The sequence below is a fragment of the Chaetodon trifascialis genome, chromosome 22, assembly GCF_039877785.1.
Source record: "Chaetodon trifascialis isolate fChaTrf1 chromosome 22, fChaTrf1.hap1, whole genome shotgun sequence".
In the NCBI taxonomy this organism is placed as follows: Eukaryota; Metazoa; Chordata; class Actinopteri; order Chaetodontiformes; family Chaetodontidae; genus Chaetodon; species Chaetodon trifascialis.
In genome coordinates this window covers 6,908,683-6,967,673 of record NC_092077.1, presented here as the reverse complement: position 1 = coordinate 6,967,673, position 58,991 = coordinate 6,908,683, and the positions used below count along the sequence as shown (strand labels likewise).

Genomic DNA, 58,991 nt, shown 5'->3' with positions numbered 1-58,991 from the left:
ATACGATGGTTAACACATCTGCAGGAAGTTACCTAACATTAGTGTTACTTACATTCAGACATGGAGATAAAATTGGCTAAAACGTTCTGTGGAACTGCAGTTATGGCTGTTATTGGGTTCACCCTAATGGCCTCTTTCAACGTCAGCATACTTTGCTTTGATTTTAAGGTAAGTTAGATAGTGTCCTTTTGGGTAGGGCAGACAAGTTTAATGTTTAATTTAGTCTATTTGTGCACTTTGATTACCCTAATACTTTCCCATGGCATGTATCACACAATGTAGAATCCAGTCACTTGTGATTATTGCTTGAATTTCCAGTGTTCCACTTTACATCTGCAGGATTCCTCTGACAACATACCCAAAACATATGGCACAAGTTTTCCTGCCTGTGGAATGTGACAACCACAGAGGATAGCAGGATCCACAGTACGCCTCTATGGGTAAGCATAGTTATTGTAGGTAAGGGGCATATGGCAGGGATGTCCTTTGATGCCACGTTCTCATCAAACTGAATTAGTTCCTGCAATACAGGGTACTTACTGGCCCTCAGGGATCAAACATAATTTGTGAAGAAGATGAATAACTTTAAAAGTCATTTTACTGTGTATTGCATTTCTAACTCCCACCACAGTTGTAACATGTTAAATAAATTAGTGTGGTTACAGGTAAAGAGTTAAAGGACATTCAGAAAATGAAATACAACAGTGTCCAGCATGAGTAACATATTAATGCATTTAGAAGCTTATTTGGCACCAAAAGACTGCACAACTGTTTATGATGCTTCACAAACAGCAACAATTACTTTATGTTTCATCTCGACAGTCACACGGTAAACAGCACAAATAGGGCGCTACCATTCTGAAGCGCTCAACATGGAATGTGTGCTTGCGTGTCTGTGATTGGCCAACGCAGCTCCTCACTGACAAGACAAGGAGTAATGCGATGTAATATGGTGACATATAATGCAGCGTATATTGTCAAAAATGTCTTAATGTGGTACATTTCCGGAGAAGCGTTCAAAACACAGCTGGTTGCTATAATAACCAAGAGGCAACGTCTGCTTTTTCCTTTTTAAATCCTTCAAATCGAAAAAAAATAGCAACTACAGCTTTCATAAGCAGTCAGGATGGCCGAGCGGTCTAAGGCGCTGCGTTCAGGTCGCAGTCTCCCCTGGAGGCGTGGGTTCGAATCCCACTTCTGACAAGCAATATTTTTCATCGGAGTAGTACTTCCGTGATAATGCAGCGGTGAGGTGTGTTAAATTGCGCACATGGTACAAGGCGAACTGTCAGACACATATAAAATAATACAAAAAAGATATTTAATGAAGGGATGTCCTAAGACAATCCACTAGAGGGCAGGACAGACCAGCGTACAAGAGAAAGTCTATTTTCTGTGACACCTGTGTAATTAATGGTGTGCTCAATTTACCCTCACAACAGCCTCAACTTCAATTTGCTAAGTTTTGATGACATGATTGTGTTAAAAAGTGTAATCGAAACATCATGATATAATTATTCCCACGTTAACAAAGTCTGTCTATTTTGCATTATAGTATAAAACATCACTCTCAATACTTATTATATTTTTCTACACTGTGTGTGTGCGCGCGTGTGTGTGTGTATTGTAATTTTTGTAATTTAGTTTTCCTTTTCTTTATTTCTTCCTTTAGTGCTACTTTTATATAGTTTGAGTATCTGAGTATTTGAGTATCTTTTTTTCCTGTGTGTAGTATGGAGGGGGTGACAACTGCATCACACTGTGCAATCCTATTGAATAATGGAAAAGAAAAAAACCTTGAGTACTTTAACAAAGAATAACTTCATGTTTGAACGTATTGTCTAAATGAAATAAATAAAAATTTGAGGGTCCAGTTTGCATCAATGACAGCTGAAAAACAAGAAGAGTCAGTCACAACCTCCAAAATAAAGTCCAGAATATGAAGGCCACTATGAGGGCACATTCCAGTATCTTCACATTAGCTACAGAGAGGAGATCTTTGGCACGTCAGAATAAAAACACCACATCTGCTGCAGAGACTGTTAGAAAATAAAAAATCTGGTCTGCACGAGAAAGTTCAGAAACTCCAGCAAGAGCTCCAGAATTTTGAAAGTGTGGAGGGCAGACATGAGAAATGTCCACTAATTGCTGTGCTGAGACAAGACACTGAAGGGCTGGACAACAAGCCCCAAGACAAGACAGGCAGGGCTGAAGACATCGATGTCAAGGAAAGGAAGGAGGAGGACGTGAGTTTAGAGTGTCCTGCTGCACACTGAGGAGGAGGAGCAGGCCCAGCAGTCCCTCTCGGCGGAACTAGGGCTGACAGGAGATGAGCGGGAAGTACAGCTGGAAGCCATATATCACACCTACATATGAAAAAGGAATAAAGTCTGATCTAATGATGCTCATTTGGTGTTTGGGTTCCTTTTATGTCTATGTTCTGATGAATGGCCATTGGTGGTTACAGTGGCTGAGGGTGAATGGTAAATCATTTTGAGTCTTGAGGCTTTGTAATTAAATGATTCCTCAAAGCCAAATCTTTCTAATTTAGTTAACGGAAAAATCCGCTCTCAAAGGTTTTATTCTGCATCCAAGGCAGCTATGATGGTCGCTGCATGTTGTGATGGTGAATAATGCATGAAGTTATACAGTTGGGTTTTTTTATTATTGTGGATAAAGTGACTTTTTCTGTTTTTCCTCTGTTGAACGTTCAATATTTTAGGCTTTGATATTGTTTTTGTTCCAGTTCAGCTCCTTGTTCCTTTTTCCTTTCTTTCTTTCTTTTCTTTTTATAAAAGGAAAATGAACTTGTTTTTCCTCTTAACGTTGCCGTTCCTGTTTCCTACAGAAGAATTGGTGACGACTTTGGAAAATCATTTATTTCCAGGAAGGATGCCCACTTTTTTCTGAGTAGACTTTAACCTCCAAACTCAGGGTGTCCGAGGATAGTCGTGTTAAAGCGCCATCTGACGGTGGGTTTACGCAGACTGGTGAAAATACCTGGACCTCTTTTTGTGTGTTGCTGTGAGTCGGAATATGTGTGTGCGTGTCTAACGGTGCTGAAGGAGGGTTGAGCGTGCGTTTGCAGCTGAGGTGTCACGTCCTCATCTCGGCGGCCCGCATCTGTCCACGTGTTTAATCGGTGCAGTGGAATTGTTGCTGTTTTTTCCTTCCCTCGACTGTTTTTGGACTGGTTTGGGCGTTTGTGCCTTTGTAAAAAATTCCAGTGGAAATCAAACGTGTAAGTCGTTCCTTGCTGTCTTGTCGGTGACCTAGTTCTTTATGAGTGCTCCAACTTGGCTCTGATCGGAAGCGCTCGGTTGTCCCAGATGTTTGCACGGTGGAATGTGATGTTGACGGTCTCTGCTGCAACTTTGAGCTGTCTAGTCGTGGATTTCTTTACTGATTTTGGGGTGATGGTCGTCTTTCATTTGTAAACTGGTTGTAAACCGTGGCTTCTGTTGCTGGTCAACAGCTTCTTCTCTTTCGTCGTTTTGTTTTTGGTCCTAACAGAGGTGGACTTACGTGTTGACGAAGTGTTGTAGTGATTTGTTTTACCAAAAAGAAAGAGCTTCCCAAAGCTGACACTAGATGTCCTCCAGCCGTCACTGGATATGATTGCTGTGCTGGAGCTTGAACACGCATATAGTTGCTTATTTCGGTTTTCAGCGTTGATCACCTGATAGTGTTGGTCTGAAGGGTTCGTACGCTCTTCTGCTCCATCAGTTTGGGGAAAAAACATATTTTGATGGATGCAGCTCACCAGCCACTTCACTTCATATCGTCCAATGTCTCATTTGTTAGGGGAAGTGGGGAGCCATCATCTACTGTGTTCTCTCTGAGTTCCCTGTAACCGACGCTCAATAATACTGTAGTCTGTTGTGACTGTTTGCTAAATCGGGGGGTGTTCAGTGACTTGTAGATGCTGGATGAACATCGAATATGCCATGACATGACTCAGATTGCTTGTAAAGGTGAATAAGGACCACTGTCATGTGGCTTTGACATGTAGCAGACCTTACACAACTCTGCGGCCTTACTGAGCTGACTTTGACTGGAGCAGTGAGCAGTAGATGGATGTGGGCGTAGAGGTCGTCGCCCCGTCGCAGCAGCGCGGCTTTTGGTTCTTCTTGAGGTCGATGTCATGACGGTAACTCATGATGTTGTAGCCAAACGCTTTTTCGCCATCGCTCAGAATTTGCACGGGAGCGCACGCGTATGACTGCACGCACATGTTCGCGGTTAGACTAGCCCTGTTTGACTTTGTTTGAAGACCTGGTGAAAGCGCAAACATTGTATTCAAGAGATGACAAAGACGGTTCATTTCAGTTTCGCTGCGCGCGCTCCCGCCCACTTTCAGCGCTTCTCGTTTCGACAGAGGCACAGTGGTGCGCTTTTACGCACGGACCCAGTGACACTGTGGATGAGAGCAGAGTGCCATGAAGACGTTTGAGCGTTTTGCTGTCACCCTTGCAAGATGATCCTGTTGCCTGGTCTGCTGTTCATCCTCTTGAGGGAACCGGTTCGGTGCCTGGAAGCGGGTGAAGGCTTTGTTGTTTTTGAGGGAGACATCCGCCAATTCGCCGTGGCCACCGACACGGTTTACGTCGCTACAGAGGAGAGGCTGTACCAGCTGAACCACGACCTGACGCCTGTCCAGAATGTGACCCAGAGAGGAATCCTGAAGGGTGGGCCGATCGAAGCGCAGTTTCGCCGTATTTCTGCGACAGATAAGTGGAACGCAACTCTCAGTGTCAACATATTGTTGCCGTTTGTTGAAAATGGCACTCTGATCAGCTGCGGTTTGACCAACAACGAGTGCGGTTACTGCGAGGTGCTGGACCTGAAGGACATTTCAAATGTGCTGTACAAGGAGGACATCCAGGTGGGTCCACCTTGGCGCAACAGCGCGTCCGTCAGCTTTCTGGTCAACGTGGAGCAGACAAGTACAGAGACTTACATTTTGACTGGCATACAGCTGCTCGAAGGCATCTCTACAAAGACCAGCTGCTCCGCCGGATCTGAAGCGGTCAGCCTTCATAATACGAATAACAATCAGAAAGGATCTATATTCTCAAACCGTGGCGACTACTCTCATCCTGCGATTTCACGTGAAGGCAATGTGGACTTTGTGGATGGATTTCAGATTGGTTTAATCATTTATCTTTTCTCCAACTTGCCCTCGGGGGACAAAAGCAACAGAGTACGTCTCCTTTGGCTTGAAGGCAAAACAGGCAAACCCCAGACTCTGAAGTCGCTGAGGGGCGCGACCCTCCGTATCTCTGATGGGGGTGAAGGCAGCAGACTCCTGGCCTCCTCGGTGATCCCTGGTGGGTCGGGAGCTGTGCTGTGGAGCGGAGTGTTCAGTGTGGACGGAGGTCAAACCGAGACAGAACTGGCAGTGTTCGACATCAGCCTTGACCCTACCATAGACACCGATATGGATCCGGACTTCTTCAGCGTCCGCACGGACAAGCCAAAACCGACGGTGGGTCGCTGTATTGTAAATACACCACCTGTTACAGCAGTTTCATCTCTGGCCATAAAGCATCTACAGGCTCTAACAAGCTGGGAGCAAATGTTAAAATAACATAAGAGTTTGAGAATCAATGCTCTTTTTAATCAGTTTTACCACCAGGGAAGTTGTCTCAAACATTTCCAATATGTAAATTAACGCAACGATAAGGAGTCAGGGTTATTTCCAAGTGCAGTTTGGTCTGCCAGTGGTTGCATATTTGAGGAAGGAACTAGGTTTTGCTGACTGATAGTTGGCTTGTTTTGTTTTTTTTTACCACAAGTATTTTTTGATTGAGCAGTAATAGTTGAGATACATTCCACTGATACAGATATAGATACTTGGCTTATTACGTAATCAAAGAAAAACCTATCATCCAAAAAAGTCTTTAAATGGTGAGAAGTCTGTTTATGAGGTTCCTACATTGACAGATATAGATAGCCATACTGTACAGGATGAATGAACATGACTCACTTTAAGTACACAATGCAGTTAATTGAGCTTTTAGGCTATTTCAAGTACCTGCAATACTTCAAAGCTCTGCTCTGTTGACCATTTGTCCGTTTGTGTTACACAGCCAAAGACACTGATGCCAAAGATGGTGCTCTTCAGGCAGAACTACATGACCTCAGTGGTGGCAGTGAGGCACAAAGCCTGGATGGTTTTCTTCATTGGGACAGGAGATGGGCAGCTCATTAAGGTGCGTATGAAAAGTGATATGCATCTTTTGTTTGCTAAGAATCAGTCATTCAGCAACACAGGTGACAGCATGCATCAAGGGTGCATCAGAAATGGATTTTTCACTACCCAATTGGCAGCGTCATACTATGCACTTTGTAAAATTGAATGGCAGTGTTTTATAATGAAAGGAAGGAAGATGCTCAGTAGGAAGGAAGACACTCTAAAATGCTTCCATTACAACTTCCAACAAATTGCAGGCATAATGTGATTTTATTTGTTGTGCGAGAGTGCAGAAGCCGTCGGCAAATTGTCATTTTAGCTTTGGAACTCGTCTAGTGGGGCCTGAAAAATAACATCCAATTTCTTGCATCGCTTTTGGTTCATATTGACCATCTCCCTCTCACTCCTTTGTTATTTCCTCTGCCAACTCATCCATCACATCATCCTCTGTCCTCTTTCCATCTCCTTTATACGACAACTGACTGCATAGTCCATTACGCTGTGCACACTCGCTCGCATGATTAACGACTTGGACATAAGTCTGGGAGCACTTCACATTAACACTCTGCTCGACACAATGGGCTCTTTCATGCTCAGTTTACTTTAACAAGTCTTCATAAAACCTTTAGTGTATTTCTAACAGCTGTGCAGAAGGAGAGAACAGAGAAAAGCGGCTTTTCTACTGAGTCACAGGCAAATGTCACACATAAAGGAAGACAGCTGATAGCTTGTAGAAAATGTGTTGAAATAAGGGGAATCTACTTGTGAGGCGATGGGGACATGCTGTAGCTGTAATACCTATGATTAACTGAAACACAAACAGGGACGATGCAAGCTAATGGTTGTGAGCATTTAAGTGGTTGTGGTCATGTTTTAGACCCACCAAATTCTGTTTGTTTAGCATTATTTGTCCATTATGCCCGAGCCTGATGCTTCAACAAAAGGCATTGAACAATTGACTGACCGGCGAGTCAGACACTGCAGAAGGAGACATCACCGTGTCACTTCTGCTTAAACGTTTACCCTGAGCAGCACCAAAGAAGTTTGCAACACATCCTGTGTCCTCATAAGTGCTAAAATGGGGCAATGCCACAACAGTGTCCCCACTAGACCTGAAAGGCACCAGTGGATTGAGGTTTTCCTCAACAAGCTTGATGCTTGTGGTTATCAGCTAGTGGCTTGACCTCTAAGAGATGCCTGAGCAGCTGACATACCAGGAAATATAGCGAGCTTCTACAGAATCACCACAGCCATTGATCGCAGTAGCAAATAATTTCCCCATTATTTTTCCGCATAGGTCTTGTCTAATAGACTGGTGCATAATACCCTTTGTTTCATTCTGTTATAATGAGTTCATAAAGACACTCACGTATGCAAATGTTTTTGGCAGAGTGGAGTATTAGTTGTACTGTTTGTCAGAAGCAGGGGTAATGTCCTTTACTGGGACAAAGACAAGAGGTAAGACAAGGACAATTAAGGCGATATTATGAAGCCTTGTATCTGGGTATAAAAATGACTTAGGTTACCTGGTTAGCAAAGTTCAAGTTAGCCATTCTAGCAGCAGCTCTTCCATCATCAGTGCCACACTCTAAAATGAATGAAAATAGATGAGTAGTTCCCTCTTTCTTGTTCTAGTTTGACTGTTAGCTCATGCACAAACTTTTTTTAATATATCCACCCATTAATCCTTAATCTTTGATTATCATTCTCGCACAAACATAACAACGCTACATTCTTGTTGTCAGCTTGCTGTGGACAAGAACTATCACACATACTGTCCCAGGGTGCTCTACAGGGCCAATGACGACCGCCAAGTGTTTCCCAACATGCGTCTGGATCAAGTGGATCATAAACACATCTATGTGCCATTTCAAAAACAGGTAGGTGTGGATACGCTGAATTTTATTACCACAATGTCATATGTGCCTATCCTGCATTTTAAAGTGTTGTTACGTTGCTTTGTTTGTGTTTTCATTCTAGATTAGGCGTGTGCTCGTGTCAACCTGCAGCGCATACACAAATGTGCAGGACTGTTGGTCTGCACAGGATCCATACTGTGTCTGGTGCGGCTCTTCAAGCAGGTCAGTGAAACAGCGTCTGCAGCTGACACCTTCAAACGATCCTAAACTTGGCTAAAATGTCATTTTCTTTCAATAGCTGCACATTTGAAGATGAGTGCCAAGATTCAGACTGGTTATCCATTCCTGATGATTCTCAACAGGAAATGGTTTCCTACAGAGTTATGAAGAACAGCACTGACCAGGTACAGACTACATACAAGTTTTGACTACAATCAGTTGTGACTGTCAGTTTTTTTTAATGCTCACATCCCTTCCTCTGTCAGATCACGTTAAACATCCAGACACACCTGACTGTGGGCCAGAAGGCGCGAGCTAACTTCGCCTGTCAATTCTCTGGAAGTTCCAGTGAGCTTTGTAGCAGGGAAAGTCCTCCTCCACAGTTCCCACAATGCACCTGCATCCTTACAAAGAGCACACTTCCTGCTGAAGGTCAGTGACTTTTGATAAATAGAATAATTCAGTGAATTAAATACCTGACAATTAAGGACCTTCATCAGATAAAAATGTTGACAAATCTGTGTCATATTGTTATATCAAATGTGCATTGCTGAAATTGTCGTCAAGACTCTGACTCACTCTTTCATGTAACAGGCCTCAGTGTCTCAGTTAGGATTAGACTTGGGACGACGCATTTGTTGGAAACATTGAACATATACAACTGCACTGATATCAGGGGACCACCAACTTCAGTCCTGTAAGTCCATTACTATTTTCAAGATGTCAAAGTAGACATAACTTCTGAGATAAATGCATGTGCAGTATTACTATCTTCTGGTCTCTGTGGTTGAGTGTTATCACCAACAATATTTTCTCTTCAGGTGTCGGCAGTGTATCAAGGTTGGATGTGGCTGGAGCACCAGCGGCTGTTCCTGGGCCAATCAAGGAACGAGGAATGTAAGATTTTACCTGTTTATCTGACATAAGCTTTTCCATAATGTTAGCTCAGGCTAGCTGTTTTCTGCTGTTTCCAGGTTCTTAGCTCGGCAAATGTTAGCCAAAATAGGTCCTGAATTAGCTCTTACTTAATAGTGCCTTTACAGTGGATGTCATGTAACATGCTGGATGTCCTCCTCCTGCAGGACAGTGTTTGTGAAACGGTGGAGTCAGGCATGAACTTTTCTGTGAGTCTGAACCTCTCCTCTCGCACACACTCTTCCTCTGATGCTCACCTCATTCACAGTCAGTCGAGGTTGAAACATCAGCAGAAGGTAACTGATGACAACAACTGATGATCTCTGTGTGTGTTTACCGTCAGAGACCAGAGATCTCCTCCATCTCTCCCGATGTCGTGTCTTTCTACGGCAGAAACCATGCACTGTTGTCTGGTCGTAACCTCGGTGGCGTGACGGGAGTGAGGATCCAGACAGACATGGACTGCAAGCCGCAAGAGTGAGTCAAGTTATGGCCAGCGAAGATTATACTTACACTATAAATGATATTTCAGAGACAGCAGTTGGTACATGGAGACGCCACTCATGTTATGAATTGACATACTCTGCTGTTCATTTTGCCCAGTTTTTAATGTCAATTTGAAACTAAAGCTGATGGTGCTTCTGCTTTAGGGGTTGAGGAATTTAAAAATAAATCAAACAGTAGTGTTATCTTATGGATGTGCTAAGCTTATGAAACGCCATCTTGTTAGATGCTGAGGCAGAGTTTGTTGCTGAGCTTCAGGTTTTCTGCATATTGCTGTTATTATGTTCTTAGAACAAGTCCCCTCTGCAACAAAAGCAAGTCCTGATTCTGGTCCTGGTTCTGATACTGGTTTCTCTCCATTGGCTCTGGTCAGATCTCCTGTATGGAACAACACTGGCATGAGTCTGACATTCCACATTCCCAGCGCCGATAACAAAGGTGTGGTCAAAGTGTGTGTTCTCCTCCCAGACGGTAGTTGCCATGGCTTCGCTAATATCACCTACCGCTCATCACCATCCTGCACTGACATTGCACCAAGCAGCACCTGGATCAGGTACGACTGGATGTGGCATTTTTACACTCCAAATGCATCTGATTTTTGCTCTCGACAGCACTGTCAACACTGAAAGCTTTCAAAAGGGCAGTGAAAACTTTAGTATGCTATTTTGGGATCTGCCCCAGTGCTTTGTCACGAAATTCAATCTAGACTTATTCTAGGAAACAGTGTTGGTAACTGAGTAACAGTTACGGACTGAGGGTCATTTTATGGAGAAAGATGGCCACTTCCCAAAAGCAATTTCGCTCACTATTAGATCACTTCCTTTTTAGTTGTTGCCGCTGAAAGTGCCACTTCTGCTTTTGTGTTTTGCTCCTTAACAAGCAATGCTGTTAAAAGACAAAACAGTGAAGATACTTTAGAGTTTAATAACAATTTATTTCCATTTAGATGGATCATAGTACACATAAAAAAAGAAAAATCCCTGAACCACAGGAATGAATTTGTCACCATTATGTTTAATAAAGAGGCAGCAGAGTATTGCCAGCTTAACGCTGAACATGAGCGTACACCGCTGCTTGTCACAGTACATTTTCGGAGGGGCCATCACTGGTTGAACCATGTTAAAGGAGTCACAGAAAATGCATTTTACTGTGCACGCTGGCGTTGCACAGAAACATTAGTGTCCAGCATTGTGGTTTATCACTCACGTCCATCAGTAAGCGTGCACAGCTTCCCAATGCACACATCCTGCATAGTGTGCAGCATGTCTTGTTTTTGCCCTGCTAGCTGCAGAGCCTAAGAATGGTGATAACAAACTTTCCTCTATGTTAGCTACACTTCTTTTAATATTCTACAACTAGCCACATTTTCAGGACGGTTTTTGTTTTGTCTCATTGTATTATGGGGTGTAGTGAACAGGGTCTGCCTCTGTATTCAAGTGGTAGCCACAGATGTGTTTTTGCCATCATGTTAGCCCGTCATTGTAAGAGCAGGATTTCTCAGGTATCAAATGTGTATTTGTTTCCTCTTCTCTGATTGGCTGCTCTGCTCTGTGTCCTGTAGTGGGATGAGGAAGATCACGCTCTTTGGATCCCACCTGGAGTTTGTGGAAGGAGTCATACACAACCACGCCCTGCAGGATGTCAGACTTCCCACAAACAGCAGCTATCAGGTGGTACTGCAGTCAGGCACAGTGTATCGTTATCTCACATTAATTATGTCACATGTTACTGCACTACAGTATATTAGCACATTATATCACATCATGCCAAATTATATTTAGACTATCTTCTGGAAACCATGTCATATTCTAGTATTATGTTATGTAACATTATGTTGTGCTAGCATATTTTGTTATTTTACATCAACCAGTGTTACTTTCATCAGGTCCCATTACACTGCTAAGTTTATGATGTAATCACCATCACGCATGATGTTATGTATAACGCAGAATGTTTTTTAATTCTCTGCAGAGTCTCATTTATGACACACCTGCAGCTGAAAATATTGGGAGTTTCAAAAGTGGTGTGTTACTGAAAGTAGTTAATACAACCTTGGGCTGCTCCTCAATGATAACCTACTATCCAGACCCCGAGTTCACCAACTTCACAGCCACAAGGACGGGGAACGACGTCCGCATCACCATAGAGGTAATGCATAAGATTTTAGCGCACAAGCACAAGTTTAGGAGATGAATACATAAAGGTTAGCATTTGTTTCTGTTGTCATGTTAGAAAAAGGCGGACAAACTGGAGATGACCACAGATGAGGTGTCAGTGTGGGGCATTCAGGAAGGAAAACAATATGTCTGCGTCATGGAAGGCAAAGAAACCAGTAAAGAGACAGAGTTTTTCATCTGTGAGATTCGAATGACACCTGGTGCTACATTTCAGCAGTTAATGGTAAATATCTCAGCCATGCTACGCCACGCTGGACAACAGAGAAATAAAATGTGATGTTTGAGTAGTGAACTTCTAGTGTGATTCTTGCTTTTTCACAGATCAAGTATGGAGACAAGACAGTAATGCTGGAGCTCAAATCTGGTCTGTCCCTTCTGATACTGCTTGTCCTGCTGCTGATACCCTGCATTATTGTCTGTACGTACACAAAGTAGAGTCGAGTGCTTCAACCCATTCTGGTCCACCACCAGCCTTTTTTAATTTGCAAAATTCTGTTTGTCTGCTTGGTTTTGTCCTTCAGTGGTGGCAATCGTCTATCGAAGCAAGCAGAAGAAGCTCACTGCTCAGATGAACAAGCGTATGGAAGACCTGGAGCTCGACATTAGGAATGACATTAGACAAGGTTGGCCTCAACACTTACTGGATGGATAAGATATCTGCTCATTCATGTTCCCCTCATGGTGACATGCAGTAAATTTAATCTCTTAAAGGTGAACTCTTAACATCAAAGCCTGTTGACAGGTTTTGTGGAGTGCCGCTGCATATGCGAAACAAGTTGCATGAAGCCTTTTGTGGCTCCAGAGGGAGCAGCTTTAAGTCTGATAAATATCCTCAAGTGATGTCACTCGAGTCAGCGTCAGTTGGAGCTGAAGACTCCAAGTTTGAAAGAAGTGAGCTTTCCAGACCTCTGGAGCCCACTCCCTTTTCTGCTTGAGGCTACATTAGCAACTACTAGCACAACACACCCAAATCTCAGTTGCATGGTGGGTAATGTAGGCACCAGTTTTATGAAATATGTGTGGAATAAAAAAGATGATATCTGTGGTTCTCCTGCATCAAATTTGTACCCTGTACTGTCCATTGTTAGTCTGACAATGTTATCGGAGTGCAATGCCAAATCAGTGGCATACTTAATTTCACTCGGTCAAAATTTGAATCGTCCAGTGCTTTGGTTTATGGCAAAATACCTGCAAAGCTAATGACTTTCCCACCAGCCTCTGCTGTATTTCTTACTGTATTTTAAGTACAGCTTCACAGAGCTGCAAGCATAGCAATCACAAACTGTGGAAACTGCATCTGATCGTGCTCGATAAATAATTCAGCCTTATTATGGACTCACCCATGTTTAACCACTGCACTATCTACAGTTATCTAAACCTCAACACGCTCCACATGTGGTTCAGTTTTAGAGTGTGCTCTGTAGTTGTTCCTTTTTCTAATGTGATACTTGAAACACTAATGCAGTTGATGTTAAAAGAGAAGCGTTCACATATATGCTCACATACTGAGGCAATGCCTCATTCGCAGCAAGTTTTGGGCCTGCACAGGGGGAAGAACAGTTGGGTCGTTGCAGGACCACTACTCACTCAGCCACCCATTTTCACGATCTCTTCTTATGTGAGACGTGCAAACTGGTGCTTGCTTAACAATTTCTCATTTACGTGTGGCACTATAGAGAAATTCATATAATCTGCTTTGTCTTGTGTACTGTTTTTCTGGATAAAACATGGGTGTTTAAAGTGCTTTCTCCAGCCCTGCCAGATGAGATTTGGTGTCACTCGACACACACATGGCTCTATAGTCCATAAAAGAGGCCTCTCTTGCCTGTCCTTCGCAGGTTTTGTGGATCTGCAGACGGAGAAAGCTGACCTGATGGAAAATGTTGGAGCGATTCCTTTCCTGGACTACAAGCACTTTGCCTCCAGAATCTTTTTTCCTGAGGTACAGTGGGGCTGGAAAGGCAGCAAAATGTTCACGCCTGACAAACTGATATGTCAAAGCTACCTTTTTGTTCCTGTCTTTCAGAATGACTATTTGATGACATCTTGTATGAAAGACATCAGCCAGGTAAGGCTTGACGCTAACCGCTGTTGATGTTGGCAGCATTTACTGTACCACTGTTACTCTGTCAGTGATGTGCTGTTGTATCTGACCTGAAATCAGGATGCGGTGCAGGTTCAGCTCGACGAGTGTTGCCAGGGCTTGGCCAGGCTGATCCAGGACCAGCTCTTCCTCACATCTATGGTGCACGCCCTGGAAGAGCAGAAGAGCTTCAACATCAAAGACAAGTCAGTTTGTGATGCTTCACTTCACTCATACAGCGTGATGATTAAAAGGCAGCTTAAGTCTGTTTGATCGTCAAGCGTCTGCTCTCACTGGTTTTCCGCTCGGAAAACATCTGCACTGTCCTCTGTTCTCTATCTCTGTCTGCTGTTCTTTTGTGGTCTGCTGTTTGCCACGCACTTTATTTCTGTCTGCGCTTGTCTATTCGATTATCTTCAGCTTCGGTTTTCTAGTCTGCTCTTCTGTTAGTGTTCTATTCATTCTTCACCTCCACTTTAATCTGCCTGATTAATTGAATAATAGTTGAGTCTGCTAAGCTGTTTTCTTCTCTTGCACATTGCTCTTATCTCTCTCTGGTCTGCTACACTATATTTTTCTGCTCTGCATTGAGCTGTGCTTGAGTCCTGGGTTCTTGCCGACTTCCAGCTCCTCACCTTTACCCGCTCTCCTCTAGGTGTGCGCTGGCATCATTACTGACGGTAGCGCTCCACAACAAGTTGTCGTACCTGACGGAGGTAATGGAGGCTCTGCTGAGGGCTCTGATGCAGCAGAACAGCAACACTCAGCCCAAACTGCTGCTGCGTCGCACCGAGTCCACTGTGGAGAAGCTGCTGACCAACTGGATGTCCATCTGCCTGTACGGCTTCCTCCGGGTCAGTTGCTCTTACGTCTCTTTTGCAACACCGATTCCAAAAAAGTTGGGCCGCTGTGTGAAACATGAATAAAACAGAATGTGGTAGTTGGATAATCCTTTCTGACTAATGCTCAGTTGGAAACAACACAAAGGAAATATGTTTGCAAGCGGCTGGTCCACCACTTTGGGCCAGACTGAAGCATCTCTCTACAGCTATTGGATGCATTGCCAAAAAAATTGGTGCAAACGTGAATTAACTTAAATTATGCGGTAACTTTTCGTGTAGCGCCACCATCAGGTCAACATTTTTATTTCTCCAAAATTATGATTTATGACCAAATATCTGCAAAACTTATGTCATTCCTATCAGCCACTACTGTACTGTCGAAACACTGGTGAAGCGTCTATGTCGACAGAACACAGTGTGTGAAATAAACTAGAGAACGTTCTGTGGAGCTAAAGAAAAGACCATAAAATTACACCATACGAATAATGCACAAGAATCCAAGTGTTGAAACCAAATGACTTTACAGGTTATGCAATACACGTGCATTTGGGGAAAGTCTTCGCTGAGGCTGTTTTTACCAACTGGCACATTCAATAACTGAAGAGAACTGTGTCCGGATAAACCTTTAGTGCCAAGCTATGTCATGACCTATTTGACCTTTGATTGTTCAGTCCTTCATATTTGTGATCTCACAGAAACTAGAGGAGTTACCTCAGCCATTTGATAAACACATCCTATCCTCTCTGAACCTCCTCTGCCCACACCACCGTGGCTCTGCACATTAGTTCTGAACAGCTCTCACCCTCTCAGAGGAGTTTTTCATGTTACCTAAATGTGTATACATTTCACAGTTTATATTTACTGTAGCTAAGTATATTTACTTAGCTGTGCTACACTTTAGTCTGGCAGCATCTATCATCCAGTTTTGGTTTACAAGCCCTGCCACATTTGTTACTGATGGTGTAAACCAGAATGAACACAATACTAAAATCCATCCATCCACTTTCTATGCTGCTTATCCCTTTCGGGGTCGCGGGGGGGCCGGAGCCTATCTCGGCTGTCAATGGGCGGGGGGCGGGGTACACCCTGGACCGGTCGCCAGCCGATCGCACACAACCATTCACACTCACACAGAAAGGCCCGACCCGAGAATCGAACCAGCGACCTTCTTGCTGTGAGGCACGCACACTACCTGCTACGCCACAGTGCAGCCAATACTAAAATACACAAGCTAAATTTGCTTCAGAAAGTTCAGCGCAAAGTCTCTGCAGCATCTGAGCCTCATTTGGCCAACCGGCTTCTTGTGTCTAATTTTGTGTAGGAAAGTGTCGGCCAGCACCTGTTCTTGATGGTGAGCGCTCTCAGGCAGCAGACTGCAAAAGGACCTGTGGACTGTGTGACCGAGAAAGCTCTGTACACACTCAGCGAGGACTGGCTGCTGTGGCAGGCTCAAGACTTCAGCTCCCTGGTATACACACACACACACACGCACACTTTACATCTCAGGACATTTGCACACTTCAGCCAATTACTTGAGTCCAAACAGGAGGTCATTTCATGTGCGGTTTACTTACTCCACACAAATGGAATAAGACAAACTCTGTGTCAGTCCATCAGACATTTAGTCAGTTCAGCTTGTACTTGTGGAAGCAATTATTAACACTTCCCAATTCTTAGTTCTGTTTTTGGCCTGCTAGTTTGAACTCAGTGCTTTGTCTAATAATGAAATATTTACAAAGTACCCCCAATCTACAAAAAAAAAAGATGATAAATTTACAAACTGTGGGTCATTTTTCCCCCTGTCTGAATTTGTATGAGCACTCTCAGGTTGGAGAATTAGCTTGTCAAGACAACATCCTCATCGTGTGTATATGAAGGTTGTTTGCCTCATTGCAAGTACAAGAGACAGTGTCAGTGCACAGCAGTTACTGTACTGAACCACTTCCTCTTCCATGTACTTTAAGGCCCTTTTGAACATGCAAAGCAGTACAAAGTAGTACAGCTTTAAAAAGCTTAACACGGCTGTATTTACTGAATGTTGAAAAACTAATTTCCAGGATGCTGCACAGCGGAGAAGTTCTGTAATATTTCCTGTAACACCCTGACAAAAATATACATCAGGTGACTCAACACATTGCTTAATAAACAGGGATTTGGTTGAGCTAAATTTAATTTATTCGACTGTAGAAATATCAAGCAGAGTTAACAGCGACCTGTTACTGGTTTGTGTTTAGGACAGTTTCTAAGCACTTGGCAACACGTGTGAAACTGAAAAGCGGTGCCACCTCATGCTGCTGGCAGGAAATATCTGATCTGTTTGCCGTCAAACGTGAGACTGAAAATGAGAATGAAAGATGTTGGTTTACAGCAAGGGATGTGTTCAGGGAAATAAATGCTGAGAAAGGCTCGGGTCGATCAACACGCTGTCTTTAGTATGTGGAGATGTGCACATTGTGGAAGTTTTTTTACCGGACGCTTGCTCAATCATTGGCGTTTATCCTTAAGAGAGGAAAAAAACAGCCAATAGCCAGTTTTCTGCTCATTCATTCACATTAACGTACTGCTTCTGATGAAGAGAAACCCTAAAATGCATTGAATTTTAACGTGTGACAGAACCTGTTTAAGGAAGCAACTCCTCTCTATCAGATTCTTAACAAAAATACCTAATTCAAGGAAGTGGAACGTCTCAGCATTTCTCAGATTAAACACATCAATGAGCCCACATACTTTATGAAAAAGCTTTCTCTGAAAACACCCTGATCCAGAGAGACAGATAGAGGTTCATGAGATGAGATGCAGATACAGATACAGGGATGCTAGTCTTAATATAGCAGTAATAGTAATATTTACATGGAAATTTAAGTGGGAAAAATGCAGATGTAGGGGGGCTATTTCAGGCCCCATTCAGAACAGCACGGTTCAGTGTAGGTCAGACACAGCTGGCGACGGAGTTGGCATGCAAAGAGACCTGAAACTGAAGCAGAATCTGATGTTGTTCTTGCATCATCAAAGTCTTTGCAATTGTGTGGGTTTCACAGTGAAGCGTGTCTCATATGACAGCCTCAAATGTGGGTTAAAGGTGCATTCAGTAAATCCGATTCACACATATGTCTCATGAAGCACATGGGACGGCGTGTAGACAGCGTATATACCAAAGTTACTGCGAAAAGCAACATTTAAGATGAAGTATGTTAAATCATCACATTATGTGTCTGTTTATTGTCTACCATGCAGTTTTTATGTTGGACTGTCTCACTCGTTTCATGCTTTTTATCCTTAATTATCATAAGATTTTTTATTCATTACTGAGCTTTTATTACTAGCTCTGAGTAACTTCATGTTTTAAACTTAAATTTCCACAATTAAAACGTTTTCTTTGTATCCAGACAAAAAAAAATAAATTACCCCCACACAGTCCTGAAGAAGATGAGTTTTGGGGTGTTAAACGCTGAATTAATAATACTTAAAGATGCTTTTTTTCCATCAGTCAGACATTTACAGTATGGGACATGTCTGAACAAGTGCTAACTGCGAATATTTAATGTTATTTAGATTTCAGCGTTATTAATGACAAAGATGTATCTAAATTTTTCCAGCACTCGCCTCTGATGTAACTCTTGACTCTGCTGCACCATCAGTTCTGTGTTCCCTCTTCTTTTACACTTCCTTCTCTCTGCTGCTACAGTGACCCGACCCACAGCAGTCACGAACGTTTTATCTAGTCTAACAAACCACCGTCTCACTTCTCTGCCCATTAGCCGGCGCATGCATTCGCCTCAGAACTGCAAAGAGGAAATAAGATGGAGTCTGATGATGCATTAACTCATGCAGCACTGCTGTGAAAGCCTTTCATTAACCACACCTCACCTCAAGGATCTATGATGGATTATAATATGAAACAGTTGTCGTTTCAGTGCTTCTATTTGCATGATGGGAAAACTGAGGTTAACGCTGGTGGTTATTTAGGTGGTTTCTGACAAGCAGGAATGCAAGTTTGGCAAGCTTTTAGTCACCAATCACAAGTGCAATCTAGCATAGATTCTGCAGTCTGATTGTCTCAGAGCAGCAAGTAAGCTACTGATGAAATTCAGAGACAGTTGCTTTACTTCTGGCTGGATACAAAGATGGTGTAACAGTCATTTTTGTCTCTATGCCGTGGACAGAAGCTGAAGGTGCTGTTTGCAGTGGGCAGCGACGGAGAGGTCAGCGAGCCTCTGGAGGTCAACGCTCTCAGCTGTGACACCGTAGAGCAGGTCAAAGAGAAGATCCTGTCCACCTTCAAGGCCAAGTTTGGTTTCCCCTACATCACCCCCCTGAGGGATGTCTGTATCGGTAAACAGCAGACCAGTCCTATGTCACTTCTACACTAAAATCAAAAGCAACAATGAACTGATCTGACTCGCAAGTCTGTGCATACAAAGCCTTTTCTCTTTGCCATAGAGCCTCTGATAAAAATAAAGAAATAGAAAATAGATATTTGTGACCTGTTAGTAAAGATTTCTCGCCCCCTTTTTCCCCACCAGAGTACGAGAAAGATGGATCGTTTGTTCCCCTCGAGGAAGTGGACGCGAGCTCGGAGGTTATCGGGGAGGTGACAATGCTCAACACACTCAAGCACTACAAGGTGAGAAATGGGAGTATTATAGAAACCACAGCCCCGGTCAACGTGAGGGCAGGGAGGCAGAGCTGACCCTGTATCAGTTGGCACAACTTCCCTCTTCTCACTATTAAGTATTATTATATAGCAGATAAGTGTGAATAACAAACCCCTCATTGGAAGTGATTCATATTTTCAACATCGACAGACTAGATCTAACAGGGAGGAAGACTCAAGTAGCAGCAAGAAGCAGTTGTTTTGAATTTAAGAACATCTGAAAGTTGACACGTACACACAGCAACACGGTAAGTGGTCTGTGAGGTGTCACACCGCAAAAGTCCAGCTTTCATTAAACGGATCACTTTCACAGTGTTGTCTGCGGGCTTGACTCAAAAAGGCACCTTTGCTTTCCCGACTATGAAACTTACATTGCTGCATACGTGTTGCTGTGGGAGGAAATCCTTGGAACTATTCTGGGGAGACGTGTGTTTCAATAAAACATGAATTGAGGCAATGTAAAGGAACGCTTTCTGATGCACCAACACCTGAATGCAGTTTAGACTCAAGTGTGTCTGGGGGATTTCTGTGGTGGCTGTGGTTTCCTTTTCCATACAAAGAATAAAAACAAGACAAAGGCCAAATGTGAAACTGACAGCATGGCTGATGTAAGTGGCAGGTGTTATTGAAAAAGCTATACAGCCACTTCAGAAAGGAGGCGATCTCGTAGCGGTTTGTTTCTGTGACCAAAAGGTGTGTTAACATTCTAGAAAAATTAGAGAAAATGTCATTTATTGACCTTTCTGTGTGTGTTGGGGGGGGGGGATTGCAGGTTCCTGATGGAGCGACAATCAAAGTGCTTTCTAGGAAAACTCATCCTCCTCTGAGCCCGCAGACAAGTGTGAAGGGTAAGAGCTGAGAGGGAAAACACTTAAAGGAATATTTTGGTGAAATACAGATTAGAAGATCAGTACAACTCGTGTGTGTGTGTGTGTGTGTGTGTGTGTGTGTGTGTGTGTGTGTGTGTGTGTGTGTTGTGTGCACTAATTACTGACATCGAGCCAGGAGGGGATTATCTCAGAAGAAACAGCCAGACTGGCTCAGTCCAAAGTTCAGAAATACTTCTAAAGCTTCATAAAGCTTGTCATATCCCACTGATCAAATGTTAAACTACTCCTTTAATTCAACTGAGAGAAAACCAGTTCATGGGTTTAGAGTGAATTGTTGATCACGCTCTATCAATACGTTAAAATGAGGTGCTGTCAACTGGACATTAGCTCAGAAACAGACTTCAGCTAACCATCTAGCCCACAGATAAATCTCAAAGCAGCATGTGGCAAAATAACAATAATCTCAACTCACGTTCCTCTCACTGTTTTTTTCTGAGCTTTCATGTTTTGACTTGACTGCTCTTGGGTGTTGCTGCCCTTCCTGCGCTGTGCCAAACATCAGCCGCACCCATATGACACTAAGAAGTAGTAAATGCCACAAAATGTCTGAACCATCTTTGAAAAAGCATATTACGTCTTTAATGAATCCATAACCACCTAACTAAATGCTGATGGCAGGAGGGCTGCAGCAGGATACTGTGGTATGAAAATAAATGGGTGTCATACCATCGATATTTGCTCATCTGCAGAATTCTACTGCTAATGGTCCCTGTTGATTTCTGTCCTTTAGATGATGAAAACTTCTCTGGAAAATACTTCCACTTGGTAAGAGACTGTGTGTGTGTGTTACGTTCATAAGACAGGACAGTTTTAATCAGCATGGACACAAAACCGAGGTTGACTGATGTAATGGTTCTTCTTAGATTGATCCTGATGTTGACGAGGACCAGAGAAAGAACCCAGAGAGGAAGAAGTTCAAGCTGAAGGAAGTTCACCTCACCAAGCTGCTGTCCACCAAGGCAAGAGGAATCGGTCGCAGTGCCTCCTTTTACTCACACACGCACCAACACGAGCAGAACTGATACCAGAATCTGTCTCCTCCACGGTTATTTTTACCACCAGCAGCAGTGTTTGTGCTCTAGAGAGAGTAACAAAAATGGCATGCTTCCTCTGCGTCTGCACAGCAGGCATAACACGAGCAGCGCGTTAGCAGAGCTGCCTCAGCGCTTCGTCTGTGTCCAAACAGGATGCGTTCAGGGACAGGATTGATTGGAGGTCATGTGTTTTACAGCCCGACGCTCAATCACTGAGGCCCTTTCATCACGTTCACCTTCATCTTCAGTTGAAATAAATACCTGCAGAACTCTGTAGTGTCAGAGGGAATTCAAGCTAAATCTGAATCTTTTGCTGCTTTCTGCCGTCAGCTGCTTTCACATGAGTGATCCAGTTTTTCTGGAAAGCTTTTTTTCCCGCTGTTCTGAACTACAAGAGACAGCAGAGTGACTTTACCTTGTTCTTTCTCTTCAAGGTGGCAGTGCATTCATTTGTGGAGAACCTGTTCAGATCCATCTGGGGGATGCCACACTGCAGAGCCCCGCACGCTATCAAATACTTCTTCGACTTCCTGGACGCTCAGGGGGACAACATGAAGATCAGCGACCCTGATGTGCTGCACATCTGGAAGACCAACAGGTACAGCGGTGCCATCAGAAGCTCTGTGGAAAGGAGGGATAGTCTAAACAAACAAGTCGGAACAAGTAAGATGTATCTGTGATGCTAGTGCAGATATGACCTGCTCATGTTTTCCTCTGTGGTATCTGTCCAATCACAGTCTGCCCCTGCGCTTCTGGGTCAACATCATGAAAAACCCTCAGTTTGTGTTCGACATGGAGAGGACTGCAAATCTGGACGGCTGCCTGAACGTCATCGCTCAGGCCTTCATGGACTCCTTTTCCCTTAGTGAGACCCAGCTGGGGAAGGTAAAGCCACGACAGGTGTCTCAAAATGTGTTAATGCAGGATGAAGTGCAGGAAGTCCAGTTTTCCTCTCTTTTGCAAAATCATGCATCTACCAGCAGGAGTTTTGCACCTATAAGTGTAAAAGTAGGCGTATTATTGTGTTCCAGCATACACCCACCAACAAGCTCCTCTATGCCAAAGACATTCCCAAGTTCAGACAGGAAGTAAAGGTTTACTACAAGCAGATCAGAGACCAGCCACCAATCACAGCCTCAGAATTCAGGGACTTCCTGCAGGAGGAGTCAAAGGTAAGGTCCATTTCAGCACAAGATACACAAGTGGCTCCGTGAAGACCAGCAGTGAGCAGATGAGCGTTGCTTTCATTTCAGAAACATGAGAACGAGTTCAACGAAGCTGCAGCTCTCAGAGAGATCTACAAATACATCCAGCAATACTTCACGCAGGTCAGTTCTCTCCATCTCCTCATGAACTCAGCACGTTTTCTTTGTGCCGTCATGGGCTTTCACGTTTAGTTTCAGATCAGTCGGGATGATTTTTAAATGGAGAATGAAACCCTCAGATACTGCCGAACTGTCTCGTGTCAGGGAAAAAAGGGCTTAGCTGTCTCGACTTTAAAGCTTTTGGACATTTATTTCTTGCTTTCTGAAGCCCCAGCTGGTGCAGCAGTGTGTTTGACAGCTCTGGGGTCAGCTTTACTGACGGCTCTTTGTTTCAACCCGGTTTAAAATGATTGTGCAGTCTAATCGAAGCAAACAGCTGATCTGTCATGCTACGTCATTATGCATTCCACAAATTCCCATCAAACAACATATTTGGAGATATTATGAAGGTTTTGTTTTGTCAAATTCTGTCACTTCCATCCAGCTTTTTAAGGAATTCGTATGAACATGCTTGGATCAAACCCTGTTGAATAAAATTAAGCATTCTTCTACAGTAATTAGCTTTTCTAAACCAACTTTTCTTTGGTTTAGTTTGATCACCAGGTGACAGTTGCATGATTTTGGATCTGATTTTGTCACAAAAAAAGAAATCCACAACCCAGAATGGAACTGGAAAACAAAATGTGGATTTTTCTTTTCATGCTGATGACAAATCATCAGGTGACAAACTTTGAGCTGTTGAGTCTCAGATGGCATCAGCAGCCACGCGTGACATCGCTTCTGAAACAGAGGAAATAAGATTTCAAACCTTTGCTTTGTGTATCGTATCTGTGTGTGTCGCTTCCTGTTCTGTCATTCAGAGTGGCACACATTTTCAAAACTCTTTTCCAGAGCAATAGTGAGACTGACTGGTTTTCACTATAGAGCTCTGCATTCTTGAATAAAGGTGACTAACAAAGCCTTACATGAAGTCTTCAAACAAGAGAGATTATCTACCAAGCTCAGAGACCTTTGTCTTACCATAGCTCTTCTGGGTACTTTTGCCTTTCCTACAGATCCAAGAGAAACTGGACCAAAACGGAGCCCCTACTGAGCTGAAGGAGCAACTACATCACGTGAAAAACATGTTTGATGGACTAAAGGGCTGCTCCTGGAACTGAGCTGCCATCCTTTCACTCCTATAGATGAACTATGAACGACCTGATGAGACGGACGGTCTCACGAAGCTGTTGGGAGAGGACCGAGGAGACTTCTGTCCGGTGTGCATCATCCCCTGCTACTGAGATGAGATGAGGGGTTAAGAAACTGTTTTCAGAGGAGCTGAGTCTGGGTTTCCTGCCCCAATGTGACAAAAACTGTTGGGAAATCTGAATTCTGGCATCTGAACTTTTGACAACACTGATGCCAGGCATGTATCAGTAGCATTTCTGAAAGGACACTCTTACTGAATGCAGTGTTGCTCTGTTATACTCAGGTTTCACAGTGAAAAACAACTGCTTCACTAACTGCTTAAAAAGGCCCAAAATACACAGACAAAGTCAAAAGCACAGATATATCAGAAAAAAGCTCATCTTTAAAACATTATGGTTTCAATACAATTCAAGTTTAACTTGTTGAACGACATCATAGCCTGTATAAATATTGTGCAGTTCACAGCCTGTAGTGTCTTAAACCTGTACCATCCACTCATCAGTATAAAAACTTTTTCCACAGTGGCTTCAGAGCAAATGTGTGTAAACAACAAGCATCTCGATACAAAATCAACCCCTGAGGATGTCATGGTCAATTAAACAAACAAAAAAAAAAGGTGCTGTGGTATTTCATATTACTGGTGTCTCAAAATTAGGAAGACATGCAAACACTGTCTGTCCATTTTTAGAAACACTGTTGGTGTCCTTGGTGTGACAGACGAGACGCCTTCTCGCTCTGTTTTTCAAACCGGAAGTAACGATGGTTAGAGGTCAGGCTGGGGTGTGAGGTCCCGGTCCCTCTGCACCAGAGATCCCAGTTCTTCCAGCTGCTGCTGCTGGGCGCTTTCCAGGTCCTCCAGCCTGCGACGGAGCAGAGACAGCTCCCTCTGATGCTGCTCCTCCTGCAAACAAGCAGAAGTGACGACGGCCTTACTAACAACGTTGTCGCTTCCCTTTATCGCTAGCTTGCTTTTCACACCATCCGCATTCATGTTCATTCACGCTTTCATCACCCTTTGGTTACTGTGAAACTGTTCTGCTTCTCCGGATTGTTCACGCAGTGTTTGGTAAGTGCTCAGATATGAGTGAGTGTCTCTCTGAGAGAGAGAGAGAGAGAGAGGGAGAGAGAGAGAGAGAGAGAGAGAGAGAGGTGGGAGATTTCATTTCCTCAAACACAAGCTATTTTCTGTCTCTGTGCCATTGCTGTTTTTTCTACTATTTTCACTGCCTTATCATCCATCTACAGTAAAGCCTGATGCAAATCATTCTGTTCACTGCTAGTTCTGCTCACTGGTATGTTGGAAAACGGTCCCTCAGACCCGAGGAGGAGGAACGGCGTGGGTGAGGAGGCCAGGAAGGCGGGGCCGGCGCTGTAGGGACCCTGGCCGCCCAACAGGAGGCGTCGAAACTCGTTGTGTCGTCGCTGCAGCTCCTTCAGCCGTCTGCTGAGTTGGGCTTGCTCCTCTGAGAAAGATGAACGTCTGGACAGGGGGGAGTTATAGTTTAGTTTTGGAATTAGACCATCATACATGCTAACTGCTAGCCAGATGTGACAGCGATGGAGCAGCCCCGTATCTGGCTCCCTTGTAGCCTCCGAGCTGGGGACAAAATCATCCACTTTGTGAGCAGTTGCAGGTTTCAGTTTGTTCACACGGTACCTCTTTTTCTACAAGAAACATCACATATGAGTGCTCAGGGAAAAAGTAACTCTGACCGCTGACAGAGCAGCTTGTGGCAGCGCAACTGTATAAGATGAGAGATCTGAAGTTTACTTCTTTGCTGCAGCAGCTTCCAGTTGCAGTTCCTCTATCTTGGCCTCCAGCAGCTGGATCTTATCCTGCAGTCTCTTCTCTCTGTTCTCTGTCTGCGTTTTCCTCTGTACCCCAAACACACACACAACACACACACACACACACACACACACACACACACACACACACACACACACACACACACACACACACACACACACACACACACACACACACACACACACACACACTAAAAATCAAGTCCCTCTTAACACCATTTCAATGTCACAACATGTAAAGACGCTGTAAGGAGCAGCAGTACCTTCTTCTGGGCCACCGCTGCCCTCTGCAGTTTCTCTTTGACCTGAGAGTATTTCTGCTGCAGCTCAGCGTCTCGCTCCTGCAGCTTGTGCTTCTCCTCCAACCACTCCACCTGCCGGTCCTCCACCAGCCTGGAGGAGGAATGACACATGGGGGGGGGGGGGGGTTGATCTCAGATTACTGCTGAGTGCTTTCAGTTTAAGTGAAGCCAGGGCGGCAGACGTACCTCTCAGCCTCGTGCTGGCTCCTCTCAGCCTGGGCTCGGGCCGTCCTCAGCTCCTCCCTGACTCTGTCCAGAGTCTCTCTCAGTCGCTGGTTTGTCTCCATCAGGTCGCTTTCAGAGTGAGACAGCGTCCCCAGCTGGACACCCAGTTCCTGGTTCTGCTGTTGGGTCAAACAAACCAAAATCTCATTTATTTCAGGTATACCACCTCCCTTGTTTCTTTGTTCGTTTTAACCCTTTGAGGTAGCTGATGCCGACTTACCTTCTGCAGGTCAGAGATCTCTGCTTTCTGTCTCTCAAGCTCCTCAAGCTGGGAGCTTTGCTGCTGTAGTTTAGTTCTGGTTGACACAAAACATTTCATTAATCAGGGTGCTGACTTTCCTTAAAGAGTATAGAGATTAAGTGACACTCCATCACAAAGACAAGATCTTTTTCTTGTTGTTCATTTCAGTATCTCTACTTCTGTCTTGTACAGATGGGGTTCGTACACCAGATGTAAAGATTACTGTGGTGTCATTTTCACAAACATTCACAAAATAATGGCAGAAAATAGTACATTACAAATAATCGTAGAAAACGCCTCACAAGCTGTGCAAGTCTAATTCTGACCACAAAATGTTGTTATGGGAAGAGAAACTGAGTCTGAAAAGCAAACTGAAAAGCAGTTGCAGACTGTGGTGGCCGGTATATGTGGTGCAGAATCTCCCAAACTCCACTTCACTGTCATCTAAATTTATCTCAGCAACTGAAATGTGCTCATGCACAGTTACAATTACAACTAAATTTTACAGAAAATTGACCCTATAGATAGGTACAGATGATATCAGGGGTGGATATTTCCTAAAAAGTTAGCATGCTGATCTCTCACTAAGGGATCTGTGTGGGTTTAGTCCCACTCAACATGCAGTCAAAGGCTGACCTCAGGTTCTGCAGCTCTCTGCGAGCTGACTCCTCTCCATGTTGGGTGCTGCGAAGACGCTCTTCCCACTCCTCCTTCTGGACGTGGTCTGCAGCATCCTGCAGCGCTCTCTGCTGTTCCAGAGCGGCGAGACGGTTCTCCAACTCCAACCTAAAGACATGAAGCAAGAGAAAATCCTCTAATATGAGATGGACACGAGCAGAGAAGATATTAAATGAAGAAAGAGATGAGCTGCACACAGCGTTGACACAGAAATCATCTCTTTGATTTGGAACAAATGAGGCTTTTAAATTGTCCACTTTGCTGGAATGGTCAAGCCCAGTGACTGATGGCATCCCCCTCTTTCCACCAGATGACTGATATCAGTGACTGAAATAAAACAAAGGTGATGCTCACTTTTCCTCGTGCAACACTGCTGTTTTGCGGAACTCCTCTTCACGGGCTGACTGCACCTTCCTGACCATCTCCCGCTCTTTCTCCACCAGAACTTCCTTGTGTCGCTCCACCGCAGCCTTCAACACCTCGACATCCGCCTGCAGACCTGAAACACGTGAATAAAAGTTAGATGCACTGTGTATGTTTCTATGGGGGGGATTTTACACATAATCTATGCTCAAAGACATGAAGGCATGGTGAGGTGAATGCCATAACATCCATCCAAGGAATACAAAATACAAAATGAATACAAAATTGAGACAAGAATTAAAATACAGAGATATGAGTGTGTTTGTGTGTGTGTGTGTGTGTGTGTGTGTGTGTGTGTGTGTGTGTGTGTCATACCGTCAATCTGCCCCTGCAGTGTGTCTCTCTCCCTCTCCACCTCTCCTTTAGAGCGGGTACACTCCAGTTTGACGCTGGCCACCTCCAGTTTATGTGAATGCTTCAGGCTTTCAATCTGAGAACCAGAAAAAGTCACAAATTAGACCACTTATCTTCATTTCCAGTGTCAAATTACATGTGTAGGCAGTGAGAAATGAGTATGAATGAACGAAAATAAGTATCTCTGAAAACTCAACCACAATTCATGACCACAAAACACAGACCAAAAAACACTGAGGTGAACAAAACCTGGATCCTAACCCTTTCACTTAACTTGCTATAGAAGCCCAGACAGTGCTCGGTATTGACTTGTGATGATATCACAGCAAAACATTTCAGAGGTCAGGGTCAGAGGTCAGGGTACCTGGCAGGTGAGGGAGTTAACTTCTCTCTCAGCTTTGTGCAGGCGTCCGGTGAGCTGGCTGCTCTGCTCATGGCTCAGATGAAGCTCGCTCTCCATCCGCTCCAGCTGCAGGCGCAGCGACTGACGCTCTGCCTGCGACACCAACAACCAATTAGATCCAACATCACCCCTGTCACATTAATCATAATGCATTTATGAGTCCAGTAACACGACAACGGCACTGCTTTCGTCTCACCTCCAGAGACTTCAAGGCAGCCTGAGACTCTGTTAGCTGTCTGATCTGGATGCGTTGGACGTTCTCGGCCTGCTGGCCCGAGTTCTCTTTCTGAGCACGAAGCTCAGCCACCTCTGTCTCGAGGCCCTTCAGCCGCAGGTGGAGCTGGGCTTTCTCCCTCAGCAGACCCTCCACTCGTTTCCCATCACGCAGTGGGTCTGAACTCTGGTACTGAGCCATCAGGTCCTCCCTGTCCTTCTCCAGACGAGAAATCTGAAAGGGGGTGTTACTTAAATGATTATCATTACACACCGGTGTATAACTACAACTCGATGGCAAACTAGAACTCAACTGAAACACACGAAGAATTAAAATGCTGACCAACCCAACGACAAACCTACCTCTGCCTCATAGCGAATGCTCCTCTCCTCCAGTACACGAGCATGCTCTTCCCTCTGGTGGTCCAGCTGGGACTTGAGAAAGGTGCAGTCATACCGCAGCTTGTTGTACTCAGACCTGTACTTCTCCGTCTCCTAAAGAGAACCAAGAGTACATACATTAGCTCCAAATCAGTGAGAGGAGAGAGGGTGGAGGAGGGAAGGAGCAATCAAGCAGACAAAATGGAAATGAGCCGCTATCTCCTTGAAAGCAAATGATTTTCAAAAGGCAATCAGTGCTAATCTCTTGACTGTAACCATAACAGCTACAGCTGCCAATGCCACTTTACAGCAGGTGTTAAAGTATAATACTTCCTTCTTCAGCAGGAGCTATTTGTAGCTGTTCATTCATGTACATTTCATACAGTGACATAATCTGCAATAGTGCGCACGAAGGAACATTCTGTTTTAGTGTTATTTCATTGTTTAGTGTTTTCATATCAGTGCTGCTGCATAGCTTCCTGTTAATCCCCAAGGAAGTAATTTAAGTGTTCCCAGAGAACGAATCCTTCAGAATTCAATTAGTACATCAATTTATTTTAATTTAGGGCATCTTTGCTATGATGGACAACATTTGCCTCAAGCTAGGTTTAACACTAAGTTTAGATCCACATTTGTTATATAATGATAGGGGGAGTTATAAGACATACAATAGCAGTAAATGGGTAGTAACTCTATCAGCACTTAAACACGACAGTCTGCGGCCAGTAGTTGCTGTTAATGCAAAGGAGACTGATGCCACTTGTGTGCCATATTACTGATCTATGATACAGAAACAGACAAACTGACTGACCTCCTCCAGTTTACTGAACCTCTCTCTGACTGGAGCCTCCATCTCCTGTTGCACCTGTGCTCTGAGCAGCTCCAGCCGCTGAGGGGTCATCACCTGGTCAACACGTGCATAAAAACACACATCTGAATCCACAAAGTCAGAGGAAGTGTACTTGCACAGAGGCAATTTTGAAAATCTCAGTCGCACGAGAGATTTTCTCCTTCCCAAGTTTGGTTTACCTGCAGCCGAAGCTCCTCCAGCTCCCTGGTTTTGTCCAGCAGCTCTCCTCGGAGCTCAGCCAGCAGCAGCTGCATTTTCTCCTGCTGAGCCTGCTTGTCGCTCAGCAGGCGCCTCAGTTCACCCTGAGCCCGGGTGAATTCATCCTGCAAGCTGCAAAAAAAGACAGTGGGGCTAAGACTGAGCATGGGAAACTGTGAAGCAAGATGCACAGAGAAAAACAAAATTGAATCTTTTGTCCATGGTTTGATTCAGGGTGCTCCCTCGTGATTCCTAGATGATATGAAACAAAAGACTAGAACTAAAATATTTATGTCAAACCAGATTTAGCTGTACCTGGCGTGTTCAGCCTTCAGTGTCTGGTAGTTGGTCCTGTGGTTTTCACACTTCATCCTCTCATCGATGAGCATCTTCTGCAGCTCCATCTCTGCTCCCCCCAACCCAGCGGACAACCCCAGCATGGCTGCAGAATTCCCCATCCCAGGCTCCAGGTTTGGGAGGGCGGAGGAGGTCATCTCACCTCTGCAGGAGAAGAGCTAGTGACAGGAGATGAATAACAGCTGGGGAAAGCAAGCAAAGGAACGGATGTGTCCCTGTCTGAGACAAGAAGCAGGGCTTGTTAGGACGCCAAACCTCAGTCCTGCAACAGTGAGAAAAACTGCCTGCACTCACTGAGCATAGTGAGCTGCTTTGTGAGGGCAAAATCAAGTCTGGCTTTGTTGTCAGTTAGTTACCATGGTGGCTTTGAGAAGAGTCCCCCAGCTACTTGCTAAAATCACAACCTCTTAGCAGTCAAGGCAAAGCTCTGAATCAGTCTCAAGTGATTAGTTAGCTCCACTCCCTGGCTGCCGGCTCTGCTGTGGATACACAGTCTGTGATTGCAACTACTGAACCACTTCCGCCACGTAAAATCTGTGATTTCATTCGCTGACTCAAAAATCCATAAATATAGCTAGGAACGTGTCACATAATAAAAGCAGACTCTTTAACTTAATGAGCACTGGGTAAGGTTTACTGACATCTAACTTCCCTCAAATACAACCATGTAGTGTTGGCGTTCGCCTACACTGGAGACACAAAGGCTAACCTGTGGGACAACAGAGGTGATTACAGTACACAATGCCGTAGAATTGGCTGCAGGCTGATCACAATACAGGAGTTAACGCTGCAAATTTGACAAAAGCACTGACAGTTTTTAAATGCCGCGCTCTGCGTCCCGTGACTTAATATGCTAACTAACCAGCCAGCTACTTCACTGCGTCCATTAACGGACGCTAACGTTAACGCTACCAGCATGAAAATTTCCTTTCAAAATCGCTTAAGTAGGCTTCAAACAGGAAGTCATTAACATGAATTAGACAGGTTTTCACACGTTAACTTAAGCAGCAATCTGGCAAGCCAAGCAGCGTAACAATAGTTACCTACTTAACGTTAGCACAGCTGAAATTAGCTTACTAACTCACAAACCCACAACTGGGTTTCAAGCAACGAATTACAACCGCATAAAATACAGTTAAACTACGCTGTCATTTACTTTACACACTTGACCAGTCGGATGCAGAAAGTCACTTACCTCTTGTTGAACTTTGACTCCTTTCTTTAGCTTTCGATTTGATGTGCTAGCCAGTGCTAGCTGGCTAATCTGTAAACTACAAACTGTGGCATCATGGGAATATTTCTCCCAAAGTGCATCACTGTTGTTAAAGAAGGTAACTTTCATCAAACTTTGTCAAAGGGTCTCTATGTGACGCACATTAATCGTGACACTGAAAATGTTTGACGGTATAAAGGCACTTCGTCCCTTCGCTTCAGATATCGAGAGACTCCATTAAAAAAAAAAAAAACTTTCCTGAATAAAAGTGATGGATGCAATGCTTGTTCCACAAACATGGCATACTGCACAATACAAACCGAATCCATTCATAATAAATGACTAACTAGTTAGTACATTGATAATGTGTTGTAAAGTTTAGGATACTTAGGATAAAAAGGTAACAAACCTTGCCTCAGACTTGTATTTTAAAGAAGTATTTCATTTTTAAAGTAACTTTATAATACTTAACATTTAAGTAGGAAACATAACAACACTGAATGATTTAACATTGGCAGGGCCCTCTCTGCCTACATAATGAATACTTTTAGCAAAATCTGTCCTGTATGAGATCAATAAAGGACTGTTTTCTTTACTTTTCATACTTAACGCAAACCATATTGTTCTATATGATGCTGTTTACAATCAATATTTGTCCACAATGAGAACAAATTCACCAGCATTACACAGACACTGCATCTAAAATGATCAGCTGTGGCTAGTCAGAGTGAGGCATGTGTAGTTCTGTGCAGCTGTATTTTCTCTTGCTGACAACCAAGTTTGTCAGCAGACTCATTATTTCTTGAATGGAAATAATGAGTCTGCAGCGTGCATTCTTCAAATGCATTAAGTTACCCTTACCACAAACAGATGAACCCATTCACAATAACAAAGAGAAATGCACTCCTATGGAAGACAGCACAAACATGGAATCCATTTTTAGCAAGAAAATGAAGAGATGCAGGTCTGGTCTCAGTGATTTGAGATTTGGATAGATGTCTCTCCAGGTGTTCCTTCACACCACTGCTGAAAGAGGTCTCTAATAATCTGAGGCCAGATGATATGCAGGAGCAGAGGAAAGAAACCAATAGAGAATAATTGCACTTCTTTGCCACTAAATGGTGAGCTGGTCAAAACAAGAGACAATAATATTGTTGACACACAAACCTCTTCATGTCACAGCTGTGGCATATGTGAGACCTTTAATCATCAGAAATGTTAGTAGTGCCTCAGGTTTTTAAATAAGGACTGAAATGTTTTTTTAACTTAAAGGATCAGTGTGTAGGATTCAGTAGCAGCTAGCAGTGAGGTAGCTCAACTGAATACCACATGCCTCAGCCCATCCCTGGTGGAAGCTGAAAATGTAAAAGGCCTCTCCGGACCCAGTTTGTCCGTTGTTAGCTGCTGTATAAACATGGCGATGCAACATGGTAGACTCAGTGGAAGAGGACCTGCTTCCTCTGTGGATATAAAAGGCTTGTTCTAAGGTAAAAACACAACTGTTCTTATTTCCAGGTGATTATACACCAACAAAGACACACTTATGAATATTATATTCAATTTCTGACAATAGGTCCTCATAAAATCCAACACACTGGTCCTTTAAACGTATACCTTGTAAACAATCAGGTGATAATGAGGATAACAGGGATGCAACAAAGTCTAAAACAACAAACATAATGGATACAGATGTTTGTAGTAACATGGCTGCGTACAGTGATGTAACATATGTACAAAGAGCTGAATAACAGTAAACAATCTGATTATAAAACAACATTCCACTCTGGAGATAATTCCTATTTCATAACCTCACAGTGTAAACAGGATTATAAAAGTGGTCAACGATTAAAAAAAAAGATCTTACCACCAGTGTTTCATTCAAAGGTATGACATACTGTGGAAAGAATCAGTGGCAGATGAAAAGCATCTCCAACCTCTGAAGGGTTTTAGATTTGAAATCAGATGTGTAGTTTGGTCTACATCATATTACACATTATTACTCAACAAAACACTTGTTTAACTAAAATGTCCAAGTGGTCAAGCTTCCTATGAAAATCTATTTACAGGGTAATTACATACATAAAAAAATAAATTAACAAAACTATCTAGGAAATATACATCATCTGAGTGATGAACATCGCCTCCTGAGTGTACATATCGTCTTTTCCAACCCACGATGGCAAACATTTTCAACTGGAGCTACAAGGAAAAAGGAAATAGAGGGGACAATTCAATAAAAATTCAAATTTAGAAATTAACAATGAGCAGAAATCACAAGGGTTCCCTTGGTTACCTGTCAGCAGCGTCCTGGTCAGCCTCAGCACTGTTGTCTGCTTTGGATGCAGATGCTCGCAATTTACTGGGATCTAATAAAAAAAAAATTTTTAAAAAAGGGACAAAAACAGGAAGTTTTCATCTGTCACAAACTAAGTGAATGAGCAGAAGCCACAAAAAGACGAGCATCTCCACCTTGAATCCAGCGGATCTGCGTCGCCGGGCCATAGCCCTGCTCATTCTTAGCGGCTATGCGGAAGACGACAGCCGGCCGGTTGGAGGCGGAGCAGTCGATGTGGGCGTTGTCCATATGGGTGGAGCTGACCGTGCAGGACGTCTTGGTGCCACGGTAGATCCTGATGAAGGCCATCTGGCCGGGACGCTCTGAGCTGTTGGAGCGGTTCTTTCTCACCGCCATGTACATAGAATACTCCAGGATGCGGCCCGATGGAGACGAGGGAGCCTCCCACGTGATGTGGACTGAATCATTTGCCTGTGCAGAAAAAAAAGAGCATTCAGACAAATATGAACAACTAAGCAGCTTCAGCACCAGTTTTGAGTCTGAGAGCAGTCTAAACTCACAGACACTACCCACGTTGACCACATTTCCTTGTATCTGAATATCCTTGATATGTCACCTTGGTAATTTTGACAGCAGAGGGCGCTCCAGGGAAACCGGGCTGGCAAGTCTTGAACTCGCTGACTGGGCTGAAGTCTCCCTTGCCAAAGCAGTTGATGCCTGCAACTCTGAACCTGTAGGTCTGACCTGGAGCCAGCTCCTGCTTCTCTCTGCCCTGGTAGTCCTGGGGCCCGGGCAGCTTCCTCTGGAGGAAAGCAAAGGATTGTCAGATGATGTGTGGGTGAGAGAATTCATGATGTGTCTGAATAAGCAAGAACAATAAGCAGAGGACAGGGTCACAGAGTCCCAATTAATACCTGCCATGCATTAAAGAACAGTGCAATCAATCTTTCTGTAGAACACATGATTGACACTGGCTTTTTATGCTATATTTTTTACCTCTTTAGCATTTGAGGCTCGACTGCTGATGGATCCAGGCGCCTGGTCACCGTCAGCGGGTACAAAGTAGTGGCTGACCTCAGAGAAGAGTGTTTTGAACACACCAACATCAAACCACACTGCTTCATCTGGATTCTGCTGGACATGGAGACGAAAGTTTATAGTCTTAGTTTAGACCAAGCTGAGTGAAAGAGCTGCCAACTGCTGTCCAGAAGCGTACCTGATCTGTTGTCTTCTCAGCTGAGACAGTGTGTTCCCCTGTAAAAGCAAAGGAGCACCCACAGTGAACTTCACCTCTTGAAACCCTCAACCTGTTGCTCCTCTGCTTTATGAGCTTCAGTGTCATCATTACCTGGCTGCTGCTGTGCTGAGCTGCTGACCTCTGTTGCTGACGTGTCCTGTCCAGCGCCTATAACCACAAAGCTCAGTGGTGTCAAAGCTGAGAAACTGAAGTGACACTAATGCTGCAGTGAGGAGGCAAGACTGGTGAAATCTTATTTGATGAGGGCAGATCAGACTAAATAGCTGCTTTGGAGTAAAAGCTTGCTGTGTGCCATTTTCTTAACGCTATGTAGGAAATAGAATAGAAAAATGTTAATTGTTGCTACTTCAACAACTACGTTAATGTCATTGATTAAATTTGTGGAAGCACAAAAATCAGCTTGGGCGATCTATTTAATCACTTGGAAACGAGACTTACTGCAGCGCTTTGTGTCAGAGTCCTCCACTGTCCCTCTGCCAGCACTCCTCCCTCCTTGTGCCTGGGTCTCTGCTGAGCCGCTGGACGATTTTACTGTAGTGTCCTGCTTTGCCGAAGCATCCTGAAATCCAGGGAGAAAATGAGAGACTTTTTTGTTGTAAATAGGGAGCTCTGCCAGAGTAAGGTACAAACATAAATAGCAAAAAAGTACAGTGATTTTTTTTAATTGTCTTAACTGGCAGGGCTCCTTCACAGTATTATTAAAACTTTGCTGAAATTGTATTTTAGTTATTTTACCCAAGTCTCAAAACAAAGACTCAGCATGTCCAGTCTACCTGAGCTGATGCTTTTGCTTCTTTATTAGCTGCCCCTTCAGCTTGAAGTTGATGGGACTGGACACCTGAGAATGGAGAGTTAAATAAAAATTCCACTGTAGTGCCAGAAGTGTCCTTAAAATGTTCCTTATACTGATAAATATGATATCAATAACTTAATGTGTGCACTCTCCTCACCTGCAGAGTCTTTATCCTTCCCCTCCAGTCCATCTGTTCCACTTGGTTTGGCTGATGGATTACTGGCTGAAGTACGCACGGGCTGGGTCTGAAGGATGTAGCAGTCTGCTGCCGCCAGGGGGCGCCACGCCACATGAAGCATGCTGACTGTGGATTTGATGAGTAACACAGCCTCTGGGGCGGCTGGTCGATCTGAGGACAGAACACAGAATATTAAACTGAGTAAGTGTATTTGTTCTTTATTAGCTAAAGCCTCTCTGAACTGCTCGCTGTTGGTTCTCACCTGTCTCCAGGTACCAGAGATCTTTGCAGCACACCTGGTAGTTCCAGCTCTTACGGTATCCGTCACGGCCACTCCAGATGTAAAGCCTGGACCCAACAGAAGCAGCGCAGTGGCCAGCTCTGGCTCTGGGCCAACAGGCATACGGGTCTTCACTCTGGGGTCCCTGGCTCTGCAGCTGAGACTCAATATCGTCCTGCTGCTCTGGGCCCAGGTTCTGCCAGCTCATAGTGTCTGTGATAGGAAGACAAGGCAGTAGTGAATTTGCTGGGTTCTGGGTGATGGAGAAAGCCCAACACAAGCAGTGGTACTGACAAGATTTAACATGGCATTTTGCTAAAACTGAACTAATAAAGACATTCGTTAGGGCTTCACCTTGTGTGAAAACTCTGATAGAAGTATGGGATATTTGTAGAGAACCGTACTGACCTAAGTTGAGCACACTTAAGGAATTGGTGCAGATCCATTCAATCCCTAAAGCACCGTGTTTGTCTGACTCTGGAACAGGAATCCAGCCACCAAAAACATACATCCTGCAGACAGAGGGAAGCACTACAACATGTCAAAGGCTACCCTGGCCAGGGGTCACATACAAACTAGACATCCACTTTAACAGAGATATGACACCGACAATGAAGGATTCCCTACTTGTTTCCAATGACACTGGCAGAGTGAAGGCTTCTGGGAAATGATGTGGAACCCCTGGTTTGAGGCATCGACCAAACCATTGTGTCTGAAGAGAGGGAAAGGGTCATGATAAGGAACTAAATATTACATTATAAAGAGTTGGTTCTCACTATATGCAAATAAGCGTACGGCAGATTCAAGGCACAGTGGTGACTACAGGATGTAAGATTTTTCCTTTCTGACACTTGCACAAAGGTAATATCATCTTGTCAAAAAAAAAAAAAAAAAAAACCTACCGAGGTCAAGCTGCCAGAGGTCGTCTAACCGGCATCCTTGCATCCCTCCAAAGATATAGAGCTTTGGGGAGCCAAGGCCAACATAGGCAACCGAGGCGTGGGACTCACGTGCAGAAGGACCCCCACCCTTTGTCTCTGGGATGCTCCAGCCTCTTGCCCCTGATACCGACTGCAGCTCCAGCTCATAGAAGTCCCCCATGTATCTAAGATGGTAAAAATTAAAACTCATTTATGCAGCTGAGTTTAATTAAATACAATTTTGGATTTGTATAGAGAGCAACAGGATCAACACAGATCATTCTATGATTACTCCATTGGTCCAGAGCCAGTGCTCAGCTGATGTGATTGGCTCAGAGTTCAGCAGTGACGTTGAAACAGGAAAAAAATCAGCAACTATTTTGATACCTGTTTATTTGTTTCAGTTATTTTACCATAAAAATAGTGAAGCAACTTTCATGCTAATCTATGATGAAAAAATCAAGTTACCTTAAACCTAATCTGGTCACTAATGGTACGGACTTAAACAAGCTTGCAGCTGTTGTTTTCTGTTCCAGGGCTCGTCTCTCCACATGCAAATGTTCTAGCAAAACAATTTCTACTATTACATGATTTTGGAAGGACACCATATCTGCATCCTGGGCTTAGCGTCGCCCAAGATGATTGTGATTGGCACCAGAATGATATTGGGTGCAGCCAGACCTTTCTGAAAAGCCCATGGTTAATTAACTCCAAACATTACATTTCTTGTGTGTAGTTGCACAGCACCTTGGTATATTGCCATTGGGGTCTTCACTATCATTAGCCAGCCCTCCAAACAGGTAACACTTGTTACCCACGAGAGTGAAGCTGTGCCCAATCCGAGCGCAGGGAGGTGTGCCATTCCTGGGTGCTCTGGGCTTCAGCTTCTTCCACAGCCAGCGATTAGCCTGAGCCAAACGGGTTGAAAGTCAAGATCTGAATAGATTCTTCTTCATGACAGTAATATGGCTAGAATCAGTACTGAAGAATTGTGACGGCATTACCTGAAGTTCATAGAGGCTGTTGGTGTATTTCCCAAACTCGACCATGCCACCAAACACCAGTATTCGAGTGCCTTCACAGACAAAGCCATGGGCAGCACAGCCAGGTGGGATGTCACCCCTCACCGCAGGCAGAAACCACTGCTTTGAAACTGGAAAAATAGCCAAGTGCCAGCAATTGCATTAGACAGAACATGGTGAATGCAGCCTCTTAGACATTTTACACACCCTATTGGGAAACACACTACTTTTTGCAGTAGTTAGACAAATACTACCCCAAACTTCACGTCACCACAACAGTAAACTTCAATGACCCTTTCTGCACAATACTCTGCACAAAACATCAACACATCGTGACAACAATCACTTCAAAACCAATATGTACTCAGTGCTGATTCAGTGCAAAGTGAATACAAACATCAGTCTCAAGCTCTGCTAACACTTCAATGATAACTATATGAATGTTTAAGGACATAACCCTCTGTATGTGTATAATTAACTGTGTTGTGTTGTCAGACTTTTTTCATAACAGCACGATTGTTTTCAGGTGACGCGACCAAAAAGCGACATGGCAAGACTGCTCGACAGTCTTTTAGCAGTTAAAGGAGATGTATAAGCAATGTTAGACGATCTGAGGAAAATACAAACTGAAGCTAGCTAGCAAGCAGAAGTAAGCTGTCCAACTCAAGCTAGAGGCTACTTCACAACAACGAACTAATAATACCACAACCAAACTAATGCTGATATAGTCTTTAACCTTTCAAAAAGTAACAAAAGCTCGCAACAAAAGGCCTGCTGGCCCTCAGTGGTCTTTCGGACTCCTGCGCATGCTAAAAACATTAGCCGCTAACCTGCTAGTTAGCATCCAGCTAACGTTAGCTTACCAGTGTTGTAAACATGAAGGTACTCCGCTATCCCTTCGTTTCCACCACCGAACACAATAATCAGCTCCCGTATGGCAACTGCTCGGTGTCCATGTCTGGACCGCGGTGTCACTCCTGTAACGGAATGGACTTTCTTCCATTGCGGCTCCTCGATGCCCGTGGTCATCTTCCCCACCGAGCTGAAATTTGGCGCTGTTGACGTTTTAAAGGCATGGGCGGGGCGAGGGAGGCATCAGGAAATCCAATCAGAGAGGTCGAAACAAAACAGGACGTCTGACTCATCTGCGTAGATCGGGTATCAAAAATTTAAGGCAAATGCACACTTGTTTGCTTAATGAATAACAGGGGGAAACAACTTGGCAATTCAACTTGTTTGTTCTTCATTTCTTGATGATTCAACTGATTATTCATAAAACCAGTCAATGGACAACTGAAGCAGGAGGAAATAACTTGGCAATTCAACTTGTTTGTTCTTGATTTCTTGATGATTCAACTGATTATTCATAAAACTGGTCAATGGACAACTGAAGGGGAATTTGGTTGAGCAATACAAATTTAGAAAGTCTTTGTTACAATCAGGACAGAAATGAACATTGACCAAGTCAGACAAAGGATTGAGTTGTATTGTGGGAAATGTGGGGTCCAGCATTTATGGAGCTTAACCAGTACAGAGGAGTAAAAGTCGGGATATCTGCAATTTAGTGTACAGACAGCATATACTTTGGCCATTCAAGGTTTAATCTGTCTTCTGTATGTCAGAAAACTAAATTGCTGCAGGACTGATTTCAACGGCAAGATATCAAGGACACAGAAGATGCTGACATGGCCTTTGAGTCCACATCGAGATGCACAAATAAATAGGATAGAGCCCATAGCACAGAGAAACAGATCTCTCTGAATTATGTCAAGCACACAGACCATCTCAGACTGTGAACACTCTTCAAAGTGTCTCCATCAACAGCACCAATAGACCCCAGGAGAGTCTGTTAAATGTTGCCAGGTGACCAGGAGTTACATTGTTTGTCTCATGGTAGTAATGCTTGTCAGCTGAGGTCAGACACTTAATTGGACAGCTGATTTTGCCTTCCAACATGTGTTTGGACATGAACATTTTAGGCAGAACCCATAGTGGGCTACATTCTGTTTGATTCATCATCTCAAACACTGACAATCTTTGGAAGCCCCTCCACTGAAACCAGAATATTTAATCATCTGCAAGAGCTAAATTTAACGGGTGCATGATTTTATCCTGCTGCCAATATTTATAGAACATAAAACATAAAGTACTTAAATACAGTATGAAAAATGTAGAGGCTGCAAAACCAGAGAGAGGAAAACTAATAAACTGATAAATATTTAAAGATAGCACAAGGTAATGTGTGTGTGTGTGTGTGTGTGTGTGTGTGTGTGTGTGTGTGTGTGTGTGTGTGTGTGTGTGTGTGTGTGTGTGTGTGTGTGTGTGTGTGTGTGTAAGAACAGGAACCCCTCCCGGTGAGCAGGAAGAAGGTGACGTCAGTTGTCAGTTGGTTCAACGCTGTGTGTTGTCGGAAAGTCGAAATTGCAATTTGTGTGTGTGTGTGTGTGTGTGTGTGTGTGTGAGAGAGAGAGAGAGAGAGAGAGAGAGAAGTGGAGAAAAAAATGAGCGCGTCGGCCTGTTGGCCATTTCCGTGCATGAGTTAAGGTGTGTGCAGGTCTGAAAAAATGTGTGCGTATTGCGCGTACCACGGGCCTGTGTGCGTGTGATAGAGTGGTTTAAAGGAGGGGGTGTGTTTATGGGAAATAGAGATTCAGTGTGTGTGTGTGTGTGTGTGTGTGTGTGTGTGTGTGTGTGTGTGTGTGTACGCGCTCGCACGTGTGTGTGTGTGTGTGTGTACGCGCTCGCACGTGTGTGTGTATGTGTGTGCGCGCGCGCGCGCGTGTATGTGTGTTTACACAGACGGGAATACTGCGCCAAAGGAAGTGCGCCGGTTCTCCGTCTGCGCGTCCCGACTTCCTGTTCTGAGGCAGGAGAGAGAAAAGCTGCGGATCCGCTTTCAGAGAGCAGCAGCCGCAGCATGGAGCCCAACACACACACTCCGCTTTAAGACAAACACACAATCACGCAGCGCAGACGGACAGAGGAGCAGCGGCCGTCCATAACAGGGTAGGTGCGAGTTTAAGTTTCCTTCTACTTACAACTTTTTGGAGACATTCGTACATAACAGAGACACAGAAGCGGACTTATATTAACTGTTGTTGAATTTGCTGAAACCTGATCAGGTTCACATATTCAATGTCAACTTGAAAACCACACTGAAGCCGCGCGTAAAGTGTTAAACCTGTGCGTAAAAAGCGTTAATGCTGTGCGTAAAAGGTGCTAAAGCCGTGTGCGTTCCGCGCTTTGGCACAAGCCGAGGCGTAAGGTTGCCCCAATTTTGTTTGACTACATTAGGAAAAATAATAATACTAATGCAAAAAAGAGGTTAGTGTACCAGCGACAGCGGAAAAAGTAGCCGTGGCTCCTTTAAAAATGTAGTAGTAGACTTTCTGGTTTGTCTGGACCTCGCAGACTAATTGCCATGCGCTTCCGGATTGAAGCTGGCAGCAGACAACATCTTGAAAATGAGTCACTGGTGCAAAACAAAGAACCAGTTGAGTTCCAGCAGAACCCCCCTCCCTCTACACACACACACACACACACACACACACACACACACACACACACACACACACACACACACACACACACACACACACACACACACACACTTTCAAAAATAAGAAATAACTAACCCAGAGAAAATGGATGTACAATCTCATGTGCAGTTTTTTGGTTTGGTTTGTTTGTCTTTGACTGAAGATCTTGGAAGTCCAAAGTACACTGGACTGTTTATCTATTAGATTCCCATCTGGGGAAGGAGAATATTCAGGTATGGGTCATTTATAACTTGTTAACTTACACTTAAAGATCATAGATTGTCAAACTCTAAGCTGTATCTCTGAGGGCTGGACTGCTTTGTTATTATCCAGTACAGACTTGTTAAGAGTAAAATGTCATAAGGTGAATATAGCTCAAACAGAGTCTGACATCGGGACATAGATGCAGTCTCCATACGTTATCATGGATCCGCAAATGTACGTGTGTGTGCATGCATGTGCGTGTGTTGAGATGTTACTCTTAAAGAGAAAATTTTTGCATCCACTAAGTGTTAACAGTCCATACAAGATTTTTATACAAATAAAGAAGCATGAGGTGTGTGTGTTCCTGGTGGTTCTCAGTAACAGGACGTCCTACCTCCCAGAGAGGAAAGGCCTTTCTCTGGGAAGACACCCCTGAAGCAGAATGACAGGAAGTCCTTGTTCAGACAGAGAGACAGCACTACACTTCTTCCGTCACTTAACACACACACACACACACACACACACACACACATATGCGCACACACACACATGCACGCGCACACACACACACACACACACACACACACACACACACATACAGGAAAAGGGAAGTGAGGGGATATGTGTTGTGTTCATGGTGATGGGTCATTGTTTGCACCACATACACTTTCCCCTTTCTGCTGGATGGTCTCTTTTTAAAGACAGAGGAAAAAGAGAGATGCACACTGTATATTTATATTGAATTAGTGGCTGATTATTCTGGTATTACTGAACCACATGTTATTATGAAGTTGGTAGAGTAACCATCACTTCTGGGAGCAATGTTTGAGGTCCTTGGCTCCAATGTTTCTCCACTATTGAGGCAGATGTGGTTGTGGTTGATTCCTGGTGCAACTGCAAAGTCACTGCTGTCATGTCGTCATGATTGCAAATTAAATCTGGTTATGGTGAGTTATTTGTTGTTTTTCTTTTGGCAGTAAGTAGTTTTGTATTTCCTGCCAATAAGGCGCCTTGTAAATTAATTTGAAAGAGAGAAAGAGAGAGAGAGGAAAGCAAAGGAGACAGAGAAACAGCCGGGCAGACGCTCACAGACAGTCAGTGGTTTCCAGGTAAACACATCGGTTATACCCATGCTTGTCTTGGCAGAAGGTCACTGACCACATCCTGCTTTATCACCATGGAAACATCCAAAAGCCAACCAATGTCCCTCTCTCTCTCTCTCTCTCTCTCTCTCTCTCTCACACACACACACACACACACACACACACACACACACACATGCACACACATACACACACAAGAGATAGAGTGTATGGAGACATAAAGGTGAAATAACAAGACAATTTTAAAAAGTGCAATGAGGGCTTCTTCACTGTTAGGAGGAAAACTTAACAAAAAAAAAACACTAAAAACACAACTTTACCTATTCCATGCCCTTCAGGGACCCAGCTTTGTAAGTAAAGGTGAGTTCAAGCATATTCAACTTCACTACATCCCTGAGTTTAATATCATTTGAACCAATAATATGCATGCAGATGCTTAAAGGTACAATGTCTAAGAAATGGCCAAAATTTTAGGTTACAACATTGAAAAAAAATGAACATTATCCACAGAACACAAAGAAGTAACATTCCTAGAGGTACGTTGACATCTGTGCTATTTTGCAGAGATATCTACAGAAGTTAGCATGCTAACAAGCTAGCTCCAGCCTGTCCTGTCATATAATACCACTTCAGGAGGTGAGAGTCTGATAGTAGACTCCTCAGTAGTTTTAGCTGAAAGATGTATGTAAACCTTTTTATTGTAATAAATAAACCAAAAAAAAAAACTCACAAAATATAAAGACAGGAAATATTCTTACACCTATTTTCCTTATTAAACAGAAAAATACAACCGTACACCTTCTGGTTTTGAGTTCCTCTCTTTTATTGAACTAAGATGAGCTCAATTGGCAAGTTAACTCATTGTTAAACTTTGCTTCATTCAAACGCAACAGATACAAAATGAAACTGGTCAAAACCGCCCAGTGTTCCAACAATCACCGACTCTGGTTTGATTCTCAGAGTTAGATTTGAAAACACCAGATTTAATAAGTCTGGTATACTGTGAAATTTACCTGATCTTACTGAGAGATTTACCCCTCGGTGATAGGCTTAATCAGCATTGTGTGAACTGGGTTGGCAAACAGGGGCAAGCATCCACTGACCCCATATGTGCCCTGAGTGGACGAATCTGAATTTGTGATGTTTTCTTTTTGTTTTAATTTGTCACTCATCTACACATAAAACCTGCTCTTTCCAAGATAAGGAGGTGAAGTAAGGGCACACAAATTCAAGTCTGAGCATTAATGGCAGTTTGTGTTTACTACTGTTGCCATCCTGCTTTGGAAGGCAGCCAAAGTCTGTGAGCCTGTCAGGCAAAATATTCTTATGTGTGATGTAGATTACTTATTTTGTTCATGAACCAAAAAGGTCAAAAAAGGTCAGGTCACAGTGGATTAGAGGCTTTGGTGTTGTTTGTATGTGTGTGTTGTTGTCTATTTGTGGGTTCAGTGTTTAGGACAGGAAATTCCCAGTTTTGGGGGTGGGGGGGGTGGTCAGCACTGTTATGTTTGTGGTTTTTAGTGGACATGGCATCAGCAGAAACATCGTGGTTCACATTTGTGTTGACGTTGACATTTCCTGCTCCTCCCTGCCCACCTACCCTCCTTCCTTTCTTTCCTTCCTTCTTTTTTATGTCTTTTCTGGTGTCTGATGCCCTAAACAGTCAGAGAATTGATCTCCTGAGCTGCATGTACATCTTTAATCTGATCTTTTTTAATCTCTCTAATCTTTAATCAACAGTTTCCACAGGTTTCATGTACACAACAGAAATGTATGACTTTTACGAACAGAGAATTTTAAGATGGACTAATCAATATTTTTGGATTAACGCTGGATCAAAGCACTCTGTGTAATGTTTAAGGCTTTGCTCATATTGACAAATCTGCATAGAGTTATCACCTAACTCTGCAGTTTCCCTCAGCCAGCAGAGCATTTTAGCATCTTTTAGCTAACTGCACTGTTCTTGAGAGTGTAAAGCAATATGTGCTTGTAGAACTGACTTCAGTAAGTCTTGACTCTCCTCTGCAGATTGCCTGTGTCTCTGCTGTCATCCCGTCATGGAGAGTTCCATCACACTCTGGCAGTTCCTGTTGCAGCTGCTGCTTGACCAAAGCCACAAACATCTAATCTGCTGGACGTCCAACGACGGCGAGTTCAAGCTGCTTAAGTCAGAGGAAGTGGCCAAGCTCTGGGGGCTGCGCAAGAACAAGACCAACATGAATTATGACAAGCTGAGCAGAGCCCTGCGCTACTACTATGACAAAGTATGCAACATATACATTTCAAAATACACTGAACAGTCGAAGTGTTTATGTCATTAGGGCCATGAAACCCACTTGAAATCAACACACCAACATGCTAATAAAAGGGTTTAAAATAAGAACTCTTCTTTCCTCTGTAGAACATTATCAAGAAGGTGATTGGCCAGAAGTTCGTCTACAGGTTTGTGTCGTTCCCTGAGATTCTGAAGATGGACCCTGCGGTGGTGGAGTCGGGCCGGAGCTGTGAGGAAAGCAGTAGTGCGACATCAGAGCCTGAAGCTGAAGACGAGGATGGGGGTGGGAGAAACCAATACCTACGCTCCGGCCTGTACTCCTCCTTCACCATCAGTTCCCTGCAACACTCCTTAGAACCTCACCATCCGATTAAGATGGAGCCCAGATCCGATCACCATGACGACAGCTCCTCTGTCATCCGGTTCGTAACCAATCATGGCCACTCCTCCCTGCCATCCACCCCACCCCCGTCTTCGACTGAGACCTCCCATTCTTCCAGGCCGTCTCCTCCGCAAGCCCGCCTTTCCTCCTGCTCCTCCTCACCGTCACAGAGCCCTGCACACGTATCGTGGAGGGGGCGGGGCCAGAGCTCAGAGACTGGTGAGTTGGAGCAGAGCGCTCAACCTCTAAACCTGTCATCTGGTCAGAGGGAGAGAGTAAGGTCACAAAGCACGACAACACCAGAGAGGAGGGGATTGGTCAGTAGTGCACCTTTGAAAAGCAGAAAACCCAAAGGCTTGGAACTCTCCACCTCCTCCCTCCTCCTGACAGGAAGTGACCTTGTCTCCATTGCTCTCAACAGCCCAGCGCTGCCTTCAGGGTCCCTGACCCCTGCCTTCTTCACCGCACAGGTACAACAAGATACATAACGCATGTATTAACATCACTGCACACACACACAGTCCATCTGTGAACACAGGTGGTTTCAGGTGAGGGCAGAGTCAGAGAAAAGAGGAGAGGCAAACGTTGGTGCATGCGTTTTTGGAGAATGAAGAAAGTTAAACTTGTAGACAGGGAGGAGATGGAAAGAGGTGAGCGGAAAGACGGGAGAAGACGAGGGAGGGAGGAGGTTCATAAGTGAAGCCATATGTTCCTGAAGCTCCTGATTCACTGGCAGGAACACACTGACCGACTCAGGACATTCTGACTACATTCAGGCATTCAGCACACGCTTTTATCCGACTGAGCAGCGACAGGCTGCTAAGTGTACAATACATAATTAATGGAAAATAAAAGTGTATGCTAAAGCGTTCACTCGTCACTGAACGTTTTGTATGATGAAGCATTTGAAAGGAACACCTGAGCGATTGGTTAAGTGTCCACAGCCCATTATCCACTACAGGAACCTGCAAGAATTCAGAAACCTTTGCTGAACTTTCCCCAGGACAGATGTGCTTCTGATTTCAGCTGCTACATTATAAAACAGTCCCTGCAGTTGACCCTGTTGTCCACCAGAAACCAGTCTACAGTGGTTGCTGGTCTTTGATGGCCTAAAGTGGTATCCTGCTAGCAAAGCTGAGAGCTCGATCTAGATGGTAAATCAGCAACAACAGTCAAAACATCCCAAACTGTTTTGGATCAGCAAAGTGAGTGATCACAGAAAGGAAAGATGGATATAGCTAAAGCACAGCCCTGTGCCTTATTACAGCAAGAGTTTGGCACAGTTTGCTGCCATGAAAAACAGATTCTCTAACATATTTTAGCTCATTTTACGCCCTTATTAGAAAGTCGATCATAGACAGATGACAGGAAATGAGGCCACCACCTTAAACCCTTTGGCCACCCGTGTGCCTTTTTAAAGATTTTAAAGAATTAAGCTTGTGCATTATGTAAAGTGTAATTAAAAGAAAAACTGAAGCAGGACCAAAATAAATCTGTATCTTTGCAGTGAGAAGGTAAACACAAACACACTTAAGAAACTGTCGTTTCTGAACTTTTTAGTTACTTATTGTCGTGATAGAACAGAGTCTTCTGTTCTCATGCCAGAGCCAGAATGAAAACCAAACTGGCCTTAGTTAAATAATAAGAGACAGGAGAAAATATATTTCATGAATCCATGTGAGTGCAGCTTCCTGACCTGCAGGGAGTCTGTCTGCCAAGTCAGTCAGTCTGGTAGACATGAGTTCACTAGAGGGCAGACTTGGCTTCGAGCTCTGGGTGAGACTGAATGATATGACAGCTTCACCACAGACTATGTAGAGCTCTGAGGACTTATTGCCAGAATAAATACCATCATCTCCATCCCTGTCTATTTATCCTCTGACATTTCATTTTGGGTTTTGTCAATGCAGACTCCGTCTGGTCTGCTGCTCACTCCCAGTCCTCTACTCTCCAATATCCATTTCTGGTCCAGCCTGAGTCCTGTAGGACCCCTGAGTCCTGCCCAACTGCAGAGCCATGCCTCCCTCTTTCAGGTAACAGACACAATGTATTCATACACACACAAAAAATACTGGGAGAAAATGTGAACTCCAACTTTGTCTCTGTAAAGCTGGAAAATACTTTCACTGATAATTATGTAAAATGTGCTCCAAAATAAGCCCTAAAGCTTTCAGTTCTGTGTCAAAGGGACAAACAAACCTTTATTTTCCATACCTGCCTGTCAGAGAAAATACCAGCTTGCTCTGGTGGTGATAGATACAAAATCTCTGTCTGCCTATGAATCTCTATTTACCGCAGATCCCTCCCTCATAACTACAGGATCTTTCATTTCACACCGCAGATTTACCTCGAAGGTTGTTTTCATACAGTTGTGTGTGTGTGTGCTGGTGTATGTGTGATTCGCAGTGTGCCAGGGTTTCAAAATAAGCTACAGATGTTTCCGTTCTGGTGTGGACAAGAAGAGGGGGCAACTTCCTGTTGGCTAGGGGGAAAGGGAGAGGGCTGGTTGGTCAGGAGCCCCTCCCACCCATGTTAACTCTCTGACACAAACAGACACACACACAACCCCCAAAAAACTAAACTTAAGAGATGCTTAAGTAAGTTAATGTTAATGACCAGCTTTAGTCCCCACAACACGGGTTGGTCCTCGTAACGTAGGTATGAGAGTAGGTCCCCACAGCGTAATATAAGCAAAAGTGCACTCTCCTCTGTGACGCAGCAGCAGGCAGACAAGAGAGCGGCAGAAAATAGAGAAGTCATGTAATGTCACCTCAAGCAGAACCTAAATTTCCTTGTCTTTTCACAGAAATTATTCTGTGAAAGCACTGACGAACCTTGACATTACCGTTGACAGTATGGACGCAACATCGTTGGTGTTGTATGGGTGGTGGGACTGATATTAATGATCAGTGTGAACTCACAATGACTTAAGTCATTTAACCATATCAATTCTCTTTAATGCCCACTGTGTCAGATTTGAACATTTCTCACTTAAGCTAGCATCAGTGTGTTCCACAGCGTTCAAGATGCTGTAATCACATAACTAATTCTCCACATAGGAACTTGAATAGTGATACCAAGCATTGCACATTTCTCTTTTACATTCTTAAACTTCTTAAAATCAAGCTGAAGTATTCCAGGTTTCTCTTGTGAAGCTCTGCATCATTGGATTAAATGAGTTGTGGTTTCCTCCTCTAACTCAAACTGTCCTGCTGCAGTTCCCCACACTGCTGAATGGACCCATCCCCGTGCCTTTAACCAGCATGGACGCCCCCTCTTCTCTGCTGCTCTCCTCCAGCTCCCACAAGTCCTGATGCCACCCCGAGCTCTGAGAACGAGCTGGGCTAAACCGGGCCGACCTAGGCTAGATCAGCACCGAGCCAGTCAGTGTTAAACTGATGATGAATGGCACAGGAGTTGGATTTCCTCTGAGTTATAGTTCTGATCTGAAACCTGTTCCTTTGCATTTATTACCCGAAGAAACAGGAGCTTCACTCTGAAGCTTTGCTCTCTGAGAAGAGTATCCACATTAGACATTTCTTTGTGTGTTCTTTGCATTCGTGTTTGGGGTTTTCCTCTTTTCAAGATGGAAAAGCTTCTGAATTTCTCTTCATGCAAAGAAATTGACTGAGGGTCAAGTTTCTCATCTCATTTTAAATCTCATCTCATTTTACACTTGATATCCATTTGTCCAGATCTAGAGTGTGGCTGCGAGATGAATCCCTCACTGACTCCTAGCAGAGCGCCTGCTAGCCAGTGCGCCAAACGCTGTAGAAATCTTTATTTTGTTCTCTATATTGCTTTGACTTGACGCTGTGAACTTTTTAAAATTTCTGTATAGTTTAATGCTTTTTTTGTTAATGCACTGTCTTGTTAAGCCTTGTACCAGCTGTGCCTTCAATATTTTAAGATGTGTGTTGTATTAAGCTTTAAACCAGGTTTTACTAGACATTCCAGGTCAAAATTGCACAAAAGCCTTTTTTTTCTGTAAAATTGTTCCTGGTTATTTTTATAGAGAAATTAATGGAAATGTATTCTCACTGATTTGCTTGTGTTTTGCTGTTCTGTTGAGAACTTTTTGGAATAAAATGAAAAACCTTTTAGAAGTTTCTAACTGTAATAACTCAAGTTGTGAATCACCACTCAAAGAATGAATCACAGACTGTTTATGAAACAGATTAAATTTACTTTCGATGGTTATGAGAAATAAATAGTTCCAGTAAAAAGAGTCACACACCAACTGTTGACCGGCAGCTCAGTGTTTCAGAGAGGTCGAATTCACAACACAGCAGGCCTTCCATGCATCAGGCGCACACACGCACACGCACACATACGCACGCACGTTCAGACATGTTCACATAAATTCATTCATACATTTGAAAAAGTTGTACAATGACAAATATCTAACCATTGTAGAAATCTACTTTCATGCATGTCACTGTTGTTCATGTAAAAAAAGAAAACTGCTGTTAGCAGAAACACTGTTGGCAGTTAACAGTGGAATAATCCTGCATTCCCATGTTTGTGTATAAAATGAAAAATACAGCTTTTTTTTTGCAGTGAAACATCCAAACACAGATGTTTTTGTGAAATACAATGAGGAGAAGGTTTCCCCATTTTAAAGCTACCTAGGGAGAAATCATGAGGCAGTGGGTCAATGTAATACAGGACGTCTGCCATTAATATAAACAGTGGGCAATTAAAGCGAGGATGAGCAGGGATGCCATCTTCCTCTCCTCTAGAGGAGTTGTTTAGATGAATGTTAGTCTAGTCTGCCTGACTTATTGATCCTTTATCTAATGAGGATTTATGCAAGTTATGACCGTGCCTCTGGCATATCACTCGTCAGTGTGTATTGATGAATCGGTGGTGCTGAAGCAGCAGACGGATTCGTAATTGTCCCGCCCGTCTGTCGTTTACATCTAGAATATTCTCCAAACTATATACTATAAATACTCATGATCAAAGTGACAAGTAGCAACGTAGTGGCAGCGGAGAGAGAGGATCACAGGGACACGCTGCTGTCTGTAGTATTCCTGTAACATTCAGTGGCTTCTATGCTGCTGGGAATGCATCCCAGACCAAACCACCTGACTACAGGTCTGGTTTTGACGTCAGGATTTACAGGATTATTACACTCTTTTCTGCAAACTGTGTTTAAGTTAATGCTTATTACATTGATTTTCTCAGCCTTTAACGACTGTCAAGCATTAGCAGTGCCTCTAGCACTTTTCTAGCACGTTCTACCCAATCTGTTCAGACAGATGACTCTAGTGTTGCTCAAATCCTTTAAATCTCAGCAAATGTGAAATTCTCATGTAGATGTTGAGCAAAAGAGCCGCAGTAACTAGATGATCTCCCTCAGACCCTCTCACACTATCACGCAGTGAACCTGTGACATGCAATGCATTCCTGGTGTTGTCAGTGCAGACGCTCCTGCACTGCACTCAGTTCTATTTTTGCTACTGTGAGCGCAGAAATTGCTCTCTGCCTTTTCCATGATGGATTTGTCCCTGTGTGACTGTCAAATTTTGGCATAAAATGGCAGCTCTGCAGTTCTTGCTTTCTGATTCTGAAAGTCCTAAAACATGATGTTAAGCACAAACCTTGAAATTTCGGGTAATAGTTTGAGTTATTAGCTTTTTACTGAAAGTTAGATGAGAAGATCAATATCACTCTATACAGGTCTGCACAATAAACACGTAGAGGGAGGCAGCAGCTGGTTAGCACATCTTAGCTTAGCATAAAAAGACTCTGCGAAGTCACTATGCCCGCCCAAGATGTTGTCCGGCTAAGACAAACTAAGACACTCCTGGTGCTAGCTTCATTGCTGCACAGGGACAAGAGTGACATCTGTATTCTCATCTAACTCTTGCAAGAACGCAAATCAGCACAGCACAGCTGTTGGAAACATCTGGAGAGAAGGTGACTACACCTTCGTTGGTACACAGGGATAAGACAAATACTCACTGCTACTTAACTAAGCCAGGATTACATAGCACAGCAGCAGACATTTATTGTGTTTAAGTGATTTTGTGGGATGGGAGATCTTCCACTTGCTTCAGTAACCATGCAGTCGAAAGTGAGATTTCTCTAATGGCTTCATCTGTAGCATCACTGTAAGTTGCAAACAACACAGCGGGCAGTTAAATCTAAAATTTCAATTTGAAACTTTTTTTTTCTTCTTGTGTACAAACGCTGGAGAGAGCAGGTCCGACGGCAAGCGGAAATCAACCGTTTCGCTTCTGACCACGCCGGCCCACCCCCTCCGAAAAAACATGCCACATTGACGCTGTTGTTTCACACGGAGAGGTCAAAGGTCACAGACACAGAGAACACATCTTAATACTGCTGGGTAAACTCGGCCGTGTCGAGGCCCGGGTCCCTGATTCCAAGAAAAAAAAACTAAAAAAACAGACTGAAGTGCAAGTTAAAAACATGAGTTACTGCAGTGAGAGTCCAAACGCACACAGAGCGACAAAGTGTAGCTTGCATTTAAAAAAAAAAAAAAAAAAAAGCACTGAAGTCCTGGCAGTTTTGTGAGGGGTTTTAGGGAAGGCTTGCTGGCTTCCTGTGGGACGTCACATGACTTCCTGTTCAGCTCCAGTATTTCTCCTCTTTTATCCGTGCTTTTCGCCATCTTCTGAACAGTTTGCCCCCCCCCCCCCCCAGTTTTGGTCCCGTTGCTGAGCCAGAATGGGCAAAAGAACAAAAGAACCGAAAGCTGGTTTCATGTTCTCCCAGTTTGATTGGACTTTGTGTGCTTCTTTAACCCACAGACCAAAATTGTCACCGTAATCCATTCACAGTTCTGCCCCTCAGGGTAGCAGGGCCTTTAGAAGCAAAGTTGACTGAAATTTAAAAAAAAAAATGACGACGAGGAATCCAGAGGAACCGTTTTTCCCCAACTAAGACCATCTAACCGTCCCAGTCTCTCTAAACCTGGAAATAGAGTTCAGTCATGGAAGCTCTAAGAAAAACAAAACATGAACTCCAAATATATATAGATACTGTGTACGTATTCCCCCCAAAAAATCTGAAGAAACTGAAGCATTCGGTCTCCAAGCACAACAGGAACAAAAACTTGTCACAGCGTTGACATCAACATCAGTGGAATTCTAACTCAAACGAAGCCGGAGGATCGTAGTCAGAAGAAAAACAATGGTAACCTTACCGACTGCTCAACTGTGCATGGCGTCTCGAGTTCACATCTTGTACACACAAACACATGCACACGCACACACACGCACGCACGCGGTGTGTTAAATACAGACAGTAGTAGTTTAGCAGCAAAAAATTCAACCTCACCCCACCCCCCAATAAATAAACACAGTCTCCAAATAGATTCAACCCAGAGTCACTTGCTCAGAGGGGTGTGTGTGCGTGTTTATGTGCATGTGTGCAGGTAGGGGAGGGGGAGGGTCACTCCAAAGGGAGGTGGGCTCATGCGAGAGGTTGGTGGGAAGGGATGAAGAAGTTGGGCGGTTGAAAATCCTCTTCATCAGAGATTAGAAGAGCATGCTCTGCCTCCTGTTGATCTTGCCATTACCTGGAAGAAAAAGACAGACTCTAAAAATACAATACCCATAATGCCTTTGCGTTACATTAAAAAGACACTATGCAGCCTCTATAGATCAACATATTATTTTTTTATGGCAATTTAAAGGGGCACCACTGAAGTTCACTTTACTTGTAAGTAGGAGTCCTACTCAACCAGTGAAAAAATAAAACCCTGATGATGTCTTCAGGGTAATCTAGGGGTTTCTTGAGACTTACAATGTTTTTTATAGGAAGGCTGCATTATAAACTGGAACTGTTTGCAAGAAGTGGGCATTTAAGAGCCCAGGAGGGTCAAATGAAAGACGTTGCATTATGGGAAATGTAGGAACCAGTGTTGTTGAAGCTTGACCCCTACAAGAAACTAAAGGTTCTCGCTCCCTGCTGTTTAAGTTTTGACCACTCATTTAACCTGCTTTCTGATGATTGCCACACATGAGATCATGGAAGAAAACTTAATCTTTTTGTCTAATGATCTAACAAGGTGAAACAGTGAAATCATTTGGATGTGATCCGCACCCACCTGACTCTGGGTATGAGGAGTTCCTGTAGCCAGGGTCTCTCTGCAGCTGCACTTCCTTTAATGTGAATATTGATACACCTACAACACAGAGGACAACTTCAGTCTACAGCAAATAAACAACAAACAGGAAACACGAAGAAAAGGAAGAAAACCCAAGAAAGACTGCTTGAATCAGTTGTTTTTGCGCGCTCACTCTCGAGCAGTGTGTGAACCCTCATGCCGAGCTGCCTGAAGTAGGAATGCTTCATAGCCTCTTCAGCTGAAATCCTCTTCTTGGATTCGTACTGTGGAGACAGAAGCAGGAGATATAAAGCGTCCTGTGATCTTAGCGGACAATGCTGTGGCTGTTGTGTCTGCAATCAGTGACTGAGTGAGATAAACTGTGATGAATTAAAAAAAACAAACATTAGAAACAGGAACCCAGTGTACTTCATTGGAAATACTGTGCAAGGGAAACCACAGAGTGCTACGCCCCCTGCTGTCTACACCTGGTACTGAAGGGATGTCCAAACTATATCTATTAAGGATGGTTTTAACATGAAAGAGAATTTTTATCTGATCTCACAATACACTAAAAATCATGTGCATATCCTGATTTTTATGCATGTTTAGGTTTGAAAAGTTTTCATGGTGTTTTCAAGTTAAAAGTTTGATTGATTGAGCACTGAATCTACATTAGGTTAATGGGGCTTCAAGATAAGAACATGAAAATGAAAAGCAGGGGAAAAAAGGTGTGAAATGCAGTGAGCCAATTGCATTCTGGGTATTAGGAGGAAAGTAAACACTCACTTTGAGGAAAGACAGCAGCAGCTCGATGCCTTCACCATCCAGCCTAGAGGGGACAAAAGGAAGAGCAACAGTTTACTGTCTGCCTGCAGCACAGCCTGATGGGAAAGAGGGAGCTCATGGGAGGAAGGAAGTGGATGGCTGTCTGTAAAATGTTCCACAGGACTTCCTGCCTGTGGCACACACACAAACACACACACAAAACATGACTGTATACTGGCAAATGGGTCATGGGTACATAAAAAACAAGCACGCAGACCGCAGTACCTGGGCGCGTGGTTGATTAGCGGCTGTGGTTTGTATTTGGGGAAGTTGTAGGATTTGAACTCTTCGATGGAGGAGATTCCCGGCCAGCTCTCCTCTGTGGGTGTGCCTGAAGTCACAGAATCACAGCCTCTCAGATACTCAGCATTTGGCCTCGTTCAGGTGAGTGATGAAACATTTGATGAAGCTTATGCTGATGTGGCGGGGGCAGGAGTCACTCACCCAGTAACCTGAAAATAAGGTGGAGCTCGTCCTCAACGGTGGAGCCGGGGAACAGCGGCCGACCTGCAGCCATCTCATAGAATATACAACCAACACCCCTGCAGACACACACACACACACACACACACACACACACACAAGCACAGAGCCTTCATCTGCAAATTCTTTTAATTAAGGAGCCTTTGGGGGATGTAAACAGGAAGTAAAATGTTGCCAGAGTGGGTCAGTGATGGGCTACAACAAAATATTATAGTATGTTGAATTATTTGATGAAGGGCTCAAATGATGAAATGAGTGGTGGCTCGTACCACATATCGATCTGTGTTGAATACTCAGAGGATCCCAGCAGAACATCAGGAGGCCGGTACCAGAGAGTCACAACCTCATTGGAGTAGGTTTTAGTCGGGACAGACTTGGCCCTCGCCAGACCTGCCAGCCCACCACAGACATAAACAAACATCAGGATTCTGTACTCAGAAAGTATTATATCTATTAAAGCACAACTGGAAATCATTTTCAAACCTTCCTTCCCAAACTGTACGACAGCAGGAATATACTCCCGCTCCTCTGTTCTCTACTACCCTAAAAACAGTATTAGCTCCTGCTGTGACTCCTCTTACCGAAATCAGCCAGTTTGAGTTCTCCTCTCTCGTTGATAAGGAGGTTCTGGGGCTTGAGGTCCCTGTGGAGAACTTTCCTCTTATGACAATACGACAGACCTCGCAAAATCTGGAAGAGGAATATCTGGAAAGATACGTGTCAAAAGTTGATGTTATGAATATGTCTGATCACGAAGGATTCTTTTGCGATTATTATTGTGGTCCAAAACACTATGCAGGCCCACCTCTCTAACATTCCAAAGTAAAGAGAGCAAAATCAAAAGTGTAATAGTCAGTAAAAGTGAAAAAGAGATGTCCTCACCTTCACATTGTGCATGCTCATTATGTTTCCACAGTCATCCATGTACTGCTTCAAGTCCTTATCCTGCAGGGAGAGATGACACCATCAGACGAGAGTAGATACAATGCAGTAAGCAGTAACTGTCTGTGTTAATGTTTCTGCTCTTTTCCCACATTTTTAAATAATGTTAACAACCTTATCATTATACAATTTTGCAACAACTTCTCATATTTTCATATCCAGCTCTTTTCTTTATATTGACTTTACAAGTGTTGTGTCCGTAAAGCACTCCACAAAGAGCATCGTGCATTGAGAGCATGGGGGAAGCAGCGAGTCTTACGAGGTACTCGAAGACGAGCGTGAGGCTCTTGTCAGTGTGGACGATGTCGTGTAGCGTCACGATGTTTGCGTGTTTGAGGTCCTTCAGTAGTGACACTGCAGACACAATGACCGACAGATGTTTATACAAAGAGAAACACTTTTTAATGACAGATCCTGATGGCTCCACTTGTGCATGTTATTATTCTATTAACAATATTAATTGTATTATTTGAAACAGTGTATGACTGTCTGTGATCAAGATGAGAAAAAGTTTATTTCCATAAGAAAGCTGCACTGAAATGCAGGAGGAGAAACCTTCTCTGATTGCGGTGCACGGTGCTCCCTCCTCATGCTCCAGTCGGATCTCCTTCAGCGCCACCAGGTTGTCCGTCAGTTTACTGCGTCCTTTAAATACCGTGGCGTAGGTTCCCTGAACGCAACACATGATGCTGGCTCAATATTACAGAATTAACATGTGAAATATATTGATTTCATTAATATCAGATGGGGTTTCAGGATTTCCTTACCTCTCCCAGTTTGTCCAGTTTAATGTACGTCTCCAACTTGCCAAAGCCAATCTCAGACTGAGGGAAAGACAGAGGACAAAATCAGAATTACAATTAAATTATGGGGCCACTAATAACATGTGGTTTATGTACCATTTTGGATCTGCAGGCTGCTTAGTCTGTGCATTTTACTGCAACACCTGATAGCTCATTTCAACAGACAGGCAGGTGTGTAGTATTCTGGTCTGTCACTGTCGGTGCCTCTTCTGTGATGAATTTATCTGTGTATGCGTGTTGAATGATGGTGCAAAAAAAGCTGCTTCAGGCGCCTTTGCTCTTCAAAAGGACGAACAACAAACTCAAAGCGTACAGTTGTACAGTCTTAAATCAGGTTTTCACACTGCGGGGCATTTTAGGTGCTTCAAAACCTTCTGCGCTTGATTACTGCAATTTGCTTCAAAAGCCATACTTGTTCCCAGAGTCATAACTCATTCAAATCTGAACGCAGAGACATGATACACATATTTCATTAAGTGGGACTTGAAAAAATACGCTCCTTACAGCCCCAGAACTTGAGAATCATCACGCTTTCATGTTTTCTTCGGTGTACATCCGTGGGTACACTGCTAACAAGAACTGCTACTCATTCATGTGGCAAACTTTCAATGGTGCTTAATAGCCAAAATGTAGCAGTCGGTGCTGGCAATGTAGGTGCTGGGAAGATCTTGAGCTGACATGACATTCGAGAAAAGATTTGGCCAAGAGGAGAACAACAATACATCAAAGTACTACTGGAACAAGAAATGCAGCATTCCACCTGGTCCTAGCTTAGAAAGAACCACAGGCAAAAACTTTTTTAAGCTTCGGCGTCACCGCTGGCGAACGTCTAATATGCATAAACCTGCTTGTCACTGACACCCTGCAACAAAGCCGCACGAGCTGAGCATTATGATCTAATTTGATGGGCTGAAGGCAGGAGGTGAGCGCTTGTGACTCCAGATAAATCCATCCTGGTCTTACACCAGTTGCCATGGCAACTTGCACAGAGGGAGTCTGGTAAGAGCGCCGCGAAGCAATAAAGCTAGCACACACAGACACGGACACGTGCAGACACTGACCAGTGAGGCTCGGCGGGAGCGTCGGCTGAGCGGCTGGTCAAAGGGGGGGCTGCTGAGCTGCAGCTTCTCCAGGTAACCGTCGGGAATTCGGATGTCAGCAGGCAGAGACAAGCGCTTGTTGAGGTCCTAAAACACACACGCACAGAAGAATGTTTAAAATGTGTATTTAAACTTGCTTTTCATTTGACATTCCTGCAGTGGGGTAGTTTTTTAAGACAAAGAGGTTTGCATTTAAAGCCAAAAAATTCAATAGCAAGATTAAATTCTTGCTACTCATACTTGTTGAACTTCAACACATGACGGTTATGAGCCACGCTGATGCTTTTCTGCAGTCGTGCACGAGAAAATGTACCGCTACATGCCCCGAGTCTGTATGTGGTGTGGGGCATGTTTCAGCAGCAAGCAGCACAAGACAATGTAGGCTAACGAGTCCACCCATCCACCCACACACACACACACACACACACACACACACACACACACACACACACACACACACACGTCGAAAATAACCCATCTCCTCCTACTCCCCGAGAGAGAAGACAGAGATGAGGCCGATCGGCGTCTTATGGAGGGTGAAAATAAGAGGCAGTGCGTCGAGGCGCGACTGCGGCTGAACAGCGAAACCTTTGAAAGCACGAATCAGATTGCGATGTGAAGACACAACGCCTGTAAACAAAACAGCAAGACAAACCAGGCGTGAATATAAGCAAATTATACATGTGTTTATTAATCTCTGCAGCTCGTATTCTCAGTCTGTATTCAGAGCGCAGGCAGCTGTTGTCAGTATTACTGGGCTCATATTGTATTTTTGCCGATCATATCCATTCTAGGGTCAAAATAAAGACCACAACTGATAGCGATGCACTGACATAATGCTGACTGATGTGGGGAAAAACAAGGCAGAGCGGAGTAAAAATACAACGAGAGAAGGCGTCACATCTGTTTGGTCATTGTGCACGCTTTTAAGTTTGTCCCTCTCCACAAATACCATCTGCTTTCATTTCATAATGCAGTCTTTTGTCCTCCCTGACAGTGCTGCTCGGAGGAGATGCCAGTGTATGACAA

At 43.8% G+C, this 58,991-nt stretch overlaps 5 protein-coding genes and 1 non-coding gene across 8 annotated transcripts in view; 3 read left to right on the top strand and 3 right to left on the bottom strand.

Annotated features, from left to right (window-relative positions):
- Nucleotides 1-1,120: 1,120 nt before the first annotated feature.
- trnal-cag (transfer RNA leucine (anticodon CAG)) lies at nucleotides 1,121-1,203 on the top strand. Its single transcript has one exon. It is a non-coding gene; the product is annotated as a tRNA-Leu (tRNA).
- A 2,954-nt stretch (nucleotides 1,204-4,157) lies between these two features.
- Nucleotides 4,158-24,429, top strand: plxnc1 (plexin C1). The gene is made up of 31 exons (XM_070991607.1): nucleotides 4,158-5,488; nucleotides 6,093-6,215; nucleotides 7,942-8,076; nucleotides 8,177-8,277; nucleotides 8,354-8,459; nucleotides 8,541-8,706; nucleotides 8,869-8,971; nucleotides 9,096-9,171; nucleotides 9,357-9,398; nucleotides 9,533-9,666; nucleotides 10,067-10,246; nucleotides 11,255-11,363; nucleotides 11,665-11,841; nucleotides 11,926-12,093; nucleotides 12,192-12,288; nucleotides 12,392-12,493; nucleotides 13,709-13,812; nucleotides 13,897-13,938; nucleotides 14,035-14,159; nucleotides 14,609-14,807; nucleotides 16,117-16,263; nucleotides 18,959-19,127; nucleotides 19,319-19,419; nucleotides 20,222-20,297; nucleotides 21,070-21,104; nucleotides 21,203-21,298; nucleotides 21,808-21,971; nucleotides 22,111-22,258; nucleotides 22,405-22,545; nucleotides 22,627-22,701; nucleotides 23,694-24,429. Exons 1-31 carry the CDS (start codon nucleotides 4,478-4,480, stop codon nucleotides 23,796-23,798), a joined length of 4,557 nt encoding a protein of 1,518 aa, XP_070847708.1. The 5' UTR covers nucleotides 4,158-4,477; the 3' UTR covers nucleotides 23,799-24,429.
- On the bottom strand, nucleotides 24,193-31,530 carry cep83 (centrosomal protein 83). The gene is made up of 16 exons (XM_070991615.1): nucleotides 31,459-31,530; nucleotides 30,222-30,421; nucleotides 29,888-30,038; nucleotides 29,670-29,762; nucleotides 28,841-28,972; nucleotides 28,461-28,712; nucleotides 28,226-28,357; nucleotides 27,823-27,937; nucleotides 27,439-27,583; nucleotides 27,043-27,192; nucleotides 26,386-26,461; nucleotides 26,127-26,284; nucleotides 25,902-26,031; nucleotides 25,601-25,704; nucleotides 25,120-25,309; nucleotides 24,193-24,730 (listed from the first exon to the last, which is right to left on the bottom strand). Exons 2-16 carry the CDS (start codon nucleotides 30,398-30,400, stop codon nucleotides 24,593-24,595), a joined length of 2,145 nt encoding a protein of 714 aa, XP_070847716.1. The 5' UTR covers nucleotides 30,401-30,421; nucleotides 31,459-31,530; the 3' UTR covers nucleotides 24,193-24,592.
- Nucleotides 31,531-32,643: 1,113 nt separating this feature from the next.
- hcfc2 (host cell factor C2) lies at nucleotides 32,644-39,277 on the bottom strand. 2 transcript variants are annotated; one of them, XM_070992551.1, is made up of 17 exons: nucleotides 39,087-39,277; nucleotides 38,206-38,354; nucleotides 37,949-38,109; nucleotides 37,184-37,386; nucleotides 36,909-36,993; nucleotides 36,690-36,793; nucleotides 36,264-36,494; nucleotides 35,981-36,172; nucleotides 35,804-35,868; nucleotides 35,469-35,589; nucleotides 35,121-35,177; nucleotides 34,989-35,026; nucleotides 34,769-34,906; nucleotides 34,389-34,574; nucleotides 33,946-34,243; nucleotides 33,770-33,842; nucleotides 32,644-33,675 (listed from the first exon to the last, which is right to left on the bottom strand). In XM_070992551.1, the coding sequence occupies exons 1-17, from the start codon at nucleotides 39,250-39,252 to the stop codon at nucleotides 33,666-33,668; spliced, it is 2,277 nt and encodes a 758-aa protein (XP_070848652.1). In that variant the 5' UTR covers nucleotides 39,253-39,277; the 3' UTR covers nucleotides 32,644-33,665. The 2 variants fall into 2 exon arrangements, with proteins under 2 accessions (XP_070848652.1, XP_070848653.1); XM_070992552.1 differs by having other exon boundaries at nucleotides 32,645-33,675; nucleotides 34,769-34,903.
- Nucleotides 39,278-41,096: 1,819 nt separating this feature from the next.
- elk3 (ETS transcription factor ELK3) lies at nucleotides 41,097-49,824 on the top strand. 2 transcript variants are annotated; one of them, XM_070992556.1, is made up of 5 exons: nucleotides 41,097-41,233; nucleotides 45,098-45,333; nucleotides 45,471-46,196; nucleotides 47,637-47,759; nucleotides 48,945-49,172. In XM_070992556.1, the coding sequence occupies exons 2-5, from the start codon at nucleotides 45,127-45,129 to the stop codon at nucleotides 49,038-49,040; spliced, it is 1,152 nt and encodes a 383-aa protein (XP_070848657.1). In that variant the 5' UTR covers nucleotides 41,097-41,233; nucleotides 45,098-45,126; the 3' UTR covers nucleotides 49,041-49,172. The 2 variants fall into 2 exon arrangements, with proteins under 2 accessions (XP_070848657.1, XP_070848656.1); XM_070992555.1 differs by having other exon boundaries at nucleotides 41,098-41,229; nucleotides 48,945-49,824.
- Nucleotides 49,825-52,235: 2,411 nt separating this feature from the next.
- Nucleotides 52,236-58,991, bottom strand: part of cdk17 (cyclin dependent kinase 17) — a 32,617-nt gene continuing 25,861 nt past the window's right edge. The window contains exons 5-17 of the mRNA XM_070991740.1: nucleotides 57,924-58,049; nucleotides 56,827-56,883; nucleotides 56,615-56,729; nucleotides 56,319-56,413; nucleotides 56,000-56,062; nucleotides 55,699-55,822; nucleotides 55,387-55,507; nucleotides 55,079-55,176; nucleotides 54,860-54,965; nucleotides 54,596-54,638; nucleotides 54,000-54,090; nucleotides 53,807-53,884; nucleotides 52,236-53,275 (exon numbers count right to left, since the gene is read on the bottom strand). Coding sequence (XP_070847841.1) covers nucleotides 53,235-53,275; nucleotides 53,807-53,884; nucleotides 54,000-54,090; nucleotides 54,596-54,638; nucleotides 54,860-54,965; nucleotides 55,079-55,176; nucleotides 55,387-55,507; nucleotides 55,699-55,822; nucleotides 56,000-56,062; nucleotides 56,319-56,413; nucleotides 56,615-56,729; nucleotides 56,827-56,883; nucleotides 57,924-58,049 — 1,158 coding nt within the window. The 3' untranslated portion in view covers nucleotides 52,236-53,234. The remainder of the gene's footprint in view (nucleotides 53,276-53,806; nucleotides 53,885-53,999; nucleotides 54,091-54,595; nucleotides 54,639-54,859; nucleotides 54,966-55,078; nucleotides 55,177-55,386; nucleotides 55,508-55,698; nucleotides 55,823-55,999; nucleotides 56,063-56,318; nucleotides 56,414-56,614; nucleotides 56,730-56,826; nucleotides 56,884-57,923; nucleotides 58,050-58,991) is intronic.

What these genes read in the sequence shown, in the direction of transcription:
- plxnc1 (XM_070991607.1), top strand. Translation starts at nt 4,478, where the DNA reads ATGATCCTGTTGCCTGGTCTGCTGTTCATCCTCTTGAGGGAACCGGTT. An exon ending in AGTCAGGCATGAACTTTTCT is followed by an intron (nt 9,399 to 9,532) that starts GTGAGTCTGAAC and finishes GTTTACCGTCAG; the next exon opens with AGACCAGAGATCTCCTCCAT. An exon ending in GTATGAAAGACATCAGCCAG is followed by an intron (nt 13,939 to 14,034) that starts GTAAGGCTTGAC and finishes ACCTGAAATCAG; the next exon opens with GATGCGGTGCAGGTTCAGCT.
- cep83 (XM_070991615.1), bottom strand. Translation starts at nt 30,400, where the DNA reads ATGACCTCCTCCGCCCTCCCAAACCTGGAGCCTGGGATGGGGAATTCT. An exon ending in CTGCCTTGAAGTCTCTGGAG is followed by an intron (nt 28,358 to 28,460) that starts GTGAGACGAAAG and finishes TTGGTGTCGCAG; the next exon opens with GCAGAGCGTCAGTCGCTGCG. An exon ending in GACCGTTTTCCAACATACCA is followed by an intron (nt 24,731 to 25,119) that starts GTGAGCAGAACT and finishes GCTTGTTTGCAG; the next exon opens with GAGGAGCAGCATCAGAGGGA.
- hcfc2 (XM_070992551.1), bottom strand. Translation starts at nt 39,252, where the DNA reads ATGACCACGGGCATCGAGGAGCCGCAATGGAAGAAAGTCCATTCCGTT. An exon ending in CTTAAGTGTGCTCAACTTAG is followed by an intron (nt 36,495 to 36,689) that starts GTCAGTACGGTT and finishes TTCCTATCACAG; the next exon opens with ACACTATGAGCTGGCAGAAC. An exon ending in AAGCAAAAGCATCAGCTCAG is followed by an intron (nt 35,590 to 35,803) that starts GTAGACTGGACA and finishes CCTGGATTTCAG; the next exon opens with GATGCTTCGGCAAAGCAGGA.
- elk3 (XM_070992555.1), top strand. Translation starts at nt 45,127, where the DNA reads ATGGAGAGTTCCATCACACTCTGGCAGTTCCTGTTGCAGCTGCTGCTT. An exon ending in TGCGCTACTACTATGACAAA is followed by an intron (nt 45,334 to 45,470) that starts GTATGCAACATA and finishes TTTCCTCTGTAG; the next exon opens with AACATTATCAAGAAGGTGAT. An exon ending in CTGCCTTCTTCACCGCACAG is followed by an intron (nt 46,197 to 47,636) that starts GTACAACAAGAT and finishes TTGTCAATGCAG; the next exon opens with ACTCCGTCTGGTCTGCTGCT.